Source organism: Nicotiana tabacum, chromosome 11 (genome assembly GCF_000715075.1).
Source record: "Nicotiana tabacum cultivar K326 chromosome 11, ASM71507v2, whole genome shotgun sequence".
In the NCBI taxonomy this organism is placed as follows: Eukaryota; Viridiplantae; Streptophyta; class Magnoliopsida; order Solanales; family Solanaceae; genus Nicotiana; species Nicotiana tabacum.
The window spans coordinates 27,118,064-27,190,152 of record NC_134090.1 but is presented as its reverse complement, the minus strand read 5'-3'; the positions used below and the strand labels follow the sequence as shown (position 1 = coordinate 27,190,152).

General features: G+C 37.7%; 3 protein-coding genes and 1 long non-coding RNA gene across 10 annotated transcripts; 2 read left to right on the top strand and 2 right to left on the bottom strand.

Annotated features, from left to right (window-relative positions):
- Window positions 1–13,127: 13,127 nt before the first annotated feature.
- Window positions 13,128–31,016, top strand: LOC107797022 (uncharacterized). The gene is made up of 2 exons (XR_012696477.1): window positions 13,128–13,863; window positions 28,741–31,016. It is a non-coding gene; the product is annotated as an uncharacterized LOC107797022 (long non-coding RNA).
- Window positions 31,017–36,275: 5,259 nt separating this feature from the next.
- LOC107797023 (ethylene-response factor C3-like) lies at window positions 36,276–37,129 on the bottom strand. Its single transcript, XM_016619855.2, has one exon. It carries the CDS (start codon window positions 36,989–36,991, stop codon window positions 36,416–36,418), a length of 576 nt encoding a protein of 191 aa, XP_016475341.1. The 5' UTR covers window positions 36,992–37,129; the 3' UTR covers window positions 36,276–36,415.
- Window positions 37,130–42,255: 5,126 nt separating this feature from the next.
- LOC107797026 (rubisco accumulation factor 1.2, chloroplastic-like) lies at window positions 42,256–44,024 on the top strand. Its single transcript, XM_016619861.2, has one exon. It carries the CDS (start codon window positions 42,326–42,328, stop codon window positions 43,679–43,681), a length of 1,356 nt encoding a protein of 451 aa, XP_016475347.1. The 5' UTR covers window positions 42,256–42,325; the 3' UTR covers window positions 43,682–44,024.
- A 355-nt stretch (window positions 44,025–44,379) lies between these two features.
- LOC107759695 (filament-like plant protein 3) lies at window positions 44,380–50,248 on the bottom strand. 7 transcript variants are annotated; one of them, XM_075224932.1, is made up of 7 exons: window positions 49,962–50,226; window positions 49,627–49,797; window positions 48,869–48,946; window positions 48,474–48,654; window positions 46,045–47,732; window positions 44,828–44,980; window positions 44,380–44,738 (listed from the first exon to the last, which is right to left on the bottom strand). In XM_075224932.1, the coding sequence occupies exons 2-6, from the start codon at window positions 49,750–49,752 to the stop codon at window positions 44,843–44,845; spliced, it is 2,211 nt and encodes a 736-aa protein (XP_075081033.1). In that variant the 5' UTR covers window positions 49,753–49,797; window positions 49,962–50,226; the 3' UTR covers window positions 44,380–44,738; window positions 44,828–44,842. The 7 variants fall into 7 exon arrangements, with proteins under 7 accessions (XP_075081033.1, XP_075081037.1, XP_075081036.1 ...); XM_075224936.1 differs by lacking the exon at window positions 48,869–48,946 and having other exon boundaries at window positions 49,953–50,248; XM_075224935.1 differs by lacking the exon at window positions 48,869–48,946 and having other exon boundaries at window positions 49,962–50,229.
- Window positions 50,249–72,089: the final 21,841 nt, after the last annotated feature.

Sequence of the window (72,089 nt, the reverse complement as noted above, 5' to 3'; positions counted from 1 at the left end):
GTGTTAGCCTTGTAGAAAGAACATGCTCTGATACCAATTGATGTAAACTTAAAGTCAACCAAACTGTATAGAGAACCTAGTTCTCTATAAGTTTCCACATAACACATATACACAGCAGTAAGTAAAAGATACTGCAAAGTTTTACATGAAAAGCTCCCAGCTCACGGGATTAAAAATCACGACCTACCCTCGTAGGATTTCAACTTCACTAACTGAGAAACTTTCAGATTATAACCTACTATAATATAGGAATTAACCTCTTAATCTCTCGCCTACTTGTAAACACTCTATTACAAGCTTCTTTGTAATAACTCTATTACAAAGCATACACTTTGACTAACTCTAGCCAAAACACAAACACATAATTTATGATTTTACAATAGATCTCCTACAAAATTGATTCTAAGTAAGCTGGGTAGGAGTTACAAATAAATGACACTAACAAAGACACAACAATACAAAGGACATATGATAAACTTGATACTGGGATCTGATCCTTAGTTTGGTTGTTGCTTTGTTCTTCACTGACTTGAAGTCAGCAGCACACTTGAGAGAAAATTGATGATTTTAGGTTATGCAAGTGTGTGCATTTCCCTTGACTCGTGTTGGTAATATACAAGTGAGGTCATTGGGATGATGTATGTAATTTATCTGGTACAATGCATGCTCCATGAGAGACTGTTGCACTGTTGTGTGTGCAGAAAATAGTGCAGCGACTTTACAACTATAGAGAGTTGACTTGTACTGTCATCAGAGGAACTGAAGGACATCTATTCCCTCTCCCGTCTCTTGACTCAATCTGTTAAGACTTGTGCCAGAATTGAGACTTGTTGTTCTTAAGCACTTTGAAAATGTGTAATAGGTTCCCCATCTGGTTCTTATCAAGAAGTTTGTTAGAACATCAAAATACACAAAGGCACGTAACTTCACACTTATTATTTGCCAACGTACTTTAATTAATATATTATATCTAAATTACAATTCTCTAACACAGAGAGAAACTTAGAATTGAGATATTTAAAATAATTAAGTTTATATAAACTAATTAATAAGTTATATTCTTTCAAAGGTTCCTTTTTAAAATATACATATCAATATCCCAAATCACTTTAATAGTACAGTATATTTCTAAATTAAAATTATCTAACACTCGAACTCTCACATTAATCCTTATTCTAAAATATAAGTCTTTGACTATTCCAATTAAATTTGAATAGCATGTCATATATTCATAAAGTCCATGTACACATCCCTAATATTTTTTAAGAAATAAAAATAAAAAGACTAAAGTGTGGCGCTTCTAGCTTTAGTATAAGATGCATTTGAACTTCTATTAGCTTAAGTTATCAATCTATTATTTTTATTGCTTTACAAGCTAGCTCTTTTCATTTACAAGTACTAATGGATTTTAAGAAAGGTTGTCACTTTGTTCTTATACAATTGAGGTACAACAACAACAATAACAATAACAACAACAACAACAACAACAACAACAACAACAACAACAACAACAACAACAACAACAACAACAACAACAACAACAATAACAACAACCCAGTATAATCCCACTTAGTGGGGTCTAGAGAGGGTAGTATGTACGCAGACCTTACCCCTACCCTGGGGTAGAGAGGTTGTTTCCAAATAGACCCCCGACATCCTTCCCTCCAAGAACTTCCCACCTTGCTCTTGGGGAGACTCGAACTCACAACCTCTTGGTTGGAAGTAGAGGTTGCTTACCATCAGAACAACCTTCAAGAACCCCTCTTATACAATTGAGGTAATCACGATTATTTGAAACATGTCAAGAAGCAAGTAAGTTTGACAACAAAGATTGAGTCATTCAATTAACATATGTGAATACCTTCTAATAAAGAATTAAAAATATCATCTAATCGAAATATAGATATGAGAAATTACTTATATACATTTGGTTTAACCAAAACAATAAGTGCACTCATTATCTACACTTGTAGTATGCGTCGAATCAAATTAAATAAGAAAAAAAATAATAACTACTGCAAAATCGTAAAATCAAGATAAAAATTTGACTCTAAATTCAATTTCAAGTTTAGAGAACTAACCTTGAATTTGCGAATTTTTTGCTTGTTCGATCCAAACCAAGCCGAAACTTATCAAATAGAACTCAAATATCAACCACAATCTTCATAACAACAATTAAAACAAACCCTATAAATCTGCACGAGTGTTTACACCCAACCAATAAGCAAATGATATATGTCACTTTATTTAACTATAATTATCAATACTTAACTATAGTTAACACATGATCTTAAATAATTCTAATATTAAAATATTTAATATATTTTCAATGGTCTTTACGGTTGTAGACATGTGATTTTTGACTCTCCCCAAGATTTTTCATATTTTAGCACGTAAATATTTAATTTAGGCCTAATATAGCTATTTCAACTCATTTTTACTCTTTTACTTTTATTTTATTACAAGAAAACAAAAATTACAAAAATAAGCTCATTAATGTTTTGTAGTCATTTTGTAATCTTGAGAAACATACCAAAAAAATAGTTTTGTTTTAATGGTCAGTCTTATTTTAATAATTATTTTTACTTAAGTAGAGCTAATTAATATTTTTGATAATACTTTTAGTTAATTAAGCTAACTTTAAATATAGCTAGTTATACAGGCCCAAGTTTCTAGTCCATTCCTTAATTTTAATATCCAATACCCATTAATCCTAGGGATCCTAAACTCTTCTTTAGAACAAAAAATAAATAAAAAGACCCTAAAGACTTAACACAAAAAACCTAGAGACTAATTGGCAAAATACACAAAATACACATTAGACCTAGACATTATGAGGATCAGCCGTTTCTTTTACATGGGAGAGGACCCTTATCTTCTGAAAAGACAACAAAAAAGGAGAGGCTAGCAAAAAAACCTAACAGACAAGGACCCCCATTTTCTTCTACACAAACAAAAGAACCCTAGCAACCCAGACCAAGGCTTCAGCCATTTGAACACAAGGTAGCGACTTCATCTTCCTCACAGCAGCTCTTGTCATTTCCATGGTCGTCGCTGCCATCGAAGGTGATGACTAGCGATGGCCATGACTGCTTCACCACAATTATTTTCGTTTCCTTCACCTCTAACCTATAGATCTGGCCGGAAATGTCCAAGTTTCGGCGATTCTCAGTCCCCCGAGACACTACTCGGTTTGTTCGTTGTTGTTGACGTTCGTTGTCGATCTGTTTCGTTCTATTCTCCCTTAAGACATTGCTCGTCGTGGCAGTAGCGTCGCTGTTGGTGACTCTATTTGCTGGCCAGATTTCCTTTCGTTTTGTTTGCCGGAAAACCTGTTCTGTTGGACTCCATTAATCTCAGTGAAAATACCCTCCAAACTTCAGCTTTGAACCACCCCGAAGTGGCGCGAAACCAGCCAAAACAACCTCTTGTTGCGTAACACGGCGGCATCTTGCGTCGAGCTTTTCCAGTCGGGGTTTTGTCGGTCTTGCTCGTATTTTTCAGTATTTGTCGTCGGGTTCTATTTGCTAGTTGAATGACTTTGTTGGTGTATGAAGCTTCGTTGGTGTATCAAGCTTTGTTTCGAAGGTCCTTTATAAATACACAGAAGAGTTTTCGTCGAGGTTCTTTCTTTTCTAATCTCATTTTATGGTTGATTTGCTCGGAATTGTTATTTAAACTGTTTGAGTATTTGAATGCCTTCAAATTGGTTGATTCTATGTTTATTAGTTACTCTATTCTGTCAAGTAATTTTATTGAGGCAACTCGTTAAATTGTTCTTTAAATTACATGGGCTAATAGTAAGCTTGATCTTAAAGGCTAATTGGTTAGATAAAAATGGATCACATAGGAATGGATTTAGATTTGGATCGTTGAATGTTTTGAAATACAGAATTTGGTCTTTGATCTAGTATTGGAAGATCTGAACCTTTTAATGAATATCTGGCTTTAGTTGTTTGGCTGCAAGTCTTGGGCCATGCTAACCTAATTATTCTATTAATTAAGTTACTCCATTTTCCATAACCCTTCCATAAATCATGTCCTTATAATAATACTAAAATTAGTCTAGATTAATAGCTCATGAGCATCGTAGCTTGCTTTAGGCGCGCTATTTTAAAAAATTACCTTTCTAAACTCGGGTGTGCATTTATGTGACCCAAATCCAAATCTCAACAATGTTAGATAAAATATGTCGGGGACCGCGGGTGCATTTATGTGACGTGGTTCAAGACGTGTTTTAAATAACGTTGAAATCTTCCTAATATTAAATAAAAGCGGTTATAAAGTTAAAGTTGTACCATAGGCTAAAACATGTATTAAAAATCAGATAATAGGCCAATTATAACAGTTGAGCGACCGTGCTAGAACCACGAAATCCAGGAATGCCTAACACCTTCTCCGGGGTTAACAGAATTCCTTACCCGGATTTCTGTGTTCGTGGACTGTAAAACAAAGTCAATCTTTTCCTCGATTCGGGATTTGAACCGGTGACTTGGGACACCAAAAAATTATCCCAAGTGGCGACTTTGAATTTTAATAAAATGATCTAGTTTCGATTTTGTCACTTTAAGTTGGAAAAAACTCCCTTATACTACCCTTCTTGGGGTGTAGTAAAGAAGGAGGTGTGATAGCTCTGGCAACTCTGCTGGGGATCAAGAATCCAGAATCTCTGGTTCAGGGTTCAAGAATTCGAGCTTAGAATAATTGTTATATTTGACTTTATTTATTATCTGGTTTTATTCAAATGTTTGGGCCTAATGTGCTAAATATTACTTTTTACCGCTTTGATACTGTTTGAATTGTATATAAATTATTACGAAACCTTCCTCTCTCTGAGTTTTCTAAATCATCTGGGAAGTGTGCACTTCGTGTGACTTCTTTTCTGTTAGAGTCATATTACAATTTTAGAACGAGGTTCGGACAAGTTGCAAAGTCGGTGAAGCTTCTGTATTCCCAGTACACTGCCCCCTCTCGGTTCGAGCTGTCCGCTCGGGTAAGCCAGGTCTAGAACAAATAAACCCAGGTTTTTAAACCTAGAATAACATAGTCTCATGTCGGATCCCAAGTAGGAACGCTTGTTTGCATCACATGCATCTGACTTTGGGGACTCAACATAGGGGTTGGGTCCGTCTAGGACAAGTGTACCTAAAATAACAGACCATCTTGATGCATCCTATGTGCTACATGTTGCATTTCTTCAAGGGTAAAAGGGTCATTTGGTGGACCAATGATAGTTGAGGGCAAATAGAAAAAGAAAACAAATGCGAAAGAAAAGAGATTGAAGTATAAAAATGAAGCAAGTGGGGCCCAATTATAATTTTCTTGCACACCTTTTCAAAAAAAAACCAAAAAAATTGAAAATAAAAAAAATCCAAAAAAAGAGTTTGCATTTTCCCGGTCATTTTTTTTAAAAAGGAAAAAATCAAAAAAATAGAAATGAAAATCCAAAAAGATGTTTACATGTTTCATCATTTTTTTCAAAATAAAAGACAAAAAATATTTTTTTTCTCTGAATTAGTTGTTATTTTTATTTCTTGCTCGTATCCAATCTGCCCGAACTATGCATACCTGATTCTCGTCTTTCGGGGCGTGATACGTAGGCAACTCACATAGGGTCCGGTCTTCCTAGTAAATCTTAGGTTCTTGGCTTTGCGGGGTCTTAGCCAAATTTTGCATTTTTAGCCACTTTTGGCCACATAGTCATTTTGCAAAAATAGTCTCAATCATGTCTTGCATGTGTCTAATAGGGAGTGTTATTATCTCACATAGTGTTGGTTAAAATTTTCTCATACAGGTGGGAGTCTATTTACCGGAGTTTGAGCATGGCAGACACTCCGGGACCATCCAGTCAGGATCGCTCATTCAGGAGTGGATTAAAAGAAGATTTTCTTTTCTTTTTATACGTTTTGAGTCTGTTGTCCTTTTTATGTCGTCTTTTACCTTCTAGTTTTGTATAGTAAAGTCGAGTTTTGCTATTATTATTATACTTTCTGTTTTGCATTTGAAAAAGTATGTTATAAATCAAAAATCCAAAAAAAAGAGATATTGCATTTTATATTTCCGTTGGAAGTTTTCTTTAGAATACTAATTCTAGGAATAAAAAACCATTTGAGGTGGTTTTCCTTTATTGAATTAATATTGCTTTTATATTTCCTTTTAGTACATTAAGACCAAAAATTCAAAAAAAAAGAAAAAAAAGAATTTTATTTAGTACCTCTTTAAAAGTTTTCTTTTAAGATATAATTCCAAAAATTCAAAAAAAAAAAAAATTTACCATCAAATGAAAATTCAAATATTTTTCTTTGGTTTATTTTTTAGATTTCCTTCCTAAAAAAAGAATCAAATTTTTTTCTCTTGTAGGGTTTTTTCCTTAATAATTTCCCATAGAGTATTTGTTTCAAAAAAAAGAGAAAAAAAAGGCATGCTCGTTAAGCTTGAGTTTAGAGTAGGTTATAAAACATTCAGTCTAGAAAAAAAAGAGATTTGCTTCTTTTGTTTCTCTTTTCTCATTAGAGTAGTCATCATGGTAAAAAAGAAAAGAAAAAGAGAACGTCAGTTTGTTTCCTTTATTCCTGATCTTCCTGAACTACGTAAAGATCTGATTCATGCGGGGTCATGATACGTAGGCAACCTACATAGGGTTCAATCGAATCATTTTTTTAAAAGAAAAAGAGAAAAAAAGGGAGAAGAAAAAAAAAAGATGGTGAAATTATGGGACATGAGAAATGAGAGGAAAGAAAAGAGTGATAATTAGAAAAAAAAAGGAAGGAAAATGAGCAAGCCAAGAAGTGCTAAAAAGAAAGGAAAGAGAAGATTGAAATGAACAAAATCGGGATGATGTCAAGTGACCTTGTGACCCTTGAAGTCATTCTAGAACCGTTAATTGTTTCTAGGTGCATTACACGCAATGTGATATTTTTAGTTGTTAAATGCCCTAATGCTAACATGATGACCCCATTTTGTTCCTTTTGTTATCTTCATTGAGCAGTAGGGTGATTGGTGTCTTTAAGTAACTCATCCATACAACACAAGGTCAAAGAGCAAGGTAGTCATGGCTAGCAAAGACTTGGACACAGGGGTCATTGATCCGTCTAAGGGAATTGTTGAATCAGAATCTGAGTTGAAAGAAGAGGTCTTAAGGTTGAAAAGACAGATGGCCGAAATATACCAAGCCTGGATTAGTGGGCGTCCTCCACCATCAGTTCTCACTAACTACACTAAAAGCCTTGTCAATTTTCAAGGTCTCGGGTCCATACTCTCACGCTCCTCATTTTGAGCCTTCCGGTGAGACTACAAAGCTTGCTAAGACAGTGGAGCAAGATGAGATATCCAGAAAGCTGAAAGGGTTTAAGATGCCAAAGTTTAATTTGTATGATGGGCGGGGAGATCCAGTAGCCCACCTGAGGGGTTATTGCAGTGAAATGAGAAATGTTGGCGGGAAAGATGAGCTTTTGATGGCGTATTTCAGTGGGAGCCTAACTGGGGAATCTTTGGAATGGCATACTCGTCAAGATGTCGATAAGTGGCATACATGGGATGACATGGCTCAAGATTTTGTGCGACACTTTTAGAACAATATAGACAGTTTCCCAGACTGCTCCTCCCTATCTCAGATGGAAAAGAAACCCAAGGAAAGTTTTAGGGAATTTTGGTTCAGATGGAACGAACAAGTTGCTCGGGACAGTCCTCCTGTTGACAGAAAAGATGTTGCTGAGCCCCGCCAATGACAGGATCTAGTGGACATTCCTGCTAGACGCTTTTAGCCTCAATACCAACCCCATGAATATCCCCGAACTCCACATAATCCACCCTAGTGTTATCCTCCGAACAATGTCCGACCATCTGTCCAACAACTAGGTCACTCCAAAAGGCGAGCACGTGCACCGCAGAATTCCCGCCAGCCTCCACAAAATTTCCAAGTACCCTATAACCCACATTCAAGCCAAGGGTGTAGAAGAGAACAAAGGCTGAAAGATAATTTTACACCAATAGGAGGGTCCTATGCAAGTTTGTTTGAGAGATTAAAGCATTATGACATGATTGCACATATTCCTCTAAATTATATAGACCCACGTGTGAGAAGTATTGACCATGCTAAAAGGTGTGAATACCATTCCAATGCCCAGGGGACCAATGTTGAAGATTGTTGTGCTTTGAAAAGGGAAATAGAAAGAATGATTCAAGAAGGAATAATTGTGGTCCAAGGCAGTAATACCCCAAATGTCACACGTATCCTCTACAGGTACATGACAACGCACAGATTGTTGGAGTGGTTGGCAATGACGAAGGGTTGGTCAAAGGAGTCAAGGAGCCACTTGGTGAAATTAATGATATTGAAGTTGGTAATGGTTTTGGTAATATTGATATGGAACTCAGTGGCTAAGATGTCGAGCTTGGTAATTGGAAAGACGTTCCTTTCTTGGCTAGCCAGGGAGGAGTCTTGATGGTTCATTTTGTTGTCATTTCTATTGTCTGGTTTATTTCAAGGTTGTAATCCGGACATTGTCTTGTGGCTCAAACCCTTCTATCCTTTTATTTTGACTAGTTTGTTTAGTCACATTAGCTCATTTAGTGTTGTCTAGGTTTGTTCCAGGGTTGTAACCCCAGTTTAGTTTGCTTGTTTTGGTGTTCGAATCCCTTCACCGTTTGCCTAATGCAATTTCTTGTTTTCTGTTATTTTTAGTCATTTCTGTTTAGTTCTTTTCTCCTTTTATAGTTCTCTTCTTGCTCGCTCTAGTGACATGACATGCACACATAATTCTAGGCCTAGTCTTAAAAGTTAGTTTACTCATGAAGCAATGAATTAATTTTGAAGATGACTGGGGCATTTGAAGGAAATAAGTACATAATTTTGAGATCATTTGAAGCCCGAACTGTGTGAAACTGGGGCAGATAATTTGGGAAGTTAATAGGGTAATAAGAATTCATCAAAAGAAGAGTGCATCCCGGACGATTTGAAGCAAGCAACTTTGAGTTCAAGTGCATCTCAAGTTACAAGATAAAGTCAAAAAAGTTGTCTCCGAATTGATGGAGGATATCCATTGTGAAAAGGGAATCACCCAACAAGGGTTCTGCACTTGACAAGGCGCTAAAGAAAAGTGGAAGACATATCAGTAATACCAATGTCGAAGCTACAAAAGAAATATTGTGCATGATCTTCAATTTTCATTTCAAGTTGCATGTGTTGCACTTGGCATTTTCAGGGATTGGGAGGCCCTCTTTCAGTTACCCAAACACTTATACCATTTGATACCCTCTTGAGCCTGTACTAGTTTCTTTGACCTCTCCTCTTTTGGAATCAAGTTAGAGTCATAAAAAAAAGGTTTATGTCCCAATAAGTTTATTTGAAAAGGTTCATACCAAAAGAAAAATTCAAAAAAAAAAAAAGAAAAATAGAGATAAAAAAGGAAAAGAAAGAAAAGAAAAAAAAAGAGAAAAAGAAAGAAAAAGAAAAATAGCAACAACAAAAGTAATCTTGTGAACTACGTTTGACCTGATTCTTGTCACCACAAGATACGTAGGAAGCCTCACGGTTTGGTCATACCAAATAAAATATTTCATAATCTCATAAAGTCGAGAATGGGAGATTCAAAAAAAGAGAAAAAAAAGAATTAAGTTCCCTTATTTTATAAATTGGGGCAAAGTGTTTAGAATGGATTCCAAAAGTTGTAAATAAGTTAACCCCGTTGTCTTAGTTATTTAGAGCCTTTTCGATATCTTTTCTTTCTACCCCTGTCCAAAAGCCACATTACAGTCCAAAAAAAAAGCTCCCGGATAATCTTTGAGAGTGCTGAGTTTAGACATGCCAAGAGTATATGATGTTTTACCATGGTTAATGCTTTGTCATCTGCAGAATCAGAGGAAATAAGAAGAAAAAGAACAAAATGAGAGAGTCTTATTGGTGAAAACCTTCACCGGCATCATAAAGCGACGGTGAGTCGAGAAAAATAATAAAATGAGAGAGACTTGATGGTGAAAACCCTTCGGGCACTACAAGTCGAATAAGGATTGTGAATCAGATTGGATAATCGGAGCATTGAAGCCCAATTTCACAGTTTAGGGGTATAACAAGAGTTGAACATCAGACTTCCTTGATAGATTAGGCCACTTACTCCAAAGGTGCATGTCATGGTCATTAGAGTTGGTATCCACATCTGATAAGTTTCTACTTTGTAGTTTTCTTGTTGGGAATCATCTCTTTCCTTTGTCCTTTACTCTGTTCCTTTTGTCTTGTTTACTTCCTCTTCCTGAGTCTGTTTGGTCAGAACAAGTGAGAAATGACTTCAAAATTTGCTACCAGCTTTCCAATTGCACAAAACGGGATCTGGCTAGTACATCAAAGTGACATAAGACAGGAAAGAACAACGTGTGCACTGAGTTGGTAATAATCAACATGCTTTGGGGTCCATGTGAAATACAAAGGTTTGGTATATATTAATTCATGAACAATGCAACAGATGGAGGGTTAGGGTGAACGGATCAAAGGTATTTTCTGTGATAAGATTGATAAAGAAAGTGGTTAACCAGTGACAAGCAAGGTTTTCCAAGCACAAATTAAAGTTATCATGGCAAGTGATGGAGCAATAGACCTCAAGTCCAAGGCTAGTGATTTAAGTCAGGAAAGAACAACATGCGCATTGAGTGGATGGCAATTGACGTGCTTTGGGATTCATGAGAAACACAAAGGTTCAGTACATGTCAATGCAAGAGCACAATGCAACAGATGAATGGTATTGGGTTTGAACGGATCAGAGGTATTCTCCGTAATAAAGGTGATAGAGAAAAGTGGTCAGTCAATAAACAGGCAAGATCTTTCGGGTTGAAACCGAAATTACCATAGGAAGTGAAGGAGCAGTTGCCCTCAAAGTTCAAGGCCACAAACCAACCACCATGTTTAAATTCACAAGTTTTCTTTGATTGAAATAGGGGTAGAAAATTTCGTTTGTTTCAGAGAAACCCTCCGTAAGGAAAAGCAAGTACCAGACAGGTTTGGCAGTAAATTCTCAAGACCCTCCTGGAAAATGGGACCTAGTTTAAAATTCAAAACAATCATGAGTAGCAAAATCTAGCATAAATTTACCCCAAAGGAATATAAATTGGCTTCAAAGTTTTCATGCTTGAGATAGGATTCAATTAAGAGCTTTCAGGACCCTCATGAATAATGTGATCCAGCTTTAAGATTTCTATTAGATAACAAGATTTAGCGTAAGTTCTGTTGTATGGTAGTATAATTCAGCCGTAAAAATTGCCACTCTTAAGATAAGACTTGATTTTGATTTCCAGGACCCTCCTGGATAATGGGATGTAGTTTTAAGACTTTCTTAGATAACAAGATTTAGCGGAAGTCACACCTTTAGAAGATATAATTTTGATTTTAAAACCATCATTTAACTAGGAGTTTTCAGGACCCGCCTGGATAATGGGATTTAACTTTCAAATTCATGGAGATATTTGGTAACATGATTCAATTAACACTCACAGATGCGCCCAGCACCAAACTGGGGCAGGAAAATTTCTTTTGTTTTGTTCGTTTTGTTGTAATCAGGTTCAAAGGCAGTAGTTTCAGAGGAGCAGTTCAAGTTTCGGCAATCAGACGCCCACCTGGAGAACACGGGAATACAGTTCAAGTTTCGGCAATCAGGCGCCCACCTGGAGAGCATAGGAATACAGTTAAAGTTTTGACAATCAGGCGCCCACCTGGAGAGCACGGGAATACAGTTCAAGTTTGGTAATCAGGCGCCCACCTGGAGAGCAAGGGAATACAATTCAAGTTTCGGCACTCAGGCGCCCACCTGGAGAGCAAGGGAATACAGTTCAAGTTTTGGCAATCAGGCACCCACTTGGAGAGAAAGGGAATACAGTTGAAGTTTTGGCAATCAGACGCCCACCTGGAGAGCAAGGGAATACGGTTCAAGTTCAGCAGTCAGGCGTCCACTTGGAGAATAAGGGAAAGCATCTCAGATTACAATTCAAGTCAGCAACAAAAGAAGCTCGTGGCGAGAATGCGAGTCAACAGTCCAAGGTGATCAACGAAAGTTAGTCACGGGGAAGAAAAAAAAAAGAGAAGACAAGAAGTGAATCCAAATGCAGAAGTTGATGAAAGATGTGAGCTTCTCAAGACATGGTTGAGGTCACAAGCACTACATGTCCGGTCTTGATCCGAAAATTTGAAGAAGAACGAGCTAGCACCTGCAACTAGCAAGCGTCAAGGTTCAAATCCAAAGTCTGCATGAAGAACCATTCAAGACTCAGGATCAAGCTTCAGAAGACTTATAGATAGGAATCTTGTAACTCGTAGTTGACATGCTTAGCTAGTCTTTTTCATTTATTTTGATTTTGATGTAATAACAAGGCCGCGGAACGGCACCTCGACCGGCTCTCCACCTCGGCATACTCCATCATCTCACTCACCTCTAAACTACACGTGGCCTGATTCCTTTATAGCCAAGGATATGTAGGCAGCTTAGATACCAGGGCTCGATCACATTCCATTATCTCTTAGTTTTAGGCTCTCCAAATAAGGGTCGGGTAAAAAAACATATCTAGTCGTTGTTTATTTGAAAATACTTCGTCTTTCTAGTCAAAGAGGGGCAGCTATAGACATGTGATTTTTGATCCTCCCCAAGATTTTACATATTTTAGCACGTAAATATTTAATTTAGGCCTAATATAGCTATTTCAACTCATTTTTACTCTTTTACTTTTATTTTATTACAAGAAAACAAAAATTACAAAAATAAGCTCATTAATGTTATGTAGTCATTTTTTAATCATGAAAAAAATACCAAAAAAATATTTTTTAATAATTATTTTTACTTAAGTAGAGCTAATTAATATTTTTGATAATACTTTTAGTTAATTAAGCTAATTTTAAACATAGCTAGTCATACAGGCCCAAGTTTCTAGCCCATTCCTTAAGCTCAATATTCAATACCCATTAAGTTAATCCTAAGGACTCTTCTAGACTCTTCTTTAGAACAAAAAATAAATAAAAAGACCCTAAGGACTTAACATAAAAGACCTAGGGACTAATTGGCAAAATACACAAAAATACACATTAGACCTAGACATTATGAGGAGCAGCCGTTTCTTTTACATGGGAGAGGACCCTTATCTTCTGAAAAGACAACAACAAAGGAGAGGCTAGCAAGAAAAGCCTAACAGACAAGGACCTCCATTTTCTTCTACACAAACAAAAGAACCCTAGCAACCCAGACCAAGGCTTCAGCCATTTGAACACAAGGTAGCGGCTTCATCTTCCTCACAGCAGCTCTTGCCATTTCCATGGTCGTCGCTGCCATCGAAGGTGATGACTGGCGATGGCCATGACAGCTTTACCACCATTATTTTCGTTTCCTTCACTTCTAACCTGTAGATCTGGCTAGAAATGTCCAAGTTTCAGTGATTGTCAGTCCCTCGAGACACTACTCGGTTTGTTCGTTGTTTTTGACGTTCGTTGTCGATCTGTTTCGTTCTATTCTCCCTTAAGACGTTGCTCGTCGTGGCAGTAGCGTCGCTGTTGGTGACTCTATTTGCTGGCCAGATTTCCTTTCGTTTTGTTTGCCGGAAAACCTGTTCTGTTGGACTCCATTAATCTCAGTGAAAATACCCTCCAAACTTCAGCTTTAAATCACCCCGAAGTGGCGCGAAACCAGCCAAAACAACCCCTTGTTGCGTAACACGACGGCATCTTGCGTCGAGCTTTTCCAGTCGGGGTTCTGTCGGTCTTGCTCGTATTTTTCAGTATTTGTCGTCGGGTTCTATTTGCTAGTTGAACGACTTTGTTGGTGTATCAAGCTTCGTTGGTGTATCAAGCTTTGTTTCGAAGGTCCTTTATAAATACACAGAAGAGTTTTTGTCGAGGTTCTTTCTTTTCTAATCTCATTTTATGGTTGATTTGTTCGGAATTGTTATTTAAACTGTTTGAGTATTTGAATGTCTTCAAATTGGTTGATTCTATGTTTATTAGTTACTCTATTCTGTCAAGTAATTTTATTAAGGCAACTCGTTAAATTGTTCTTTAAATTACATGGGCTAATAGTAAGCTTGATCTTAAAGGCAAATTGGTCAGACAAAAATGGATCACATAGGAACGGATTTAGATTTGGATCGTTGAATGTTTTGAAATACAGAATTTGGTCTTTGATCTAGTATTGGAAGATCTGAACCTTTTAATGAATATCTGGCTTTAGTTGTTTGGCTGCAAGTCTTGGGCCATGCTAACCTAATTATTCTATAAATTAACTTACTCAATTTTCCATAACCCTTCCATAAATCATGTCCTTATAATAATATTAAAATTAGTCTAGATTAATAGCTCATGGGCATCGTAGCTTGCTTTAGGCGCGCTATTTTAAAAAATTACCTTCCTAAACTCGGGTGTGCATTTATGTGACCCAAATTCAAATCTCAACAATGTTAGATAAAATATGTCGAGGACCGCGGGTGCATTTATGTGACGTGGTTCAAGACGTGTTTTAAATAACGTTGAAATCTTCCTAATATTAACTAAAAGCGGTTATAAAGTTAAAGTTGTACCATGGGCTAAAATATGTATTAAAAATCAGATAATAGGCCAATTATAACAGTTGAGCGACCGTGCTAGAACCACGGAATCCGGAAATGCCTAACACCTTCTCCCGGGTTAACAGAATTCCTTACTCGGATTTCTGTGTTCGCGGACTGTAAAACAGAGTCAATCTTTTCCTCGATTCGGGATTTGAACCGGTGACTTGGGACACCATAAAATTATCCCAAGTGGCGACTCTGAATTTTAATAAAATGATCCCGTTTCGATTTTGTCACTTTAAGTTGGAAAAAACTCTCTTATATCACCCTTCTTGGGGTGTAGTAAATAAGGAGGTGTGACAACGGTATCACTGGCTCTTACCAAATAATTTATTCCCAAATTTTACAAAAATTATGCAAAACTACTTTATCCCTGGACTATTTCTTGATAATATTATTTTCCGCAAGAGATTTAAAATTATACAATGTCATACTATCAATTTCACCTTTGAACACCATTTATTATTTTTCATCGAATCTAATTTAGTAATAAAAAGTATAAATTACTATCATAACCTATGCTTCCCAAGTCTGAGAGTGCAAGACTAATTGAGCATCATACTAGCAACTAATTCATGAGCAATATACTAGTAAAAAAATAGGAACCTTCATGGCTATGGCTCGTAATCTAACTCCCAAGTCCCAATTATAATTATTGTTATTTCGAAATTATGGTTTACGCTCGAAAAAGATCAGAAATGATTAGTACTTTGAAATTTAGCCAAACACCGTGAAGAAGATTAGGAATAAAAGAAAGAAAAATGAGGAAGTTTATGGCAACCCTAAGTTTTCCTGAAGTTATGTTAGTAAAAGTTTTTCTGAAGATATGTTAGTAAATATGACTTACTTCCTTTTTTAATTTTTATTTGTTTATTTTAAATAAAATTCCTAATAGATCTTAATTTGTCTTATATGGTTAATTTAATTACATTTGGTGTAAACATCAGGTACGGGTAAGTTTTTATTCGATTTAATTTTTGATTTTTTATTAATATTTTGTTTCTCTTTTCCTTTTTTTATTAACTATAGAAAAAAAATTTAAAAGAAATTTTAGGTGTTATCTTTTGATTTGTTAATTTGCCACGTCATCTGCGAGTGTAACTCATCTATAAGATTTGTCGAGCATGAGTGTGCATAAGACACACTGAAAAATAACTTGAGATGCCTACTTGATAAATAGGTCTGTAGAGGTATCTATTTGATCGTTGTGGATGACTTAAAATGGCCATTTATGTACTTCACCTAAGTAATATTTCATATATAGTAGTTGCCAATAGTTGATCTAACCAATCTGTTCAACAAAGGAATCATGCGAATTGGGATATTTGTTAATACTTCAAATGTTACCAACAAAGTTGTGATTCAAATGTCACAGTATATCTTTATCACTACTATATATGCTAAATGTGAGTCCTGGGGAGAGAAAATATCTATGGAATAGCTTGGAAATCTTGAGTCAGTCAATTGATGGTCCTTGATGCGTGGGTGGTGATTTTAATGTCATTGCAGACATTGAGGAAAAATTAGGTGGCAAGGCACACAGAATGTACAAAAGTTTGGAGTTCATCAATTATATGGATAACTGTGGAGTCACAGATATTGGTTTCACAAGCCCAAAGTTTACATGGTGCAATAACAGAAGAATAAAGAAGAGGGTATGAAAGAGATTTAATAGAGTGTTCATCAATGATCTCTGGGCTCAGAGGTTTCAAAATAGCACCATCAGGCACCCAGTCAGAACAGGATCAGATCACAGACCTTTTCTGATGAAGAGTTTTCAGCCAGGCCACAAGAACATCAAATACTTTAGGTTCCTCAATTTTTGGATTAAACAACCAGGCTTCTTTGATATTGTTAAGGAGGTTTGGGACACTCAAATTTAAGGTAACTCAATGTGGAAGTTACAATCCAAATTAAAAATTCTCTCAAAAAAACTAAGTGATTGGTCTAGAGAGGACATTGGAGATGTAAATGAACATGTTCTGAAATAGGAAAAAAAGGTCCAGGAAAAAGAAAAAATGGATAGCCTCACCAATATAGATCAAGGGAGGATAGAATTCAATAAAGTGCATGCTGAATATATTAAGTGGTTAGGAATGCAAGAAAGCTAATGTTAAATGGTTTGAAGAGGGTGATGCTAACACTAACTATTTTCACTGTCTTATGAGAAACAAGAGAAGAAAATTACAACTTCATAAAATCAAAATTAGCAGGGGAAGATGGATTCAAGGAGGGGAAAAGATAGCAAAGGCAGCTGAGAAGCACTTCAAAAATATTTTTAACTTGCCAAAGCCAAAGCTACACAGTTCAATCCTGAATTGTATTCCTCGTGTTATTTCCGAGGATCAGAATAGTAGACTAGCAAGTATTCCTACAGAAGAGGATATAAAAGATGTGGTTCACAACCTCAATGGAGACAGTGTTGTTGGTCCAGATGGATACAATGGGACCTTTTTTCATAGTTGTTGGTGTATTGGAAAAAAACTGAATTTACATTGTAGGTGACGTGGCATGACACGTGGACTGGTCAAACGGTCAAAACACAACAAATAGCCAAAAGGCACGGGCGACAACAGATAAGGGAAAAAGAAAGCAACACAGGTGCGGACCGTTACTAAAATAGGTACGAGTCTCGTACCTATCCAAGTCATTTAAAGACCGAAGATCGGAAGAAGTTGAAGATACGAATCTGATGACGTAAAAGAGTTTAAATACAGCATTAAATATCAAATACGTTAGAATATTTGATTTAAAAAGAAATGATTGTGTAACGTTTCTTTTAATGTCATTTATTGCTCATAATTGCCTCATTAAGACAAAGGCATTACATCTTGTCCTAGAATTAACTATAAAAGGAGAAGAATTCACCATCTGTGAGGATACAAAATACTATTGGAATCTTACTGAAATACAAAACTATTTACTGCTTTACCATCATTCTCAAAAATATTTTATTTTCGTCTCCTGATTATGAGTAACCCGAATTTCTTTTTAGCTTTGATCAAAGATTCAGATTTTTGGTTAAACAAATTGGTTCCGTTACCGGGAATATGATAATCTTTTCTTTTAAGCTATATCTTGTCCATTGTTATCACCATGTCAAACAACAACACCGACAATAATAGTAATAACACATTGGGAAACCATGAAAATCAAATCCATCAAAATCAAGGTGACGTGGTTCCCTCCCCTCCAGATTCACCACGTCAATCTCGTGAAGGCACTCCTATTACTGAATCCCGTGCTGATCAACAAGAACAATCTGAACACTTTGAAGGTACAAATGAAGCTTTACAAAAGCTAATTGATGCACAGGTCGGCAAAGCTCTTCAGGCTCTAGTTAGTCGATTGCCTGCTGCACCACCCACATCAACTCCTAATAATAATACATTGGAGAATCCCCGTTCTGGTCTTGTTAATTCTGGAAATGGAGCAACCACCAGTGAACCACAGGAAGGAGGACCAGGTAATTCAAATAATTCATATTTGCAAAATTTAGTACTAACCTTGCAGAAACAGATTAAGGAACAAAATGAGCGTATTGAGCAAATCCCTGGAGTTCCGCCTGTAATAAAAGGAGTAGACATGGACAAATACTCACAACAACCTTGGAAGCCAAGTGTTGCTCCCCTTCCAATTCCGAAAAAGTTCAAAATGCCAGACATCCCGAAATATGATGGTACTACAGACCCACGGGACCACGTGACTGCATTTACAACAGGCGTGAAAGGCAACGACTTGACCAAACAAGAAATTGAATCAGTACTGGTCAAAAAATTTGGAGAAACACTCACCAAGGGTGCATTAACCTGGTATTCTCTTTTATCTGAAAATTCTATAAATTCTTTTGTTGAGCTTGCAGATTCTTTTATTAAAGCGCATTCGGGAGCACAAAAGGTTGAGAAAAGAATGGAAGATATTTTCAAAATCAAACAAGGGGATTCGGAGTTGCTTAGAGATTTTGTTGATAGATTCCAGCATGAAAGAATGACTCTACCCCGTATGCCTGACAACTGGGCTGCAATAGCCTTTGCAAGTAATTTAAATGACAAAAGTTCTGAAGCCACGAGACGACTCAAAGAAAGCCTTCGAGAATTTCCTGCAACCACGTGGAATGATGTTTACAACAGGTATAGTACGAAGCTGCGAATTGAAGAAGATACCGTACCTAAGTTTCATCATGAAGAAAGGGGTGGTCCCCAAATCAGAAACTGAAAACAATTTAGGTAAAAATAGGTACGATCCATATATGGGACCTGCAGGAAAAGACCCACGGTCAAAACAAGATAGCCAGCAATATGATCAAAAATCGAGGAACAGGGACTCTGGTTCTTCTTCGAAATTCAGGAATGATCGGAACAGACAAGAGTCACGAGATGATGACAGAAGTTTAAAGGCACGATTCAGCGGATATAATTTTAATGTCTCTACCTCCGAGCTCGTGGCTGTTTTAAGAAGCATGGGAGATAAGGTACGGTGGCCAAAAGAGATGCGGTCAAATCCAAATAGACGCAATCCAGATCATTGGTGCGAATTCCACAATAATCACGGGCACAAAACTTCAGAATGTAGATTCTTGCAGAGTGAAGTGGATCACCTATTGAAGCAAGGGTACCTCACTGAGTTATTTAGTGAAAAAGGAAAACAAGCCTATATGAAAAATAGGCAAGAGCCACCAAAGCCTCCTTCACCCAAGAGGACAGTGAATGTGATAAGTGGGGGAGAAGATATTCACGGCATAACCTACACAGCCTCCAACAAGGTTTCTAAGGTAACAATTACACACGGGAAACGGGTGTGGCAGGTCTTAGAAAATTAAAGTATTTCGTTCGATGACGCAGATACCGAAGGAGTGATAACTCCACATAATGACGCTCTGGTAATATCTTTACTTGTACATGATACTAATGTAAAACGAGTTTTGATTGATCCAGGGAGTTCCGTAAATATTATACTACTAAGGGTATTACGTGAAAAGCAAGCTGAAGAAAAAGTGATACCCAAGGCGCACACCTTGTCAGGCTTCGATAATTCAAGTGTGGTAACAAAAGGAGAGGTAATTCTAACAACTTTTGCTACGGGTGTTGTTAAAGAAACTAAATTTCAGGTAGTTGATATGGAAATGGCCTACAATATGATCATGGGGTGACTATGGATACATGATATGGATGGTGTCCCATCAACTCTACATCAAGTTATTAAATTCCCATCAACATGGGGAATTTTCCAAATTCGTGGGGATCAGCAGACGGCTAGAAGTGTCAACGCTGTAACAGGTATGAACACCGTAAATAAAGAAAAATAGCAATTACAGGAAACAATTGAAGGTGCAAAAGATCAAACTTCAGCTGAACAAGAAAAGACAGATTTGGACTCGAGGCCTGATACAATTCAGGAACCTGAAGAAAATGAAAGCATCAAAACAACAATTGAAGAGCTTGAGGCAGTGATATTATTTAAGCAATGGCCTGAACGGAAGGTTTATGTCGGAGCCAATTTAAGCTCAGACATGCGAGGTATGATAACTGAATTTTTAAAAGCTAACTTAGACTGCTTTGCTTGGTCCCACGCTGATATGACAGGGATACCACCGGATGTGATGACTCACAAACTCAATGAGGACCCTTCTTTCACACCAATAAAGCAAAAGAAAAGAAAGCAAGGTGCTTTCAAGAACCAGGTGATTCAGGATGAGGTCCAAAAATTATTAAAAATCGGATCGATCCGTGAGGTAAAGTATCCTAATTGGCTAGCTAACACGGTGGTCGTACCCAAGAAAAATGGTAAGTGGCGCGTTTGTGTGGATTATACCGATCTAAACAAAGCCTGTCCAAAAGATTCTTTTCCTTTACCGCATATAGACCAACTAATTGATGCAACCGCAGGTCATGAACTTTTAAGCTTTTTAGATGCATATTCGGGATATAATCAAATTAAAATGGATCTTGGTGATGAAGAAAAAACTTCTTTCATCACAGACAGGGGGACTTACTGTTATAAAGTAATGCCCTTTGGTCTCAAAAATGCTGGGGCAACCTATCAAAGGTTGGTCACCAAAATGTTTCAAGAACATTTATGGAAAACAATGGAGGTATATATAGACGATATGCTCGTCAAAACCCAGCAGTCTCATGATCATATTTCTCATCTATCTATTACATTTGAAATTTTGCGAAAATTTAATATGAAACTCAACCCAGAAAAATGTGCATTTGGAGTTGCATCAGGTAAGTGTTTGGGTTTTCTTGTTTCTAACCGTGGTATTGAAGTAAATCCTTCTCAAATCAAAGCAATAGAAGAAATCCCTGATATCCTTACTAATAAAAAGGAAGTCCAAAGATTAACGGGAAGAATTGCAGCTTTGGGGAGATTTATTTCCAAATCCTCAGAAAAGTGTTTTAAGTTTTTCTCTGCACTCAAAAAGCAAGATCATTTTGAATGGAATGAAGATTGTCAACAAGCCCTTAGAAATTTGAAAGCTTATTTGTCAAAACTACCGTTATTGGTAAAACCAAAGGTAGGGGAAAAGCTTCTCATCTATCTGGCTGTATCTGAAGTCGCGGTGAGTGCTGTTTTAGTCCGTGAGGACCAAGGTAAACAATCTCCTATTTATTATGTAAGTAAGTCCTTATTGGATGCTGAGACACGATACCCACATCTAGAAAAGTTAGCATTAGATTTGATCATGGCATCTAGAAAATTAAGACCTTATTTTCAATGTCATCCCATTATTGTAGTTACTGCTTTTCCGCTTCGAAATATTTTGCATAAACACGAACTTTAAAGAAGATTAGCAAAATGGGCTATAGAACTAAGTGAATACGAAATCATTTATCAACCCAGGACCGCTATAAAATCTCAATTACTAGCTGATTTCGTGGCCGATTTTAGTCAGGGGATGCATTTAGAAGCAGAAAAAGAATTGCTAGTCTTTAATGGTACAAACCCGGGGACTTGGGTTTTATTCACTGATGGTTCATCTAATGTAAAAGGGGCAGGCCTAGGGATAGTCCCCGTACCACCTACGGGTGAGACTATTAGACAGGCTATAAAATGTCACTCTATAACTAACAATGAAGCAAAGTATGAGGCTGTAATTGCAGGTCTAGAATTGGCACGAGAACTCGGCATAACACAGATTATAATCAAGAGTGATTCTCAACTCGTGGTCAATCAAATGCTGGGGACTTATACAGCCAGGGAGACGCGAATGCAAGAATACCTCGCAAAGGTACGGGAGTTAATAAAGCAATTCCAAACATGGAAAGTAGTGCAGATCCCAAGAGATGAAAATGTAGAGGCAGATGTTTTAGCTAATCTCGCATCTGCAGCAGACGTAGCAAACGATACAAATGCTTCAGTCATACATTTATTTCATTCTATTCTCGAACCTGATAAAAACGAGGTAAATTTTAATCATTTAACATGGGATTGGAGAAACGAAATTGTTGCCTTTTTACAGCACGGTACCGTGCCTAATGACAAAGGAAAGGCTCATGCGCTTCGCAAAAAAACTGCTCGATATTGTTTATATCAAGGAAATCTTTATCGAAAGATGTTCGGTGGACCACTAGCAAGGTGTCTCGGACCCTCTCAAACAGAATATGTGATGAGAGAAGTGCACGAAGGACATTGTGGAAATCACGCATGGGGGAGGTCACTGGTAAGAACATTAATACGTGCAGGATATTATTGGCCTAAGATGGAAGAAGAGGCAAACAGTTTCGTGTCCAAATGTGATAAATGTCAAAGATATGGCAATAATATGCATAGACCAGCTGAGTTACTACATCTTGTTATAGCCCCATGGCCCTTTATGAAATGGGGAATGGATATCGTAGGTCCACTTCCACAAGCAAAAGGTCAGGTAAAGTTTCTACTTGTACTTACAGATTATTTCACTAAATGGGTAGAAGCAGGGGCATTTAAATAGGTACGAGAGAAGGAAGTTAAAGACTTCATATGGCGAAATATAATATGCCGCTTTGGAGCACCAAAGGAGATCGTGTATGACAATGGACCACAATTCATTGGAGCTCAAATCACAGAATTTCTTCGAAGTTGGCAGATTAAAAGGATAACGTCTACGCCATACCATCCAGTGGGTAATAGACAAGCGGAATCCACTAACAAAGTCATTATCAACAACTTGAAGAAGAGGTTACAGGATTCAAAAGGTAATTGGCCTGAGGAGTTACCTGGAGTATTATGGGCTTATCGTACAACGACAAAAACAAGCACTGGAGAAACACCATTTTCAATGGTTTATGGTGCGGAAGCCTTAATTCCAGTTGAAATAGGTGAGCCAAGCATACGGTACGATCGGGAAACGGAGGAATCGAATGATGAAGAGATGCGGGTCAACCATGATTTGCTTGAAGGAAGAAGAGAAGCTGCATTGATAAGAATGGCAGCACAAAAGCAAGTAATTGAACGATATTACAATAGGAAAGCACGCCTCAGATTTTTCAAAATTGGGGACTTCGTGCTTAAAAAGGTGTTCCAATCTGCAAAGGCTGCTAATTCAAGAAAGCTAAGTCCAACGTGGGAAGGACCGTACAAAGTCCGTGACATTGCGGGAAAAGGAGCATACGAGTTGGAGACAATGGACGGCAAAGTTTTACCCTCACATTGGAATGTCGTCCATTTAAAAAGATATTACTTCTGAGAAAGTACCCACGGTCAGGTATCACCATGTTAAAATTTCTCTCTTGAATTATTATTGTTTTACTAACGATTTTAGATGCTAGGCAAAAAACCCTAACTCGTGCCAAATGATGAGTCACAACCTGCAAGGCAAAATGGAGTATTCTTAATTTCCCAGCCCAGGGTTACAATTAATCTGATGGAAATACACACGAGTTAGGCAGTCTTCATCTATAATCGCACCTCCGAGTCCCGTATATCTTTCTGTTTCAGGAAAAGGGCCAAAGTAAAAGAAATAAACAAGTGCTCGAGGCTTCATACTTCACCGCTCAAACACTTGGGGGACTACATATTATACACAGATATGTGTAGAGAAACAGATACGAATATCGAACAAAAGTCGGCCACAAAGAGACAAGTGTTGAGAAAAAGTTACGAAGTCTTCAGCATTCATGAGAACAACAGAGTCATCTCTCAAACTCATAAACAAAGTCACCTCTCAAACCCTTCTTAATATATAAAGATAGGGTCATGACTATGTACTGAAACAGGTTATGAAGAAAAACCTTGTTTATTCTATGTTATGTACAAATTTGTTACAAGAAAAACAGTTACGAGAAAGTTGTAGATGTATTGTAATACATGTAATAGTTAAACACTTGTTAAAGTTCATGAATAAAAACTTGCCAAAGTTGTTTCATACAAAACATGTGTATTCCTATTTCTTTCATCATATTATAACACAATTATGAAGTTGAGACGTCTTCTTCATTAAGTGTCGATAAAATAAAAGGGCCCTCTTTTATAAGCCTCATGTTGATAATCCATGAGAAGAATCATAAAGCATTTTAAAAGGATAAAAATGCTAAGCTATTCTATAAGTCCTATATAAATGGGCAAGAATAAAATATACAGAAGTACCAATAAAAACTTCTTAATGTAAAACACTAAGTACAAACTTAGTCAGCAAAATATTTGTTTTTTACAAATGCCCCATTATGATAACTGGGGACTTCGTCAAAAGATCCCTTAAAGTTGTCAAGGGATAACACCACCAATTAATAAAAACAAAAGCAACAGTAAAGTTTGAAATACATTTAACTAGTCACTGAAGGGGTTGGAACATCAGAAGTTGCAATTTCATTTTCAGGAGCAATTTTAATTGGGCTTGGAATGTTGAAATCACCGAGGGAAGCAAGAGTCACAGGAGCTTCAGCTTCCATGGACTGTGTCATAGAAGTTTCACCCTCGGGAGCCTGAATTGCAACCCCAATTGTTGCAGTAGCCACTTCTTCATTTAAAAGCTCTTCCGTTCCAGGAGCTTCAAGTGCAGGAGAAGGAGTATCAACAGGTTGTTGACTTTTCTCGATAGTGTCTAAGACTTTGGCTAATTCAGATTGAAAATCGAAGCTTTCCTGAGCAGCTTCCATCAAAGCATCACGGCGATATTTCAGGAAAATCCAACTTACCTCTATGTTGAAGTTCTCCTCCAGAAGTCCATACTCCATTTCCCACATAACAAGATCATTCTTCAATATTTGATGTTCAGCTAAATGGGAATCAAGGGAAGCTTCAAGGGAGGCATGAGAACTCTTCAAAGCTCGAATCTCGTCAGAGGAGGTCTGTAAGTCAAGCTTTGCACTAATTCTCCTGCATACTCTTCTTTCTTGGCTAAAAGTGCCTTAAGCTCCCTGACTTCTTCACTAGCCTTTGATAATTGTTCTGACAATGAGCACTCCAAAAGCTCTTTATCTCTTTTAAATTGGCTTGAAAAAGCCTTGGCAGTTGCTAGTTCAGAGTCAAACCATGCTTTTGCTGCTCCAGGAGATTTCTACTTTCTTGCAACTCCTCTATGGTCCCCTGAGCATTCTCAAACTGTTCTTTCCAATTAGCTGCTTCAAGCTGGGCTCCCCTGGCTATTTTCTCGGCCTCATGGATAGATTTTTAGACTCACGGGTTTTTCTTTCCAGAAGGGAAATTCTTCCCATCAATTCTGTACCAATGAGGTTAGCCTACAGAGATAACACATAGAAATGAGTATTTGTAGATTAAAAACAAAAAACTTGTTAGTAAAGGAAAAATACCTTCAAAGTAGAATGAACTATGTCATTCATCAAAGTCAGGCAGCTGTGGCTCTCCATCTTCTTCTTATCAATATCACCGATTAGAGGCTCGAGCCAAACATCAGCTCCACCAGTCTTTCTCAAAAGGCTATGGTTGGCAGAAACTTCAAGAGTAACACTTCTCATAGCCATGGTTCTACTGCTAGAACCCGCCTCTGTATGCTGAACGAAGGGAGGAGAAGCCATGGAAGGAGGAGTAGTAGAAAATTTAAACACAGCAACAGGAGTCATAGGAGTCAAATAAGGGATGGAAGGAGAAGATGAAGAAACCAACACAGGAACGGAAGCAGGTGCAGTTGAAACTGGCAAAGGAATGGAGGAAATAGGAACGAATGAGGAGAGAGGAGCTTCATCAAAAACAGGGCCGAGCTAGCCACTCTCAAAACCACTATCAAAAAGACGCTGAGTTAATTCATTAGTATCTTTTGGCACGGTGTCCTCGTCAGAATGAATCAAAACAGGTTCGGTGGATGAAGTTTGAGCAGGGGTATCCTCAATTTCATCACTGTTAATGACTCGTCTCCTAACTCTTGGCCTGGCAATTAAAGAGGTATCTTCCTCTTCCTCATTCTCAGAGCTTTCTCCTATAGCTTTCCTTTTGGGAAGCGAAGTTCGAGCCTTGTTCAAATCAAGTGCAGCATTAGCAGACATGCGAATGGCCATAGCTACTTCAGCTTCCATTCCTCTAACACCAAATCCTGATCAAAAGAAGGATACATAATCAACATTGAGAAAAAGGTGCTAAACATGTAAAAAGAAAAAAACGTGTAAAAAGGGACATACCATGTGTTTTCACCTTCCAGCCATGTAAAGAAGAAATTGATTTCCAAGTTCTTTGATCCTTAGGAGCAATCTTCAAAATTGAATCTACCCAACTACGGAAGTCAGGAATAAGTTCCACATCTCCCATGGTTGCTACAAAAAAACAAAAAGAGACGAAGTGAGAAAAAGAATCAGAATTCTCAAAAATAGGTGCGGTAAATAAAAGAAAACTTACGTGCAAAATTCCACTTCTCAGGGAAGGGAATATTTGTTTCACCAAGAAAGTCCACCGTACGTACAGCAACGTAACGGGTGTACCATCCACGATCCCTGTCATCTTCAGGGCTTACCAAAACCTTTTTTCTTCTTGCAGTTAAGGTAAAAACCCCATGGCGCATTAAATTGGGATGGTATAAATGAATAAGGTGAGAAAGGGTGAAGTCAACATTGGCTTTGGCAGATAAGTATCTCAGACAAGCCACTGCTCTCCACACTAGGGGACCGACTTGGGCCAAACAGATTTTAAAGAAACGGCAAAAGTTAATAATGACTGGGTCAACCGGAGGATTAAAACCCAAAGTAAATGGGTAAGTATAAACAAAAGAGTAACCATTTCTAAAGGAAGAAATTCTTTGATTTGGGGAAGGAATTGACATTCGAAGACTATTGCTCCAGTTACAATCCCTTCTGATGGTAGGAATTGTAAGCTCGGTTACTAATGAAGGATACGTGTCAGCTTTTTCTAAATTTACAATTTGCCTTTGAAGAGACGTTCTATCACTCCCAAAAGATAAATCATTGGGAACAATTTCATCGACTAAAGGTTTTTGAGAAGAATCAAGGATTTCTTTACCTTTAGAAGAAGGGGTCTTCGGAATAGAACTCCCGATACTAGGAGAAGCAGAAGCAGGACCAGATAAACCATCACGAGTGGACCCTAGGCCCAAGCTCCGAAGCCTACCTCCTCTGCCTCTCCTATGTCTTGTGGGGGCATTGGGGAAGTGATCGAGAATTGGAACTTTTCTAGGGTTAGGGTTTGGAGATGATATAGTTGAAGAAGGATGTACTAAAGGGGAGAGAAAATACAAGTAAGTAAGAAATTGCTTGTTGAAGATCTATGAAGAAGAAGGTAAACGAAAGAGGATTAAAAATGCTTATAATGACAACCGTCAAACTTAGAAGTGCAATGATGAAAAACCTATAATAAAGGCAACTATCATTTCGTGAATAGTGTGAATAAAGAAATCTCAAAAAAAGGGTGTAGAATTGCAGAACCAATCAGAAGGTGACACGTATGTAAAGCATTAAATGGAAGGGACAATTGAAGCGTCAGTATTTGTCATAATATTAATTACGGCAAAAATTCCCTTTTTATGAAGATCCACTTCCCAATTATTTACTTGATAAATAAATGGAAAGTAGGGGGACTATCTATATTGGAAAAAAACTGAATTTACATTGTAGGTGACGTGGCATGTCACGTGGACTGGTCAAACGGTCAAAGCACAACAAATAGCCAAGAGGCACGGGCGACAACAGATAAGGGAAAAAGAAAGCAACATAGGTGCGGACCGTTACTAAAATAGGTACGAGTCTCGTACCTATCCAAGTCATTTAAAGACCGAAGATCGGAAGAAGTTGAAGATACGAATCTGATGACGTAAAAGAGTTTAAATACAGCATTAAATATCAAATACGTTAGAATATTTGATTTAAAAAGAAATGATTGTGTAACGTTTCTTTTAATATCATTTATTGCTCATAATTGCCTCATTAAGACAAAGGCATTACATCTTCTCCTAGAATTAACTATAAAAGGAGAAGAATTCACCATCTGTGAGGATACGAAATACTATTGGAATCTTACTGAAATACAAAACTATTTACTGCTTTACCATCATTCTCAAAAATATTTTATTTTCGTCTCCTGATTATCAGTAACCCGAATTTCTTTTTAGCTTTGATCAAAGACTCAGATTTTTGGTTAAACAGTTGGATATCATAAAGGAGGATATAATATCCTTTGTTCATTAGTTTTTCAAAGGGAAAAACCTTACAAAATTTTATTCTCGTACATGTTTAGTTCTCATCCCTAAAATTGAAATTCCTTCTTATTTTTCAGATTTTAGACCTATAAGTCTGTCAAATTTAGCAAATAAAATTATTTCAATGTGACTAAACCCCCTACTCCCTTTTATTCCCGGAAAATCAAAGTGATTTTGTTAAAGATAGACTAATACTGAAAACATTCAATTGGCACAGGAGATTATTCAGTCTATCTCACAAACCAATAAAGGAGGAAATATTATTATGAAATTAGACATGGAAAAGGCCTATGATAGAATGTCATGGACCTTTGTTACTGCTGTTTTAAAAAAAATTGGTTTTTCAGACCTACGGACTGACATGGTGTTTAGACTAATTTCAAGAGTCTGGTATTCAATCATCATTAATGGATCTAGAACTGGTTTATTTACCTCTTCACAAGGACTCAAACAGGGAGACCCTTTGTCACCATCTCTTTTTATTATTGCAGCAGAAGTGCTGCCAAGATCTCTAAATAATTTGCATGCTAATAGAAAATTTATACCTTTCTCTATGCCTACTAATGGTCCACTGATTAATCACATGGCTTATGCAGATGATATTCTCATTTTCAGCAATGGCAATAATAGATCCATCGGGTTGATCATAAAACAAATAAGAAGATATGAGCAAAGCTCTGGACAACAAGTCAATAACAACAAGAGTTACTTTCTCACTGCCCCAAAGACTGCAGCTACAAGAATCAATAGAATGAGGGCGTATACCAAATTCATGGAGAAGGAATTCCCATTCACATACCTGGGATGTCCAGTATATGTAGGAAGAAAAAAGATTGGATATTTTGACAATATGGTAAGCAAGGTGATGCAAAGGCTAAATGGTTGGAAAGGTAGAATGTTGTCACATGGAGGAAGGATAGTGCTCATAAAAAATGTTTTGCAAGCACTACCTACATACAACCTTAGTGCATTAGTACCTCCCAAAGGAACCTTGAACTTACTGGAAAAATATTTTGCAAACTTCTTTTGGGGTTCTAATGGTGACACCAACAAATATCACTGAAGTTCGTGGAGAAAGTTATGTTATCCAACTGAAGAAGGAGGAATAGGAATAAGAAGAATGGAAGAAATTAGTGATACCCTTGCAATTAAGAGATGGTGGAGATTTAGATCGAAGTCATCCCTCTTAGCTACTTTTCTGAAAAATAAGTATTGTGTAAGAGCTCACCCTGCAACTAAGCAATGGGCTTTTGGAGATTCCCACCTGTGGAAAAAGCATGACTCAAGCTACAAAAAAAAGCTGAAGACCAAATAATTTGGCATGTTAATTCAGGAAGTTGTAGTTTTTGGTGGGATAACTGGACAGGGAAGGGTCCACTAGCTGTTGAAGTTTCTAATGCGACTAAAAGTACCAGAACTCTGGTGAATTCTTTCATAACTAATGGGGAATGGAATGAATGCAAGCTGAGAGAAACTCTCCCTGATCATTTGGTGCATCGGATCCTAAACATTGAAATAGGGAGGCAGAACACTGAAGACCAACTTTACTGGGACTTGAAAGAAACCGGTAAATATACAAACAAATCTGCTTGGAATATGATAAGGAGTTGCAAAGCCAAGGAGTAAAGTTTGACACTTCAGCATCCCTTTCAAAATATCTTTTTTTGCCTGGAGATTATGGCAGAATAAACTTCCTTTCAATGAAGTCATCAGTAAGTTTGGGAGGAACATTACTACCACATGTTTTTGTTGTTCCAATCCTAAGAATGACTCAATCAAACATGTCTTTGTGGATGGAGATGCGGCAAGGAAAATATGGAACTTTTTTGGTGGTCCTATAGGTATTTCGGGTCAATTGGGTACCATTAGGTCCATACTGAATTCCTGGTGGCAATAAATGCAGTTCATAAATTGGTTCTTCAGATTGTCCCAATCATAGTATACTGGCATTTAGGGAAATAATGGTGTCCATGCAAATATGGGGATCAAAAGTTTTTTAACATGTTCAGATTGAACCAACAAATAAGTTAGATGATTCAGGCAGCAGTAAAGAAGGCTTTCCCTAGCAATACTTTAACATTGCCTTGGATCAATTTTTGTGACACCTTACGCAAGCTTCAACCTATTCCTAAGAGTATTATTATTTGTTGGAACGCGCCAAAGTCAGGAATGATAAAATTGAATACTGATGGTAGCTATACTACAAGCAATGGAATATCAAGACTGGGTGGAATTTTAAGAGATTACAAAGTAAATCTAATCATGGCTTTCTCCCAACCAACTACCTGCAGCAGTAATATAATCGCAGAGGCAGTTGCCGTAAAATTTGGAGTGCAATGGTGTATTCTAAATGGATATAAGAATTTCTCTCTTGAATTGGACTCTATTGCAGTTGCACAGATGATCATGGATAAGCAGGCGAATATCTACAAGATGGTCAATTTGATATATGAAATCTCTCAAATCCTAAGCCAAGGTAGTGTCAATGTCAGTCATTGCTTCAGAGAGGCGAACAGCTTAGTTAAACTTGCCTAGGACAGCCAACAAAGCTCTTTCTACTACTCTTTCGAAGAACTACAACGGGCAGCAAAGGGCCATTTCTTATTGGACAAATTCCAGATGCCAAGTTTAAGGCTAAGATATGACAAGGCTAATTTTTTTGTAAGTTAGTATTTTTAGATTATAGGGATGCAAAATAAGTCTCTGTTTTGGCCATCCCTTTTTTTAAGGACAAAGATATTGTCCTTATGTTGTAACTTATGAGGTAAGGCCAAGCCCCCCTCTTGTTCCTGTCCTCGTGAATACAACTTTGACTTGGAAATTTTATATTTTAAAAAAAATGTCACAGTATTACTAGTGCTTTTACTCTGTAGATTTGGTCTTCCTATGAATCAGGCCATTGCTCTTGCTATGGATACCCTTTTAAACTTTACACTAACACTTATTTCATTCTTATTGAAGATCAACCATTCTTGCATTGGTAGGATTTGTGTCACTTTAATACTTCATATTTTTCTAGAAATACTTCACATATTTTTAGTTATGAATGTAATTGTATAAAAAGGAAAGGAACTTCACAAAGAGAGCAACAGAAAGCTGGAGTTAAAGCCATGTATTGGAGGAAAAGCGACTATGGTCCTATTTTTATGTAGTCCTTCATTAAGACCAACTTATGCTAAGAACATTTGAGTCGCTTCTTACTTTCTAATCACAATCTTTTTAGACGTTTATGTTTGAGTTATTCCGTTAGGTTAGTTTTTATAAAACTGTAAGTTAATTTAACCATAGTAAATTATATGCATTCTCATTTAATTAAATTAATTAACCATGGTGAGTTAATATAGTTTGATATAAACAGATAAGTATTTACCATGTATCTACATTTTGTATCATTTAAGATATATCTATAATAGTCTTGAAGAAAACTACTCCCTTTATTGGGGGAAAAGATCTCCACTCTGCGTTCCATTTAAGTGCTAAAATTAATTTATTGCAATTTTTAACAAAAAACACAAAATATTGATAATGTACTATTCGAAATTGCCTCCACTAGTAATTTCACGAATAAGTTTTCGGTTCTACACATACCTCCGAAAGGACAGAAGGGAAAGGCTTGGCAACTAGTAGTGTTTAGCACTTGGGGTCGTTTGGTAGGATGCATTAGATAAAATAATGCTTCCATTAGCTTTGTGTATTAATAATACCTTGTTTGGTAGACATTTTAAACCTATGCATTAGTTATGCAAACATTAGTTATACATCCTATTTGGTATTATCCTATGCATAACTAATGCATAAAAAACCATGGTATTAGCAATGCAATGGGTTTTAATGCATGTATTAGCTTAGTTAAAGACAAAATTGTCCTTCAAAATTTATGCTTGATTAAAATATGCTAGTTATTATATTAATGCAAGTTTACAATAATTCAAATAGTGAGAAATAAAATTATATCTCTAGTAAATAAATAAATACTTAGCATATTTCCTTTTTCATAAATAAGTATTTAGTTCTATTTTACAATATAGGTAGACAAATCAAATAATGTTTTAAAATTTTTTCATATAAAAATATTTCTCAACATATGTTTCTTTTAAAAAGTTTGAGTGATGGACTAGTTTTGAGGGTATTTTTGTAAACAAGCAATTTTTTTAGAAATTGTGCAATGCTTTAATACATCAAACCAAACAATGGATAAAAAATATGTCAGCATAACTAATACCAGCATAACTAATGCAAGCATAACTAATACCAGCATTACTAATACACCATATTCAGCATTATTCTTATGCACCTTACCGAACGACCCCTTAGTGTTAATTAGCCCCTAATGTTAGAGACGTGATGGATGTCGGGCAAAACCAATGTCAAGGGCTTGTACATTGCCCCTTGGCATGGGTTCATGCGGGCGTTGGCAAGCAATGTGCGGAGCTGGGAGTGTGCCTAAGTTAGTGCATGGGCTTGGGTAGGTCAGCTAGACAAGGTGTCTTGAATGATGGCAAGACAGCCTTGATTGTGGGCGACGGCTATGGCAAATGAAGGCGCATGGCACTTGGCTAAGGCATGAATGCAGATCAGTGGGACGACAAAGGTTGTGACAAAATATTGTCATGAGCTATTGGGCGAGACATGGTCCAAACACAAGGCAAGGCAAGTTAAAGACAAAGAGAGGGCAAAGCTATGGAACAAGTGTGCAAGTCATGTGACTGTGAAGAAGTGTGTTGCGCATGTGCTGTGGAAGTTTAGCCATGTGCAGTGAACATGTTGCAGTTGGCCAAAGTGCTGAAGATATGTTCATTTTGTGGGAAGATGGATTCAAAACGTGGCTAAGTGTTTATGCTTGTTTTTAGGCTTGGCATGTGCCAAGCACGTTGTTGTAACTGCCCCTTTGTAACTGCTCCTTGTAATCAGCCCCTTTATATATGTTGTATTTCGTTGGTTTAAGGCAAGTAAGCATATGTGAGCCTTCCAACAGAGAGTCATTTGTATATTCTACGAGAATAAATAAAAGGTTAGGTTTTACCCGTACTTCTGTGTGTTGCTTACGTTTTACAAGTCTGAAATAATTCTAAGTGTTAAACTGTGTGCGAAAAGAGTAAAGCTGAGTGGCTTGAGAGTCAGGTTGCTGCCGTGCAGTGCTGGTTGCGAAAAATTGGCCCCGTAACACTTAGCATAGTCCCAAACCAATCATTTTCCTCCTCTTTTCTATGTTTTATCACTTATTATTTTGATAGCTTATATGAGAAAAAACAAATGACTTGAAGTTAGGAATTTCATGAATAAAAACAAGTATTCATTTGGGAATTATTTTCTTCGTCCCACTTTATGTGACTCAAACATACAATTTCAAGTTTTTTGTAATAAAAATTATATATTTAAAAATATATAAAAAGTACTATATGCTGTAATAACTAAAAATTTAAAATATTTATTAAGCATATGAAAAAATGACGATCAAACAAAAATTCTTTTGACTCTTCAAATAGTAAATATATCACATAAAATAAGACAAAAGAAATAGGTGAGAGAGTTGCTCGTGGAAGGTTTTAATTAAGGAGCCCCGTGAGCGCTTGTGTGACAATTAACATGGACCTAGTTTAAAAAGTTTCTCAAAAATTCAACTATATATAGTAGTTTGTGTTTGTATGTGTATCCACACATAAAATTCAAGCTAAATGAACAGGAATTTACGTTCAAAATTAAATACGTTTAGCATATATTGCTTTTAAACCATATCCTGCGACAAGGACAATATATATAGATGAGATTGATAGAATCCGTCTATCCTTTTAAAGATGATCTTTGTTCGAATACTAGGAATAAAAAAATCTTGATAGGGTGCACTTCTCGTTTAATGGGCATTACGTGTAGTGAATACGGTGATAGATCTAGAGCATCGTATATGAGTTTTTCGGGAACCCACTAAATTTTGCGTAGATCCTATATTTTTATTAAGAAATTCACTATCTGATTGTAAGCTCACTTACTATTGTATATTAATTTGAAATTACGGTAAAACCCCATAAATTTCAAATTGGGATCCAAAGTGGATATAGCTAGCTAACACAGGGTAGGAAACAAAGAAAAAGACAAGGCCATATACTGCTGTCAGATTTTCTTTTTGTTGCAAAAACTACTTCTAGATTTGTTATTGGATGGGAATTTACGTTCAATCTTTTTTATTACCTCGATGCAATATCACTGGAGAATGTAGAGGAATATAGAAAAAAGATTACTTTCTCGAATTACTGTTTTAATTTTTTTGCCACAAATAGAAAACAATAAAACTCGTAAAAATGAACACAATTCCCATTGAAGAATTATTATGTTCTTTCATTATTTTACTATTGGGAACAAGTAAATGAAGAAAACACCCTTCGTGCGAGTTAATCTACTGGAACCAAAAAACAAAGAACAAGAAATAGAAAAAATATGTATATATTTCCTCTGGAATTAACGCAGATGAATTTTTAGTGGTCAAAGAAACTATTCCTTTCGTTTATTTTTAGTTGTCCACTCTTGACTTTTCACTCCTTTTAAGAAAAAATAAATAAAGTATATATTTTATAATTTTTTCATAATAATGATAGTATTTCAAAAATATTGGAAAATGATTTGGGGAATGAGTAGTTAATGATAATTAGGGGTGTTCATCGGTCCGTACAATACAATATTTAGATATTTTGGTTCAGTATTTTTGGTATTCGATTTCTTAAAATGCTAGCTATACCAATATCATACCTAATTAAATTCAGAATTGTTCGGTTTTTCTCCTTTCGATTTCGGTTTATTCGATATGGTAACTTCGGTTTGTTCGGTTCGAATACTAACTAATACATAAAGCGATAGACTGTAATATTCTTAATTAAGGTATACACAAATACAAAAATAAAAATATTTATAATATAGTAAAAAAAGATGAAAACCAAAAATATTAAACCTAGACGGGACAAAGGTTGGAACGTAAGTAGGGAACCAAAGAAAAGGAGAAAAGACAAATATTGTGCAAAAAAATAATGGTTAAAGTGAACTATAAAAATAACGGAAAGTAAAATTTAGAATAACTTGAATATTTATTTTATAAATTTAAATCAAATATCATATCAAATACCAAAATAGCGAATACTAAATGCCAAAATTTTCGATTTCGGTATGGTAATTCGGTATTTACCACATTATATACAGCACTAGTGATAAGGATAAAAAAAATAAAAAAAAAAAGAGTGTCATATGTTCTTTTCAAAAAAAAAAAAACTACTCTACTAAGTGAAGTAAGGTTAGATTTGAAAATATAAAATAAATGATTTCTTCTTTTCAAAATGTCATGTGTTCTGAAAGAAATTTATTTTATCAAGACAATTTATATTTTGGAAGAAAAAGTGTGATCGTCGATCTTATTACGATATATACAGTATGTTGAAGGAACTAATTTTCACAAAAATCATTGTAATCTTTGTCAAATATTTTGTGTGATATTATCGGATGTCAAAATAAGAAACTTAACCTTATATAGCATTTAACGAATAAAGTGTAAATGAATATTATTCATCTATGATGTATGTGCATGAAAAATAAATATCTTGTATTCATGGGTTTAAAGTAAACTGAATGTGGGTAAAGTCTTATCATTAGGACGTAAAATATATTGGCAAAAAGACAAAAATATAAGATGTTCAAACTTCAAACCATTCAAACTCTAGGACAAACTAACCGACCCTACAGATTGGTTGACCAAATATAAGGAGGACCAAAAAGAGCAAATTCTCAATACTTCACACAATCACACTACAGGAGTCTTTTCTTACCTTCATAGAACATAAAAACAACAAAATAAACTTAAGAAAAAAAATTAAAATCCAGTTAAACTGGCCTTTCATTGCCTTAGATATCTCTACAGTATAAGAAGAGATTAATGGTTTGATACCAATATTAGCAAAAGATACATACATGTCGATGTATATGAACAAGAAGGAATAAGAAGAGATCATTAATTTGCAAGTAAAGAAAAAATGTTAAACGGGATAGGGCACGACGGGTTAAAACTTTATCGGAGAAAGTCTTGATACACTTTTGTCTATGATTCGGCAGAACTCAGTAACTTTGGCTAAAATCTTGTATTTTTGTTAAAATTTTTACTTAATATGTATAATTAATATATTCAACCAATAAACTGCCTTTTTTAGAATCAAGAATCCATAAACTCAAAATTCTAATTGCCCCTTTGTCATCCCTACCTCGAATACTTGTGCATGCACATGTTTAATAATTTTTCTAGCAAGATATTGAAGGATCACAATAACCTTCGGACAACCTCAAAATTTCCTCCAAATAGTCAGCTCCTAAATCCTCCAAAACCAACACATTTTCAAAGCTCATCCCTTTTTCCTTCTTCTTTCTATTCATATTACTCTTACCTTTTTTCATAGAATGCATTTTCTTCAGTATCAAAACAGGTGAACATCCTTCTTCAAATCCACACTCCATCTCCATTAACGATTGATAAACAACATCCACTGGAAAATTTAACACTGCCGTTGTCCCATGCAACGCGAACGCGGCTTGATCATAAGCCAAAGCTGCTTCTTCTGCAGTATCGAACGTTCCAAGCCAAACCCTAACGCTATTTCTAGTTGAATCTCTTATTTCCGCCGCGTATTTTCCCCATGGTCTCCTTCTTACTCCTCTATAATTTGCTCCTTCGTTCTCTTTCAAGTGTGTTTCTTGTTTATTGACATGAAGATTATTATTAGATGAATTTTCACCAGCTTCTGATAGAACATTGAGAAGAAGCATGTCTTCAGTGTCATTCTCATTGAAACCAACATGATTATACTGTGAATAATCCATTGTTTAAACTGTCACCACTAAAAAAACTGGAATTAGCAACGGACAAATTCTGTAGCTAAACAGAAAAATCCGTCGCTAATCTTATTTAACGATAGATTATCAAGAAATTTTATTAGCTACGAGCAATTTAGCGAAAGATTAGTGACGAATTTAAGTTCGCAGCTAATTTTTTTTTTTTTTTTTGGTAGTGTGTGTTTTGAATTTTTGATGTGATATTTGATCAATGTGTGTTTTTGGTTTTTTGAACTTAGGGGAAGGATACGTTCTATATATAGAGATTGATATGTGCACACGAGGGGTTTATTAGAATATGTGTTAAAATAAAAGTTGATGGAAAGATAGTCTAATGATCAAAATTTATGTTTGAAATTCAATTGATTGAGACAGTGGAGTGTGGTCTTCTTATTAGAGTAGTAATAGGGGCTGCAGAAATTAACCAAAAAATAATTAGTGCACGTGTGGTCAACTGGTCATATGTTGGTCAAACGAATTTTTGGGAATGGCGGCCAGCTCATGAAACCATATATTAAAAAATTAATAATAGACTCATGATCTCAGCACTAATGACTTCATTCGGTCTTCATTTGGTCCCCTTTTTTTCATTACCATTGTTTTTCTTCTTTTGCCCATTTCTGTAATTCTCTTATACATGATTAAATTATCATTTCAGAAAATGTATTAATCAAATGAAGAGATGTTTTCACTTGACACAGTCATGCACATAGTTTTTGTGAGGGTGGGGTGGGGGCTAGTCTATATATAATTGAAAATAACCTGAATATTCATCCTAAAACGTTAAGACAATAATGCATGGATTAGACTAAAACTATTATAAATACTTTACAGAAAACAAGTGTAACATTCTCAATACCCTCTTGCATTGGAAGAAAGAAACCCAAAGAGATGGTGTATAACCAGTACTGGTATTACTTATACATAGTGAAAAAACACTACCAAAACAAGGAATTAATAATACCAAAACTAATAACATATACTATTATTTTTCCTAATACATCCTACCAAGCGACCCCTTAGTGTATCTTAATCTATTATAGTAGATAATCTGGCCGACATGTTTATTAGGCTACTAATTCAACCTTTTTATGGCCAGGTACTAGTAGTTACGATCTCTCAGATAATTTGATAATGTAAAAGTTCTTTTGTTTCTGTATAGAAGCTAAACTCTTTTTTTTTTTGCCCTACTTGATGCTAGCAAGTGTAATCTCTCGTAAAAAGGTAACTTCAATTGTGCGAGCATGGACAATAAGTTGAAGAAGAAACAGTCGTGACTAAGAGATGATCATTGTATAATCGATAGTTAAATTTTGCTTTTAAAAAAAAAGATAGTTTAATTTTGCTAGTCAAATATCATTATGAAGCATATCCAATAGTAAGAATAATTCTTGAGTGAGTTCTTTCATTAATTATTGTCCTAGTTAATGATGGTAAAACCATGATATTATTGTGCTGTCGTCAAAATATGTTTAATTAAATGCTTTGATGGATGATAAGTAAAGTGTATGAGGGTCAACATTACTATTCATAAGATATCTTAAAATATACTAAACATCTACCAAACCGCTCTTTTGTGAGCAACTGAACGCATTAAAAAAAATAAACCATTCTTCGTATTCACATTACTCTTGCAAGAGTTAGTCAATTCTCATACCAAATGTATCACATAGTAAATATATAGAAGAATTGATTATTAATTTTAAAACCTAAAGCTGAATTTATTTGTATAGAAAATAGCCAAAAACAGTAATAAAAGTTATAAGAATAAATTGACAAGAATTATATTGGCGAAAAAAATTACTCCTACTCTATCTGTGTTTGCATTGGATCAATTTATTTAACCTTAGTGAATAATCTGTTAATCCATCATAATGTAGTGATACACGTGCATCTAACACACTATTAAAAGAAAAGAAATTAGTGACGGACAAATTTTGTAGCTAAACAGAAAAATATATGTCACTAATTCTATTTGACGACGGAATAGTAACATACTATCAAAAATTTATGTTAGCTACAAAACGATTTAATTAGCGACAGATTAATGGTGAAGTTCACAGCTCATTCTAGTTTTTTTTTTTTATAGTGACAAACACATCACAATATTAATCTATTGTTATTCTTAAAGAAGGAAAAAAAAGAAAGAAGAAAAAAACCAATTTCTTTTTTATTTTATTGACCAATCAATTCATATATGGATTACTTGGTCTAAAAACCTCAAAATCGTTTGTGATTTTCAGGAGCATTAGTTGCATGGCTTTTTGATGCAATTTTTTCAGGTGCTGAACTTTGGAAATGAAATTAAAAGACAGTACATTGAAGATGGACATATATAATATAATTCCTAGTCACTTTTCCCTGGTCAATATAACGGCCTATTTTCCCCACAAGAAGTTGGTCACCTTTCTATTCAAACTCTTATTTGGTCTTCATTATTATCCTCTTCCTTTTATTTTCCTTCAAAAACGAAAGCAAAATTGGGTTCCCTAATTTGTAATTTAGCCGATACTATAATATAATTAAGAAAATAATCCACTATTCGTTTTGAATTAAGGTTTTTTCATTACTTATTAAAACCTTATAAAGTTTGGACGTTACTTCTCCTGCCACGATAGAATTTTTTTTATGTCTTACTTTCTTTTTCAATATGTTTAAACAAAAATGCTATATTTTTATATTTAACACATTAAAATTTTAATTTCAACATTTTATTTTATCCATATTGACACTCATTTATAGAAATGATATGACATGTTGAAAAAGAATCACCAGATTCAAAGGGTATTTTTAACATATATATTATATATACTTTTAGTATAAGATCATAAAATTCAGAAATAATTTTTTTTTATATTTTTAAACTTGATGCTCACTCAAACTAAAATAACATAAAACGATACAGATGAATACAAATTTTATCCATGACTATGAATAAAGTTCATGTTTTTTTAATCAAAAGTGTTTTTCCCATAGATGCATTCACTTCTTTTTTTTCTCTTCCAGAAGTTTTTGAATGTCAGAATAATAGTTCCAAAGAAGTCTTTGAGAAATGGTCAAAAAGTTTCTTTGTAAATTAAATAATGTATGAAAGACAAGTGGGAGAATTAATTGAGTATGACACTTTTTGGGTTCAGTATAGGAGTGGAGGATGAATTTAGCATAATTATTGGAAGTTTGAATATTTCTTGTTTGACTTGGAGAGGGAGGAAGAAATTTGTACTATTGCTAGGGAATGAATGTTAACATCAACCAACCTAATTTTCAACAAATATTCTGGTTTGGGTTTAAATTCCTACTAATAATAAGGTGATCGATCGATATTGTTCATGTAGTCATGTTTAATCTTTGTTTTCTAAAAGCAAGAAATATTTAAATTAATTTTTAACATTTTTTTGTTACTCATTTAGTTCGTATTCAATACCCTCTAGAGCTCGAACCTAAACCTTTTGTTAAGGGTGGAGGAATCTCATTCATCTCATCATATTCCTTAGTGGTAATTGTTTATATTATTTCTTAATTGCCTTTTATATAATCGAAGACATGTAAATTAATTTATTGAGGTACATAAATGTATCCTTCTAAAACAAATTATGTACGTTTTTTTTTTCCAAAACGAAGATCTTTATATTACTGCTCATACGAACAACAAAGTTCAAATGTACTCTTCGCATCCTGGACAACCCAACTTGAAAAAAGCTTCTCCTCAAAGATGTCCTTCAACAAAGAAATAATAATTCTAGCTAAACTATGAGCTATTTTGTTCAAACGTCAAACCACTTCTTCTTAGCATTGTGTCTTCTTCATCTTCAGACCTTCAGGTTTGATATTTGAATGTCAAACTATAAATCGCAGGACTGAAGTTCGAATACATATTAAATCTTTTTCTTGTTGTTCTAAAGTTAGACTTTGGTAGTTCAAACTTCAGAACCGAAGGTGTGAAGTTTAAAACTTCAAACCTATGGTCTTAAGTAGTGGCCGAAAAAGGATTTTCAATGAAGGAAGTCAAAATATAAAGAAGTAAATATATGAAAAGTCAATGAAACTCAATATATAATATATATACATTTAAAGAAAGTTTACCTATCTACCTAGCCTGACTGAGGAAGTATACTATGTGTAGTGATTCCCTCATTCACAATAAATGATAAACAAAAAGAGAAAAAGAAAAACCATTCCATTTCTACAAAAAATACAATGCAATTTTCCGCGAAGGGGTATCAAAGGTGGCTCCCCACTTGTCTCAAGTTTGATCCTAAGGCGACTAAACTTTAGATACAATTTCGGGTAGTTTTTAAATGGCTATTTGTGCACCACCCGAATTAGAAAGGATATGGGCCTCAAAGATTATTTACGGAAGAAATTCAAAAATAGCGAAATTTACAACTAGTCGTTCAAAAATAGCTCAGTTTCAAAAGTAATCGAAATTTAGCCACTTTTCATGTAAAGATAAATCTGAGCGAAAACACTGTTCAAAATCCGAAAAATACACGCCAGTATATTATACTGGAGTTCCAGGATAAGTATGCTTGAACTCCAGTATATTATACTGGAGTTCCAGGATAAGTATGCTGGAACTCCAGCATAATATGATGGAGTTCCAGGATAAGTATGCTGGAACTCCAGCATAATATGATGGAGTTCCAGCATAAGTACAGTAGAACTCCAGCATAATATACTGGAGTTCATATACAGGTGCACCGAACTCTAATATATTATGCTGGACCGGTCTCTGTTGCAGCGAAATAATGGCTATTTTTCATTGACTTCGTAAACGCTGGCTATTTTTAAATGATCAGTCCAAAAACTAGTTATACCGTGCTATTTTTACATTATTTACCGCAAATTGTTTATGGGCTGAAAAGCTAGTTCAATGAAGTCAATATGTCCAGCCGGTTTATATGGTTCGTGGTTCGACTTTGTTATTGGGCTCTCAAGAGAAAATTATGCAGACACATCAAACATTTAGATTGTATTTACCATTCGTAGTTATACTTTCAGTAAACTTACCATTCGTAGTTGTATTTAAATTTTATAGCAAATTCATGAAATAAAAAATTAACTATTTTGAACTGAAACAAAAGAGCAACAATGGCTTGGGTTCGAAACTATAGTGGTTTATGAAAATTCGTCCTCAATAAACAGGCCAAGGCCCAATCAAGTCCAGTATCAGAAGTCCAGAATAAAGGCCCAAAACAGAAATATCAAGAACCCAGATAAAGACGTCCATTTCTACTATCTTCCCCTTCCCTCAAAAATATCAAACACATAAAGATAAGAAAGTTTCTTCTTCACTTCTTCACAATCTCCATCTCCTCAACCATGTTTTCTCTCACTGTAAACTCCCCTAAACCTCTCTCCCTCTCCACCCCATTTCTCCCTAGTCACCACCACCCCCTACCCTCCATAACCCATAAACCAATTCTCAATCCAAAACCCATAACAGCACTCATAATTCCTCCTTCTTCAGGCCAACAACAACAATATTCAACCCAACAGCAACAACTTTATCAGCCTTTTAGACCTCCTCCTCCACCTCTCCCACCCAAATTCCGCAATCTTGACACAAATGCAAAGCTCGAAGTTCTATCTAATCGCCTTGGTCTTTGGTATGAATATGCTCCTTTGATACCTTATTTAACAAGTGAAGGGTTTACTCCTTCAACTCTTGAGGAAATCACTGGCCTTACTGGAGTTGAACAGAATCGGTTGGTTGTTGCTGCCCAAGTTCGTGATACTCTTGTTGAGTCTGCTGCTTTAGATGAAGAAACGTTGTCGTATTTTGAATCTGGAGGTGCTGAATTATTATATGAAATTCGTTTGCTTAGTGCTAGGCAACGAACTGATGCAGCAACATTTTTAGTGAAGAATGGGTTTGATGCAAAACAAGCTCAAGATTTAGCTAGAGCAATTAAAGATTATCCGCGTAGACGTGTGGATTATGGTTGGGACAAGTTTAATGGTGATTCTCCTGGTGATTGTTTAGCTTTTATGTACTTTAGATTAGCTCAAGAATATGCTGCTGCAGCTTCTGAGGATTTGAGGAGGTCGTCAATGGAGAAGGCATTAGAAGTTGTTGAGTCTGAAAGTGCGAGGAATTTGCTTGTGATGGAGCTAGAAGGACGTGAGGTTGCTAAGGAGAGTGTACTTGATGATGGGGTGACAGTGCCTTTGGTGAGAATGAAGTTAGGGGAGGTAGCTGAGTCGACGATTGTAGTCGTTTTGCCTGTTTGTAAGGCGGAGGGAAGGGACGTGGAGGTGGAGGCGGCGCCATGGGAATGTGGTGGCGTAGGGGATTTTGGTATAGTGGAGGCGGAGAAGGATTGGAGGAGATGGGTTGTTTTGCCCGGATGGCAACCTATCGCGGGGTTAGAGAGAGGTGGAGTTGCAGTGTCGTTCAAGAGCGGGAACTTTTTGCCGTGGAGGGAGAAGAGTAAGTACAAGCAAGAGCCGGTTTTGGTAGTGGCGGATAGGGGAAGGACAGAAGTGGCGTCGGAGGACGGGTTTTACTTGGTGGTTGATGGTGGAGACGGGAGCAATGAGGAGGGATTGAAAGTGGAAAGAGGGTCAACATTGAAGAAAAGAGGGGTTGAACAGAGCTTAGGAATTGTGCTTATAGTAGTTAGGCCACCAAGGTGGGAAGATGAAGAACAATTGGGTGAAGAAGATTGGGATTAAATTCAAGAATGCCTTGTAAAAATGCAGCCTTTTGCTGTATATTGTCAATGCAGAAAATTGGATATCACTGCAATTTTCATTTGAAGACAAGTTGAAGCTCATCTTTGAGCCTTCACTGCTAGATTGGTAAGATTGATTAGCTGAACACAAACTTTGTTCACTTAGCATTATTTTGTTACCTAGTATTTAGAAGCAAACACAGAGAGAGTACAAATTCAGGATTCCATTGAAGCTCACTTGCAGTTGAAAACCACCAAGAGTAGTCAATTTTGAATTGTAATTGAAGATATGAGTTGTACTACAATTAAGATGATAATAAAATTTCCCATTTTATCTTGTTCCAGATTTTACTGGGTCATCATTGTTATTGTATCTTGTTCCAAATTCTTCTCTTACATTGTATCTTGTTCCAAATTCTTCTCTTACAAATTACAGTACATCGTATAACCAGCGAACCAACCTTCTATCTCTAAGAAACAACAACAACAAACCCAGTGTAATCCCACAAATAGGGGTCTGAGGAGGATAATGTGTACGCAACCTTATCTCTACCTTGTGCGGACAGAGAGGCTATTTCCGGTCTATCTCTAAAGAAACAGCAGAGAAAATATATAAGTTTTCAGAACTATACAATTTGAGTTCCTTAACTTTAACTCCCATGTATGAGAATATTGTAAAAAATATTAACCATTTAATAATGAGATAAAAGTCCTGCAATAATTGAATTGAATGATATACATGAAGACCTACTTTTCTGGTGAACTTACATTACAGTGAATTTGGAACCTTATAGTTTATATAAGCACTTATTATCGCTCAATAGTACATGGTATGATTATTAACAAAAAAAAGAAGAATTTATCTACCTAATAAGTTCATGACTAAGCACTTAACTAATGGCACCAAATATTTTGTTTTCGCCGTCTTTACAACTTTTGTTATCCAATTGTTCCATCTTGAATTCTACAGGATTTCTGCTGCATAATACGTATCATTTCAATATTCGACGTTCAGCCTTCCTTCAGCCGAGAATTTGTTAATTTACAGGTGACGGACCCTGTCAATATGTTTGAACAATGATGAAGTTGTTGAGTTTCAGAATCTTTGAGAGGGAGAGCCACAGGAAGGCAATTTTTTGAACCAAACCTTCTTTTGGCAATGTCATTGTATCAGTAATGGTTCGCCTGAGTCAACCAAGAAATCATCCATGGTAGCAAGGGATTTCAATTGCCAACCAATAGAAGCGATTGTCTTTTGGCACTCTGCAAATTGACTAGCTGCTATCGCCATTTGTTTATCCTGACATGCACAATAAAAGATGGATCATAAAGATGAGGAAACACTGAGCAAATACTGTTAGTTACAGAGCAACCATTGACAAGGGTCGGCCATATAAATTTGTGCATGCAACATAAAACATATGCCACTGACATTACCCCCTTAATGTAAGTTTTTTCTTAGCCCTGTTCTAAAAAAAGTTTACTAGTTGGAACAGACCTAAAGTATCGGAACATCCAACATTTTTAAAATAAATAAAAAGAAAAATATACAATGCTTCACTTTAACAAAAAGACAAGCTCACATTAAAAAACCAGTGTTAGTGCTTTAGCTTACAGAGGTAACTCAATGTTTGAGGAGAAAATGCCTTCTTACCATAGTGTAAAATATAAGGAGTTTTGGAGAAGTAAAATCACGAAGCAATACAAATTTATTGCATGCCAGTTCAGAGAAACGTGCTTCTATCGGTGATTGCTGATAATTTAATCCTGGTAAGCAGAAAACATATGGATGATCTGAAGGTAAAACTGGGTTTTAGTTGTCCTCAAGAACCTACTGAATAAACTGTCGTTTTTACCTTAGAAGTAACAAAAAACCAGAATAACTTATGAAGAAGTTGTCTTTAAGAAACTTAATTACTCTCTTGAAAATTTTGACTTCTTAGGACAACCTTAATACGATTAAGAGCTACAATAAAAGAGATGTTGTTTATTGTTTCGAAACACCAAATGTAGCCAAATCATGTTCTGTATTAAGTAACCCTTTACTCCCCTTTCAATACTCAACTCTCACACGTCTTTTGAGCCTCCAATTATCCTAAAGTAATCATGTAAGGTGACATTCTCTGCCACTAAAAGTAGCAGAGAATGTAGATGATAATCAATTTTCTCTTCAACTGTCGCTAAGCATAAAAATATGATCTTTCTTTAATCTCCTCTAGAAGAAGAACTACAGAAATGAAGGATCAGCACTTAGCAACAGGTTGCCAGTTGATTAGCAGGTAATATGCAAGAACTTTTAAGCTACTTCAAGGTTTAAATTCATACACAAGGGATTGAACAATGAAAGTTTTTGGCAAAACGAACCTTATTGATCTTAAATTCCTCGACAATAGTTGCTTTCCGAAGCTGGGACGCAGATTTTATCAGTGAATTGTCAGTTTCTAGTTTCTGCAACTTTGCAGCAGTTTCCTGGTGCAAAGCCGTTTCCTTGCAAAGCTCCTCTTGAAGAGAATCAACTTTAGAAACCAATGTTTGCAGCTCCAATTCAGTGGCTTTAAGTTGTGACTCCACCACATCTTTCTTTGCATTGGTAGCTTCAAGTTCGGCCTCAACTCCAGATTTCATTCCTTTCACGGTTTCTAGTTGAGTTTGAAGCCCTAAAAGTTTGACTTCAGTTTCCTCCAAGCGAAATTCTGATTTCTTAAGCTTCAAATTGGTAGCCTCAACTTCAACCTCAGCAGCTCTCTTTGCTTCATTAGCTGTAATGAGCTGAGCTTGGAATTCCGCTGCATCGACCTCTGCTTCTTCTAAGCGTTCAACTAAATTCTTGAGCCTAGTGTTGGCAGATTCGACTTCTGCCTCAGCCTTCTTCTTTACTTCATTTGCCACGGATAACTGTGCTTTGAGCTCCACAATCTCAGCCTCCATTTTCTGCAATTGTTCTGTTAAGTCTTTAAGCTTTGTTATAGTAGCCTTGAATTCAGGCTCCAATTTTTTCCTTGCTTCATTTGCCATAGATAACTGAGCTTTTACCTCAATTAAATTGTCCTTTGTTTCTTTTAATTGTTCTTTAGATATCTTAAGCTCGTCCTGACACTCAGTTAATTCCTTCTCTAGTTTCAATTTCTCCACCTCCATCTTTGCCAACTTCTCCGCTTCAGCTGTCTGACTAACTATGGCTCTAAGTTCAGTTTTTAAAATGGGTTCACTGATGTGAGCTCCTCTGACGTTGCTTATTTCACTCACTGTATCAGGACGTGCTGCAAGCTTCTCCATCTCAAGAAAATCATCCATCAGATTTATCTCCACAGATGATGCTATAAGGTCTCTTCTATGTGGCTTTTCATATTTATATTGGTTCAATTCAGAAACTAAAGCAGAAGACAGGAAGTAAGAACCGTTCTGGTCATAATTATTTGGCTCCAAACCACTGATTTTGCAACTATCATTTTCTGCTGTAGACAGCCGTTCTCCAGTATCTGACAAACTATCAGCGGAAGGTTCAAAATAAGCCGAGGAAGCAGCGGTAGACTTGTGGTCATTAACTGTTGATCTTTTCCGAGCAAATGCCTTGAGCATACGGCATTCTGCTTCAAGCTTAGCCACCTTCGTGATACTCTCGAGGTGTTGTTTGCTAGCTGTTTCAGCAGCATGAGTACTTAAATCTCTCTCAGATGTCATCAGTTTGAGCTCCTCAGATATAGAAACAAGCTCAAGCTTGAGGACTGAGTTCTGTTTCTCAGCATATTCAAGCTTATGCTGAAGATCTTGAACGTTACTGTCTTCTGCTTTAGAACTTTGCAGTTGAGACTGAAGCTGAACAAGCTTATTTTCAAGTTCAGACTTTTTAAACTCCCACTCACAACTTGTCTTGGCTACAGCGACCTGGACATTCTGCGCTTGCTCTTCTCTTGCCTGTCGAAGCTGTCTTAGACACTCTTTAAGCGCTCCATCAAGATGTTTGATACGCTCTTCAAGGATTGAGTTCTTCTGGTTTGCTGTCTCAACTAATCTCTTCTGGATCAACACTTCACCTTCAGCCTTCTCCCATCCTTATAGAATAATTATTTACCAGAACAAATGTCAAAAAAGCAAAGAACCCACTGGCAGACATTATATACCATGTTCAATCAATTATGCAAAAACTATTAACTGCTTTACTTCAGACTTCAACTATTTAAAAATTCCATTTTAGGATTCGACTTCAACTATTTGGAATTAAACAAACTTCAGCACAAGCTGCAAAGGAGCTTGGATCTCCAGTTGCACAACCAATTCATTGAATATGAATCCTTAAACTTCATTGACATAGCACAGCCCAAGTAAATGGAAAACTCAAAAAACTACAACATATCTTCCTCAAGAACTGTTGCAGACACTGTAAATAAAGAGTCAACCAATGATTTATGCTTGTGCAAAAGCCCGAGACCCTTAATATGATAGATGATACTACATAATGTTGCGCTCAACTACAATAATAAAATTAGACCCTTGTGGTTCGAGCCGTGGAAACAGTCTCTTGCAGAAATGCAGGGTAAGGCTGCGTACAGTAGACCCTTGTGGTTCGGCCCTTCCCTGGACCCCGCGCTTAGCGGGAGCTTAGTGCACCGGGCTGCCCTTTTTTTTTAGTAGTGTCAACATTGGCTCATTCTTTCAGTGTCCTTTAACTATTAAAATATGGAGGAAGGACCAAAATCATACTGGTATTGTCAACGACTAGTATTGAAGGCAACTAGTAAAATAGCTGAATGAGTTCCAGCATAAGTTCCACGTTCAAGGAAATAAGATTCTACCTGAGACAGCTTCCTCGGCTACTTTTGCATGCTGCTTTACCAAATCTTCCTTCTCACGGACGTTCACAAGAGCTTCTGACAATTTAGCTGACAAAGTCTTGACAGTTTCACTAAGTTCTTCATCGCTGGGAGCAGTTTTAGATGTGACTTCAGGTGATTGAGTGTTATGATTTTGAAGAGCCTTTCGAAACAAATAAAGGATCCATATCAGTAAGCACAAACCAGGAGTTCACTACACCAATTTTCAGTATCATATCCGTCTTTAAAACAACAATTATTCCTTTGCAGTATTTTTCTAATGTACTTCATCTCCCTCTTTCTATTTTCAGCAAAAGCAGAAGTGTGGGGAAAAGTTACAGCAATAACAAGGTGAAGAGCATTGGAATATCATATACCTCTTGCTTCCTGAATATTATAAAGATGACGGATCCATATGCACATAGAGGAATCAAGGTCCATGTAATTCGAGCACCCTATGAATCATGCATAGACCACATGTGGATTCAGCCATGACAAATGGGACGTAATGAAACATTTCAACCACTACAGACTGAAATTCCACAAAAGTGTCACCTAGTACATGTCTTATGTGCTTAGAGCGTTCAGCATATAGAGTAAGGTATAATATGTATTGACTGGGCTCCTTGCTATACAATAGTGCGCAAGCGCGTTCAGAATTTGCTATCTGAACCTTGAATATTCGACTGAAAACCCTAAAGCAAGGGCTGCCATGCAGCAAGCAATTTGACATACTTGAGATTCAGTAAATAAGATTAGCACCCAAAGCAGCTATTAAAAGTTGAAATCCATGATAGGAAAGTGCATTGAGATATCAGTGCTAAGTGATACATTTCTTTTTAACAAGTGGACTAAAGCAAGACCTATTCCTGAGCCGAGGGTCTATTGGAAACAACCACTCTATCTTCATATGTTATTGTTACTAAAGCAAGATCTACCACCAGCCCCTGCTGCCCTTACCCATTTCGTCTCCCATCGTGTTTGCCTAAATGTAGTATATTTCTACAAAAAGAGTTTTCTGCTACCTAACCAAACGCTAGAAAGGGGAAAACCCTGAAATCACCACCAAAAAAAAGGAGACAAGGAATGGAATCATTTGGAAGATAATAAATAAGAGGAAGAAAATGAATCTGACCTGATCATCAAAGAACCTCTCAGAATGAGAAGAAATGGATCCAACAGAAGAGCTTTCTGTTTCACCACTGCCACTCGGACTCTTCTCCGATGCCTTCCTCCGCCACAACCAACTCCGCCGGTCCATCCAAAGGAAAATTAACTCCTCATTCCTCTTTAACTAATAATATTCCTGTAAATTCATATCCCAAACAAACTACAAATTAATCACCAATAATACTCAAGAACCATAAAACCAATTATTCCCAAATCCATGATTCTCACTCTAACATTTATGGAAAGAAGATGGGGGATTTTTTTAATCTTAACTTTGATTAGAATTCACACCTCAATTACCTAACACTATGAAGTTGGAGTCATTTCAAAACCCCCAAAAGAAGTAAAATTTGAGATAAGCTTCCTATTTTGGACCCCATGAATGTAATCGTTTCAACAACTCATGTGCCTTTCCATTCCCTATAAGTAATAATTAGTGTGAAAGCCAAAGCAAAAAATCAAAGCGCAATTTTGGGGATAACACCCAAATCACAACAAAAACTGAAAGAGATTGTGACCCACCAGAAAAAGCTACCTTAACAGCCCCACCAGCGCCCCCCCCCCCCCCCCAAAAAAAAGGTAGGTATAAAAAAAGTCAAGCTTTCAGTTGAATTTACAGAAGCTTCATCAATTTTGAACAGAAAATACAATTTAAAAAAATGTCCTCAAAAACACACAACAAAGTAATTCTTATTGGCGGCTCAATATATAAACATTTTGTTACGAATAGTTTGTACATTGGATATGCTACATTAGATGCTACGTTATGCTCATGTTGTGAATAACTTAAACATTAAATCTCCTACTTTATGTACATTATTTTTATTTTTTATGCCTATAAAAGGCCATGTAATTGCAATGGAAAGATACACCAAAGTGAAAGAAGAAAACACTTCTCCCTTCTTTCTATCTCTTCTTATTTATATTTTACTGCATTGCTTTTATTTTATAACACGTTATCAGCACGAAGCTCTAATTTTATTCTTAACTCCCGCTAAGTTGAGCCATATTTTATTAAGGTATGTATCATTATAATCATTTTATTTATGGCAGTACATATCATATGCTCACTGTTTGCAGATTACTTGTGCGCTTGGGCATCTTAAATAGTTTAAGTACATTGCATTGATAAAATAACTATTTTCTTCCGTGCTCAACTCTTAGAGGACCTCAAAGTCATCAAACTAGTTATGCACTAATGTCATATTTATAATATTCATGGACTCCTTGGATCAAAACATATCTTTAAGGCATTTTGAAAAACTGTGAGAAATGAATTGAGAAGCAATAATTTTATAGTTTAATTACTTTATATTTATTGGAACATATAAATAATGTTAGTCACGTTCAATTCTATTAACACATATATATCAATAATATAAAGTGAAATGAAACAAGTATATAATTTCTACTTTATGGCAAGAATAAAATGAAATAGTAGATTGTTAACATGATATAGCTCTATTTTCATTTCTTTTACCTTAATTGTTTTGTTTTCATCAATTGTTTATTATTATAATTATTTCTCTAACTTATTCATCTTTTATGATAGTTTTCACTATGTCAAATTTATCAAAACTTGAATTTGTGGCACTTGACATCACCGGGAGGAACTATTTATCATGGGTCCTTGATGGTGAAATTCACCTTGACGCTAAAGGTCTTGGAAATACTATTATACAAGGAAATGAAGCATCAAATCAGCATAAAGCGAAGGCCATGATTTTCCTTCGTCATCATCTACATGAAGGGTTAAAAACTGAATATTTAACCGTAAAAGATCCACTTGAATTATGGATTAATTTGAAGGATCGGTATGACCACCTAAAACTTACGGTATTACCGAAAGCTCGGTATGAGTGGATACATTTAAGGTTGCAAGACTTTAAAATCGTAAGTGAGTATAATTCTGATATCTTTAAAGTAAGTTCTCTATTAAAATTATGTGGAGACACTATCACAGATGAGGACTTATTGGAAAAAATATTTTCTACTTTTCACGCTTCAAATGTCGTGCTACAACAACAATACCGTGAAAAAAGTTTTAAGAAATATTATGAGTTAATCACATGCCTACTTATGGCAGAGCAGAATAATACTCTATTAATGAAAAATCATGAAGCTCGTCTCACTGGGTCAACTCAATTTCCGGAAGTGAATGTTGTAGCAGCATATAATAAGTTTGAAAGAAAATAAAATAATTACCGTGGTCATGGACATGGTCGTAAACGTGGACGTGGCAGGGGCGAAACAATTATCGTCATTATGGTGGAAATAAATTGGAGAACAATAAGGGTTCTCAAATTAATCATTCAAAAGGTAAAACTAGTATGTGTCACCGATGTGGTATGAGAGGTCATTGGGCACGCATTTGTCGTACGCCAGAACATTTTGTCAAACTTTATCAAGCCTCCCTCAGGAAAAAAGAAAATAATGTGGAGGCACATTTGACCTTCAAAATAATGATGATGAAGCAGGTCCCTCAAACAAATATGATTCTAAGGCACATCTTGCATATAAAGATGATGATTTTGAAGGCCTAACAAATATTACTCATTTAGAAGTTGGAGACTTCTTTGAGGATATTGACTGGAGAACTAATCATCTCACTGGGGAATGAAGCTATAAAAGTTGTTATTTTTATGTTTGCAACTAGTTTATTTTTCTTAATGCATCACGTGTTGCTAGTTTCTACATTCCTAATGTATTTCTTAATGTTTTTTTTTTTCTGTTTGTCTTTCATGTTTCTTATGATGTATTATTTGTCTTTTTTTTTTATGAAGAATATCAAAATTCTCCAGTCTTCAATTGGACTCAAGATTAATAAAGATGATATATGTCTTCTGGATAGTGCTAGAACACACACTATTTTAAAAGATAAGAGATATTTCTCTTATTTGGTAATGAAAGAAACGAATGTTAATACAATATCTAATAGTACAAGATTAATTGAAGGTTCTGGAAGAGCCAATTTATTACTACCAGGAGGAACAAATTTGGCTATTGATGAAGCACTATATTGTAGTAAATCTTAAAGAAACTTATTAAGTTGAAAAGATTGAATATTTTTATATTACTACAATAATGTCCGGTAAAAAATATGTGCTTGAAATGTTACCTGCTCTTTCCTCCGGCTTATACTACACAAGTATTAGCAGGATTGAAACTCATGCCGTAGTAAACGAGAAGTTTACTAATCAAGATAATTTTATTATTTGGCATGACCGGTTGAGCCATCCTGGTTCTAATATGATGCGTAAAATAATTGAGAATTCACATGAACATGGAATGAAGAATCAGAAGATTCTTCAATTTAAGGAATTCTCTTGTGTTGCATGTTGTCAAGGAAAATTAATTATTAGATCATCAACTATTAAAGTTAGGATGGAATCCCCTGCATTTCTGGAACGTATATAGGGTGATATATGTGGGGCCATTCACCCTCCATGTGGACCATTCAAATATTATATGGTTTTGGTAGATGCATCTACAAGATGGTCACATGTGTGCTTACTATCAATTCGCAATATGGCATTTGCGAGATTGTTGGCTCAAATAATAAAGCTAAGAGCATAATTTCCAGATTATGCAATTAAGACAATTCGTCTTGATAATGCTGGTGAGTTTACATCCCAAGCCGTTAATGATTATTGTATTTCAACTGGGATAACAATTGAGCATCCGGTTGCTCATGTTCATACACAAAATGGTCTAGCAGAATCATTGATCAAACACCCCCAATTAATTGCTAGACCAATGCTTATGAGAACAAGACTTCCCATTTCAGTATGGGGTCATGCTATTTTGCACACAACAGCACTTGTGCGGATAAGGCCCACAAGTTATCATAAAGTTTCCCCATTGCAATTGGTTTTTGGTCAGGAGCCAAATATTTCTCATCTTAGGATCTTTGGTTGTGCGATATATGTTCCAATTGCTCCACCACAACGCACAAAGATGGGTCCTCAAAGAAGGTTGGGGAAATATGTTGGATTTGAATCTCCTTCTATTATAAAATATCTAGAGCCGATGACTGGAGATTTATTTACGGCAAGATTTTCTGATTGTCATTTTGATGAATCAGTATATCCAACATTAGGGGGAGAAAATAAGCAGCTGAAAAAGAAGATAGATTGGAATGCATTATCACTGTCTCATTTAGATTCTCGAACAAATCAATGTGAACAAGAGGTTCAAAAGATTATTCATTTACTAAATATTGCAAATCAATTGCCAGATGCATTCACTGACCTACCAAGAGTGACTAAGTCACATATTCCAGCTGTTAATGCTCCAATTCGAGTTGATATCCCGGCAGGACAATTAATTAAAGCAAATGAGTCTAAGCCATGCTTGAAATGTGGTAGAGCAATCGGTTCTAAAGATAAAAATCCTCGAAGAAGAAAAGGAGTAAGTGATCAAAGTGAACATAACACAGAGGTAGTGGCTCAAGAAGAGCCCCAAGACGTAACAAATGATAAGACCTTAGGGGAGGTCCAAGTACCTGAAAATAATGAGAATGAAGAGATATCAATAAGTTACGTCCCAACCGGGAAAAGATGGAACCGAAATAATATTGTTATCGATAACATTTTTGCTTATAATGTTGTTGTTGAAATAATATAACAAGATGAGGATCTTGAACCAAAATCTGTCAATGAATGTAGACAGAGAAATGATTGGCCAAAATGGAAAGACGTTATCCAGGCAGAGTTAACTTCACTTGGAAAACGCGAAGTCTTCGGACCCATAGTTCGAACACCTGAAGGCATAAAGCCAGTAGGGTATAAATGGGTTTTTGTGCGAAAATAAATGAAAAAATGAAGTCGTTAGATATAAAGCGCAACTTGTGGCACAAGGGTTTTCCCAAAGGCCTGGAATTGATTATATGGAGATATATTCTCCTGTAGTGGATGCTATCACCTTCAGGTATCTCATAAATATGGCAGTGCAAGAAAAACTTGATATGTATCTAATGGATGTTGTTACAGCCTATTTGTATGGATCATTAGACAACGAAAATTTTATGAAAGTACCTGAGAGATTTAAAGTGCCAGAAGCATATAAAAGTTTTCGAGAAACTTGTTCAATAAAGCTTCAGAAATCTTTATACGGATTGAAACAATCAGGTCGTATGTGGTACAATCGCCTAAGTGAATACCTGTTGAAAGAAGGGTACAAGAATGATCCAATTTGTCCTTGAGTCTTTATAAAAATGTCTGGATCTGAATTTGTTATAATCTCCGTATATGTTGATGATTTAAATATCATTGGAACTCTTGGGGAGCTTCCAAAAATAGTAGACTGTTTGAAGAAAGAATTTGAAATGAAATGTCTTGGAAAGACAAAATTTTGTCTTGGTCTACAAATTGATTATATGAAAGATGGAATATTTGTCCATCAATCAACATACACCGAAAAGATTTTAAAGCGATTCTATATGGATAAAGCACATCCATTGAGTACCCCGATGGTTGTGAGATCACTTGATATAAAGAAAGATCCATTTCGACCTCATGAAAATGATGAAGAACTTCTTGGTGCCGAAGTACCATATCTTAGTGCAATTGGGGCATTAATGTATCTTGCCAATAATTTCCGACCAGATATAGCTTTCTCAGTAAGCTTATCGGCAAGCTTTAGTTCTTCGCCAACACAAAGACACTGGAATAGTATTAAACATATATTCAGATACCTCTAAGGGACCATTGATATGGGTTTATTTTATTCAAATGAATCCAAGCCATCATTGATTGGTTATGCAGATGCAGGATATTTGTCTGATCCACACAAAAGTCGATCTCAAATAGGCTATTTATTTGCAAATAGAGGTACAACCATATCATGACGTTCGACAAAACAAACTATGATTGCTACTTCTTCAAATCATGCAGAGATAATAGTCATTCACGAAGCAAGTCGAGAATGCGTTTGGTTGAGATCTATAACTCAACACATTCAGCAAACATGTGGTCTTTCTTCGAAAGAGAATATTCCAAGAATATTGTATGAAGACAATGCTGAATGCATAGCTCAATTGAAAGGAGGATATATCAAAGGAGATAGAACAAAACACATTTCACCGAAATTCCTTTTCACTCATGATCTTCAGAAGAATGGTGAAATAAATGTATAACAAGTTTGTTCAAGTGATAATTTGGCTGATCTTTCACTAAGGCATTACCAACCTCAATATTTGAAAAACTGATATATAAGATTGGAATGCGTCGTCTTCGAGACATTAAGTGATTTTTCATCAGGGGAGTAACTACCTCTCGAACTACATTGACCTGATTCCTGTTTAGCCCAGGATATGTAGGAAATCTTTGAAGCAAGATTCGGTCAGATCTTTCAAAAACATGCTTCATACGGAGTGGTCCATAGGCAAAAATCGCTCATACACGCTCACTTTATCTTTGCACGAAAACTCTTCGTGTTTCCGAACAAAGAGGGGCAGCTGTGAGCACGTGATTTTTGTTTTTGCGCGACAGTCGCTCCAAAAGAATAAAAATTGGTCCTGCTGTACAATTTTTGGATTTCTGTGCGGCACTTTGTTGATTTGTTCGTGACTTTGGCCCGTTTTTATTTATTTACTTTATTAAAACAAAATTCAAAAAAAATGTGTACGTGTCATGCATAATCTGAACCGTAACATGGTTTAAATAGAAAAGCATAAACAAGCATCTTTGTCCGTGATTTTGTTTTGTTTAATTTTACCTGTTTTGAATTATTTTAATGTGTGTGCAAATAATTGTATTAGGTGTTTATTTTTTAATTTGATTTTACTTAGTTTTGTATTTTTATAATAAAAGAAAAAAGAAAAAGAAAAAAAAAAGGGGCCCTTCCCTTCCGGACTTGGGCCAATTTTAACAAAATTGGCCCAAACAAACAGCCCAAAACCCAGGCCTGCCCGGTCCAGACCACCTGATACCCAGGGCGTCCAAACGACGCCGTTTTAGTCCAGTGTGATTTGGGTCGTTGATCTCAGATTGATCAACGGCCAAGATCACTTCCCCACAACCCACTGAGGAACCCGACCCGTTTTCACCCGGACCAACCCAAAACCCTTTATCCTCAAAACGACACCGTTCCACTTAAGACCATCAGATCCAAACCGTAGATCTAGATTGATCTAACGGTTGAGATCAACCCACCCACTAACTATATAAGCCCAGAACCTTTACCCTGCCCCCCCCTATCCGAACCCCAGCCTTCGTCTCCACGAACCCTTCCCCTCAAACCCTAGCCGCCCCTGCACACCTTCACCAGAAACCCGGCGGCATGAACGCCGGTGACCTCCACCTGAACACCATAGAACCCCCATGCCGTCCTGAACCCGAATCTACCAACCACACACCTCGAATCATATCCCACCTTCTCGAATCTTCATTTGAAGATTCGAGTCGGAACCTAATCTACACCGATCGGCCCTAAATTCATACCAGACACTCCCCAGACCCCCCTCGTGACCAAACCATACTTGGTTTGGTACGAATATGACCAGGGAAGCACGAATCCTAGATCTGAGTTTTGAAACCACAAGGTTCCTCGTCACTGGTTCATACCCGTTCGAGCCAAGGAAATTAAGGTCTAAAGGACCTTAATCGAAGTGTTTCTCATCTGAGAAACACTTCGATTAAAGTTCGTTCAACCTTAAGAAGAGTCTGTCCAAGTCCGAGTCAAGGTTTTTGATTTTTTAAGATTTGAGGTGAGTCTTGCTTTCTTTCTTATTTCTGTTTGGTCCATGTGAGTGATTAAATGTCTGTCCATGTTTTGTTTCAATTTGCGTCTTTGAATTTTTACCAACTTCTGTTTGTCCACTTTGCCCGAACCACTGTGTTTGTTTGAACCCCTCCTATTCTGATAAGGCATGTGTATTGGTTGTATTCCAAATTTGTACTGACTAGTTGACTCCTCGAGTGTAATTTTGTTTAGTCAGTATAATTCGAATCATGCATCGATACTGTTTAAATGTCTGATTTTTGGCTACGATTGTGTATGTTAATGCTAATATAGTCGAGTCGACATATGTCGTCAATTAGTTTCAGCTGTCCGAACAATAACAAATCGACTTACTTCTGCTAAGCATTTGTTGAATCAATTAAGAACCAGTTTTGTTTACTTATAGCTGTTGAGGATGTTTGGTTTAAATGCGGAATTGGAGGGCATATGCACTCGTGCACAGCATGTGCATTGGTGCACCTCATGTGCCTTGTGCACAGCCTGTTTCCTGCATAAAAGGGCTTTTAATTTTAAAATGGTTTGACAGCATATGCTGTCAGATACATTCTACTGCCCATACTTTGCTTTAGTTTAAAGAAGCATTAAACCTTTTAAAAGTTAAATCTGCCAGGGAATGTTGATGGGGTTTAATACTTAATTAGCTAAAGTGGGACTGAAAATGGAAGGCACATGGGAGGGGTATTGGTGATAATCTATCAGGCTGTAAAAGGGGTAGTATGAAGGCTTATAAAAGGGAGGACATACAGAGATAAAAGATGATCTGAAAAATAGAGGGAGAGGGGGAAACACACTGTGAGGAGTTTTGAAAGAGAAAGCTTGAAATACATACAAAGAGATACAGACATAGGGGGATACTTAGACTGAGAGGATTGAAAAGGATAGAACTGATTTTAGGAAAACACAGATAGAGAGAGGTTAAGAGATAGAAAGTATACAATCAACAATCAGAAACTGTTTCCTCCTATTGTTATTTGGATTTCAGTTGTTCAACTTGTTCAATCAATTCTGATTCTTTGAAGTTCCAGTTGTGTCTACTAGTCGAGTGTTTTCATTGGTTTACTACTGGTTTGGTCTGCCTGGAGTTCCGATTCTACTACACTGGGTGTTGCTGTCATTTGGTTACTGCTTTCTATCGGCCATAGTTGCATTTCTGCACTCGAGCATGTTCTTGCTGTATTGCTTTGTCTGCTGCTATCCTGCCCTGCTGCTACTGCTATTCTGTTTCCTGCTGTTGCTGATTCCCCTATTTTTTTCCTCTTCTCTTTGGCATTTTCAGTTGTTTCCAGGTACACATCTCAAGTCTCACATTGGTGTAGCTGAATGTAACATTGAAAAAGCATGAATAGAAAGATTTGAAGGAGTTATAATCACCCGTTTACTGACTGCCTTTTCATAAATATTGTTAAGTTTATGTAAATTGTAGTTTATAGCTGATAGAGAATACATTATTAAGCTTGTACTATGTTGATTTGAACTGTGGTGTTCGATTCGTTTAGTGGCATACAGAATGTAAATAGAACTCTTGGAACGTGAAATTATTTAACGTGATTGTTAAAATTAAATTCACTCTTTCAGCATGTATTGAATAAGTAAGGGCAAATGGCTATTAAACCTAGCCAAATATAATGTGGTTTTGAACTGCCCGGGTTTCGATTTCTTTAGGCCTTTATAGGATTAGTTTTGAATGTTATCGGTAGTATTCTTCAATAAGGAATTCTATTAACCCTGTTTAAGCAAGTTAATCTAATTTTGACCTAAAGATGTTGGTTCGGATTAAGTGTCGTATTTCATTAGAATAAGCGGATTTCTTCTGTCAAACTAAAGCAATTTTCCATTGAAGTGTAGTGTTTTCTCTACTTTGTAAATAATTAATCAGAAATTGATAAGAATCCGGATTAGGCAAAAGCCTATAGTTAAATTAGCATGTTCCTTTTCTTTTAGTTTTAGGGACAAACGTAACAGAAATGTAGTCGCTTTAGGATACCCTTCTAAAATAATGAGACGAGCCTCGCCAAATAAAAATGCAAATTGCGGGGCCCTCAATCAACAACTAATCATAATATTTAGAATTCAGGCTAGGCCGTTTAGTGAATCTCATGGCCTTCTCAAAAATAATAACGCGTTAGACTCTTTAGGCGCGGCTTAATTAAATCATATTCTTAAATTCGGGTGCACATTGATGTGACCCAAATCCAAATCTCAACGAAGTCAAATTGTGTTGACGATCACGGGCGCATTGATTGTGACGTGGTTCGAGATGCATTTTCACGACGTTGCAATTCTATAAAAATAAGTGATAAAGATAAAAGCGGTTTAAACTTAATAAAAGCACGTAAGTCATAACATGTATTCAAATCAGATATTTAGCCATTATAACAATTTAAGCGACCGTGCTAGAACCACGGGATTCGAGGGTGCCTAACACCTTCCCTCGGGTCAACAGAATTCCTTACTTAGAATTTTTGGTTCGCAGACTTCATTTGGAAAAGTCGAAAATTTCCTCGATTTGGGATTCAAGATAAACCGGTGACTTGGGACACCAAAAGCCAAACCTTTCCCAAGTGGCGACTCTGAATTAAATAAATAATCCCATTTCGAATATTGTCACTGAAATTGGAAAAACTCCACCCGCGCATCTTACCCTTCGGGGCGGGGCGCGCAAAAAGGAGGTGTGACAGCTCTGGCGACTCTGCTGGGAAAATTTACCTAGAACCACTGGTTCAGGGTTCAAGAATTCGAGCTTAGAATAATTGTTATATTTGGCTTTATTATCTGATCTTTATTACATGTTTTTGCATAACGTGCTAAATGTTGTCTTTTACCGCTTTGATATTATCTGAACTGTATATAAACTGTGCCGAAACCCTTCTCTTCTTACCTCCGGGGAGAAGCTCGCTGGTCGAGACTCCCTATTCTGTTAGTGTCAATACCTGAAATAAGAAAGAGGTCGGACAAGTTACAAAGCCGGACGATCTCGCGGGTCCCCGGTACGTAGCCCCCTCCTCGACTCGAGTTGTCCGCTCGGGTACACAGTCTAGAACAAATACCCAGGTTACAAACTTAGAATAACTTGACTTCATGTCGGATCCCTAGTAGGAACGCTTATTTGCATCATGTTGCATTTGACTTAGGGGACTCAACACAGGGGTTGGGTCCGTCTAGGACAGGCAACCTGAAATGAAGAAGACCACCCTACTGCATCCTATTTGTTTTGTGCATTTATTTGCTTCTGTTCCGCATGCTGACCGGTTTCTAAAAAAGGGAAAAATAGCAGCGTAGGGAGATAATTACTTATTTTGGAAAAATAAAACCAATGTTCAAGTATTGTCAAAACCTCGCCGGAATTTTTTTTTCTAAAAAAAAGAATAAAAACAAAATTTGTCTTTTTAGTTTGAATTATAAAAAAAATAATGCAAAAAAAAAATTTCTTTCATGTCCAAAATCAAAAAAAAAGAAGGTATTTATTTAAAAGTAAAAAAAAACGGAAAATTAATAATTCAAAAAAAATGTGTTGTTTCTTTTGTAGTACCCTTTTATAAATTCAGACTAATAGTCCAAATATTTCAAAAAAAAATAATAATAATTAGTAATAAATATTTTCTTTAATCTTTATCTCTTTTCAAAAAATATAATAAAAAAAACGTATTCTTGATTTTGGGTTTATTCGATTTTCTCTATTCACAATGGCCCGAACTACGCCGGTTTGATTCTCACCGGATGTGAGATACGTAGGCAACCCTCGTCGGGTTCAACCCCCATTTTGCTAAAATAGCCAAAATCAAAAAAAAAACAAAAAATGCGTTTCAAACTTAAAAAAAAAAAGAGTCGAAAATAAATCAGGCGACGCTGTTTGTCATAAATAGCCGAATGTTCCCGAAAGGGACGCCGGAAGGCTGACTTTGCATAAACAGCCACCTTTGGGTCTTGTTTAGCATTTTTGTCCTGTTGACCCACACACCCTTAAAATCTTCGTCCCCGAAGTGTTTAAAGGCCGCGTTCAAAACTTGATCCCCTCTGTAAAAATATTTTGCTTGAGTCAGTCATCTTTGTTAAAATCACCTTAATAAATGTGCAGGATGAGCACAATGCAAAATGAACATTTTTCAATAATGACCAAAATCCCTGTCAAGTTACGGCTATGGTGGAATGATCTAGGTGTTGAAGGACAAAATGATGTTAAGAAATACCTGAAAGGTCTTGTGGGTTTATTGGAAATCCAGTCTCGGGGAGATATCATAAGAGCTTTGGTTACCTATTGGGACCCGGCGCACAATGTTTTCCATTTCTCTGATTTTGAGCTCACCCCGACTTTGGAAGAAATGGCCGGATACATCGGGAATACGGATCTTCCTTTGAGGGAAAAATACTTGGTCGCCCCAAGAGTCGTCACGGTACATCGGTTCCTAGATTCATTGAAGATACCTAGAACAGTCCACAACCCGGATCTGGCAGCCGGATTTTGTACTCCATGCTTCATATATGATAGGTACGGTCATGAGGGGGGATTCAATAATCCAATCAACAAACTGTGCAGCAAAGGAGTTCGTCAGAAGTGGGACGAGCACAGACGGGTAGCGTTCATGATAATGTTCCTGGGCCTTCTGGTATTTCCAAGGAAAGATGGAAACATTGATTTGAAGGTATCTGGGGTCGTCAGCACTTTACTCACGCAAAGTGACAGTACTCTCGCGCCAATGGTGGTATCTGACATCTTTCGGGCTCTCACAGCTTGTAAAGCTGGAGGAAATTTCTTCGAAGGTTGTAACTTGCTCCTACAGATATGGATGACCGAGCACCTCTGCCATCATTCCGAGATTTTTAGCCATGGTTCCTCGGAAAAGACGTGCATAGAAGAATCTTACACGAGAACCAAAGAGATCAGTTTGCCCAAGGGAGTCCTGGCATGGACCTCGTTCTTTCAAGCTCTTACCGCCAGCCAAATACAATGGACGTTGGGATGGTTGCCTGTTGATGAGATCCTATATATGTCCGCAGCTAAAACTCATTTCTTATTGATGGGGCTTAAGAGCATTCAACCTTACGCACCCTGCCGAGTCTTGAGACAGTTCGGAAGATGCCAGACAGTACCTCATGAGGAAGATCTTAGCGCTCAAGCAGTTGAGATAAGTCCTAACGGACAATTCCCAGAAGCAAAGATTCGCCAAATCTGGAATGAGGGTCAATATTTGAAATCAGATACTTGCGTGCGGGATCGAACCAAAGGAGAAACGGTGCCAGGTTACCTTGCATGGTACAGAAGGGAACTTGAGCATGAAAGGCCAGCTAAGAGACCCCACATCCGGAATTTCACCGAGTCATCGCAAAGGCATTGGGATTGGTTAGCAAAGGAAAGAGGCTATTGTGCCGAAATCAGCAGGTTAAAGCAACAAGTAGAAGACATGAAATACGAGCACAACGTGCAAATTGCTACCGATCTGGGAGAGCGGAATAGGTTAATTCAAGAAAATGAAATGCTCAGAGCCCGGATCAAACAGATAAGGTTGGATGCAGATAAACAGCCAAGGCGTCGATCAGACGAGCACCTGATAAAAAGGCTAAAAAGCGAGATCAGAGAATGGCAAGATGGTTTGGAGAAATCTGAAAACGTCATAGCAGAGTTCAAGGCACAGTGGGATACAAGAGCAGATAAGCATCGTCGACACCTGAATCGATTGGAAGGCGACCACGAGAAAACTATTGCTGAAATAAAGGGGGAGATGGCTACACTTAAGACCAAAGCAGCTAATCAAGCCAAGGATTTCCAAATTGAGAGCAGATATTGGTACGACTCAATAGCCCAGATGAAGTTGGAAGTACGGCGACTAAAGCATCAGCATGTACAAGATGCTCAAATCTTCGAGATATGCAGCGATCAGATAAAACGCCTGCTCGAAGAGAAGAAGCGAACCAGAGATAGGATCAAGGCTATTGCCCATGCCATCACCAGACGATGTCTACGATATGAGAACATGTCCAGCGTTACCGTCCTCTCGGCAGTAATGAGTTATGTCAAGCAGACTATGCACGAGCTGGAGCAACTTGAGAGGGATCTCACGCCTAGGACCGCGGCGAGGCCAAACGATGCCCCGCGGAAACCAATTTTCAAAACCATAATGCACTCATAAGTCAAAATTGTATCTTAGCACTTTCTGCCTATTTTTCCCATCAGGGTGATTTTTAGTCTATTTTTGTGTCTAGGTTTATTTTCAAAGTTTGCCCTTTCTTTTGCAAAATGTAGCTTGTAATAGAACGTTTCAACAATAAAGAGGTTGTTTCTTTTACGCTCATTTGTGTTTTTCGAACTACGTAATGATCCGATTCACGTAGGCATCGTGATACGTAGGCAATCCTCATCGGATCCGGTCGCATTTCTTTTACTGCAAAATAAAAAAAAACATAAAAGAAAAACAAAAGAGAAAAAGAAAAAGAAAAGAAAGAAAAAAGAAAACTAATAAAAAATGCCGGAATGACGCATGCTCTCGTAGCAAACATATAGTAATCCACTTAACTGTATAGGTGCATCATGCCCAACGTGAGATTAACTATCTGTTATTCGCTACAAAATTAACCGTGCGTTTGTCATTGAGTATTCCAGGGTTTTTGAAAAGACGGTTGGTTTGGTGAAAGTCTGGCCTCGCACTCATATTTCACGAGGTCAAGGAGAAGTGTTCGACTACCTGTTGTTAGGGCCAGAAGCAGCACTCACACTTACTTCACCAGGTCAAAAGGAAGTGTAGGAATGTCTTCAGAAATTCCATTGCAAACGATCCCTGTTTCTGAGGAGAGCTCAATCTCAGCCGTCCTCACACCTGAATCCTTAACTGCGGAGGAAAATAGAATCCTACGGCTCCGCATGCTGGAAATGCTGGACGATTGGAATAATGGGAAAGAGCCGCCAAGTGTCGTCCCCGGATTCCCTGAATTATTCTCCAGGTCAAGTGGAACGTCTAATGTCCCCATAAATTATCCTGCTACCCCATTTGGGTACCCAGCCACCTCCGCCTTCTCTGCTGGATCACCTTCTGAGCCTCATCCCCGAATGTCGGCCACTGATGCAAGCATGAACATCTTTGCTGCATCGCCTTGCCCGGTTACGGCACAGCCCACCACGTACAAGCCAAGCTTTGACTCATCCTCTTTTACATTCCAAGCACCATCGTTCTCAATGGAACCAACTAGGTTCGCTACCAGTACCAATCCTCTACCGCCTCAGTGCGAGCTTGCACCTGGGCAGGATCAGAACCCCAGAATTGCCGAACAAAATGAGATTGCCAAGAGAATGAGAAGCCTTGAACAAAGTCTGAAGAATATGCAAGGATTGAGCAGACAAAAAAGCGTCTCTTACGCCGACCTGTGCATGTTCCCTCACGTGCACCTGCCAACGGGTTTCAAGACCCCCAAGTTTGAGAAATACGATGGGCACGGTGACCCCATTGCACATCTTAAGAAATACTGCAACCAATTGCGGGGAGCCGGCGGAAAAGAAGAACTGCTAATGGCATACTTTGGGGAAAGTCTAGTAGGGATAGCTTCGGAATGGTATATGGATCAGGAAATGTCCCGATGGCATATATGGGATGATCTCGCCAGAGATTTTGTAAAACAATTCCAGTATAACATCAACATTGCGCCGGACCGAAACTCTCTGTCGAATTTAAAGAAGAAGCCTTCGGAGAGCTTTAGAGAGTATGCTATTAAGTGGCGTGAACAGGCGTCGAGAGTGAAACCTCCCATGGACGAAGTGGAAATGGTCACTACCTTTCTCCAGGTTCAAGAGTCTGACTATTTCCAAAACATGATGTCGGCCATGGGTAAGCCATTCGCGGAAGTGATCAAGATTGGAGAGATGGTGGAAAATGGGTTGAAGACAAGTAGGATTCTGAGTCAAGCAGCCATAAGGGCAACCTCCCAGGCTGTCCAAAGCGGGTCCGGAGGAACGACGAGGGGGAAGAAGAAGGAAGAAACGACTATGGCAGCCTCTGAAGCAAGGGAGTATCGTCATCCCAGGCCCCATTTTCCGGAAAGAGCCCCACAACACTACCACCCCCACTCAAATTTGGCATATACTCATCAACCTTATATGGTCATGAATGCCCAACCTTATAACCATCCACCACAACAAGCCAACCGAGGCCCAGCTCCACCTCCCAGAAATCAGCCTCCTTACCGCAACCACTATAACCCACAACCCCCGCAGAATAACTTTCGCCCTCAGGAGCCACCTCGACGGCGGACTTTCACGCCCATCGGTGAACAATACTCTACTTTGTTCCCTAAGTTAGTCCAGTTGGGTTTCTTGCAACCAATTCCCCAAACGAGGCAAAACCCAACATCGCCTTCTTACAAAGCCGGAGTCAGATGCGCCTATCATTCAGGGGCCGAGGGACATGATACGAACGACTGCTGGTCATTGAAAAGGGTGGTCGAAAATTTGATAGAGCAGGGGAAAATAGTGCTAAGGGACGAAGAGATCCCAAATGTGACTAACAATCCATTGCCCGCTCACAATAATGGGCCGCTGATCGGAATGATTTGTGAAGACAAAGAGTTCGACCCTGCTCTGAAAGCCATAATTGCCATTGTCGACACGGGGAAGAGGCCTGAAATAGACCAGAAACCAGAAAAGGGGGAGGAGGCCAAGGCTATAAAGAGTAAGCCTGAAAAGAAGGTGGAGAAGAAAGTGGTACCAGCAAAGGGTGGAGTTCTTTACATACCACGAGGTCAAGCCGAGAAGACGTAGAACTTCGGAATCAAAAAGACAAAACCTATGTACATGCCGAAAGGGGCCTATGTGGTCCGGGGGACGATTCAACCACCTCGGCCGAATGAGCCAGTGGTTATCGGACGCGTGCCACAAAAGCCAATGACCAACCCGTCCACAGTGCCGTGGAATTATCAAAAGACTTTGGTGATGTACAAAGGTAAAGAAGTCATGGGAGAACTTCCAGAAAATACTTTCATTGGAAGGTATTCAAATACCCAAGAACTGAACAACGCCACACAAAGGCGCTTCCCTCCAAAGAAGCCCGTGAGTGTTGAAGAAGCGGAAGTGTTCTTCCAACAAATGAAAATGCCGGATTACGAAGTAATAGATCAGCTGCGCAAGTACCCTGAGCAAGTATCCATGCTGTCATTATTGATGAGGTCAACCGAGCATCAAAAGATCCTGCTGAAAACCCTGAATGAAGCATATGTACCAGCTGAAACCTCGGTGGAGCAACTAGAGCGGGTGACAGAAAGACTCTTCGCCGTCAACCAAATCTCTTTCAGCAAGAATGATTTACCCCCGGAAGGAGCAGCACACAACAAGGCCTTGCATTTAACAGCTAAATGCGAGGACTACTATGTCAAGCGGGTAATGTTGGACAGGGGATCAGGTGTTGACATTTGCCCGCTCTCCACGCTACAAAGAATGGAAATTGGGACAGGAAGAATCCGACCCAACAATGTCTGCGTAAGAGCTTTCGACGGCATCAAGAGAGATACCATGGGAGAAATAGACCTGTTGTTGGTCATAGGACCAGTCGAATTTCGAGTAACCTTCCAGGTGATCGACATGGACACATCCTACAATTTCCTCCTTGGCAGACCTTGGATCCACGCGGCAGGAGCTGTGCCTTCCACTCTTCACCAAATGGTAAAGTTCGAGTATGAAGACCGAGAGATCGTGGTCCACGGGGAAGATGAGCATGCCATTTATCGGGACCCATCCATCCCGTACCTTGAACCGAGAGAAGGAAGTGAACATATGGTCTATCAAGCTTTCGAGATTGTACTGGCAGAGCAACACGAAGAGGGAATACCCTGCCCCTAGCCTTTCTTGTCTAACGCTTCGGTTATGGTGGCCAAAGAGATGATCCGGCACGGATTTAGGCCAGGGAAGGGGCTTGGGCGAACCCTTCAGGGAATAACAGAACCCATTACTTTGCCAATCATCAAGAAACCTTTTGGACTAGGTTTCAAACCTACTCCAGCAGACGAAGAGTGGGCAAAGAAAAGGAAAAATGAGGGTTGGAAGTTACCACAACCGCTGCCGGATTTATATGCAACTTTCATCAGGCCGAGGTACATTGAAGAAGAAGATGATGAGGTCTTCACGGCTGAGGAAATCGAGGAGATATGTGGGGCAATGAGAGAAATGCTCTACGAGGTCCACATGGTTCAACCAGGTGAAGGCACAAGCACTGCTGAGATGATGTACATGGGGCCCAACGCCAAACTCCAAAACTGGAAGGCCACGCCATTCCCGATTAGACGGAAGTCCGGGTAGACCTGTCCTGCCACCTTTCCTGTGTCACAAGTTATCTCCGGGACATAACTTGAACGCTTTCTTCTTTTCTTTGTTGTTGTTTTGAATCCCTAGTTGTAAACATTGTTGTCTTCCAACTTTCCAAAGAAAATAAAAAAAAAAGTCGTCGTTGCTTTCCCATTCTTTCTTTTGTTCTAATTTTTGTTATTTTTCCTTTTATCTTTCTTTTCAGTCCTAATAATGCGGCTTTAAATATGACATGCTTGCGGACTTCACGCCCAAATCACAATGAGTTATTTAACTGCGAATTAATGAACCCGGAACCAGAATATGATGCGGAAGAGGCTTTTAGGGAGATAAACCGAGAGTTGGAATATTTCGAGAATAAACCTAAGCCAAATCTGAATGACACTGAACCGGTAAATTTAGGAACCCCGGCAGAAATCCGGGAGACCAAGATAAGCATTCACACGGACAAGAAAACGCGAGAGGCGATAATTCAACTTCTTCTTGAATTCAAAGACGTGTTTGCTTGGTCATATGATGACATGCCGGGACTAGGTGTTGATCTAGTGGTTCATAAATTGTCAATTCATCCTGATTGTCCTCCAGTTCAACAAAAGCAACGAAAGTTCAAAACTGAGGTCAGTGACAAGATTAAGGAGGATATCACCAAGCAACTGAAAACAGGAGTGATCCGGGTAGTCCAATATACAACATGGTTGGCGAATGTGGTTCTAGTACCCAAAAAGGACGGGAAAACTCGGGTATGTGTAGATTACCGAGATCTGAATAGAGCAAGTCCTAAAGATAATTTTCCGTTGCCCAACATCCACATCCTCGTTGATAATTGTGCCAAACACGAGATACAGTCTTTTGTAGATTGTTATGCTGGGTATCATCAGGTACTGATGGATAAAGAGGACGCCGAGAAAACTGCCTTCACCACGCCTTGGGGCACCTACTGTTACCGGGTCATTCCATTTGGTCTGAAGAATGCTGGGGCTACTTACATGAGGGCCATGACTGCCATTTTCCATGACATGATGCATCAGGAAATAGAGGTGTACGTGGACGATGTGATAGTCAAGTCCAGGACGCAGGATAATCACATCCAAGACTTGAGGAAATTCTTCGAGAGGCTAAGAAAGTATGACTTGAAGCTAAACCCAGCCAAATGCGCTTTCGGAGTTTCGTCGGGCAAACTTTTGGGCTTCATCGTAAGCAGGAGAGGAATCGAGCTAGATCCAACTAAGATAAAATCCATCAGAGATCTCCCTCCCCCAAGAACAAAGAAGGACGTGATGAGTCTGTTGGGCAGGTTGAATTACATCAGTCGGTTCATTGCCCAGCTGACAAGCACGTGCGAGCCCATATTCAAGCTGTTAAGGAAAGACGCAGCGATCGAATGGACAGTTGAGTGTCAAGAAGCCTTTAATAAAGTCAAAGAATACCTTTCGAATCCCCTAGTCTTGGTGACTCCAGAACCAGGGAGGCCACTTTTCTTGTATCTGACAGTCTTGGAGAACTCTTTCGGTTGCGTCCTCGGGCAACATGACGTAACCGGAAAGAAGGAGCAGGCAATCTACTACTTGAGCAAGAAATTCACCGGCTACGAGGCCAAATACACTCTGCTGGAAAGGACATGTTGCGCTCTCACATGGGTTGCTCAAAAGCTGAGACATTATCTCCAAGCCCACACTACATTCCTCATAAGCAGGTTGGATCCTTTGAAGTATATATTTCAGAAACCAATGCCTACTGGGAGACTGGCTAAATGGCAAATCTTGCTTACGGAATTCGACATAGTTTATGTCACTCGCACGGCGATGAAAGCCCAGGCGTTAGCAGATCATTTGGCCGAAAATCCGGTCGATGAGGAATACCAGCCATTGGATACCTACTTTCCAGATTAAGAGGTAAACACCGTAGAGGTGATCTCGGAGGAAGCTCACGTTTGGAAGATGTTCTTCGACGGAGCCGTAAACGCCAAAGGTGTAGGGGTTGGGGCAATTTTGATCTCGCCTTCCGGTCAGCATTATCCCGCCACAGCTAGACTTCGTTTCTTTTGCACAAATAATACAGCTGAGTATGAAGCCTGCATTATGGGCATGCATATGGCAATCGATCAGGATGTCGAAGACTTACTGATCATGGGAGATTCTGACCTGATCATCCGGCAAGTCCAAGGTGAATGGGAAACTCGGGATGTCAAACTTATCCCGTACCGACAACATGTGGAGGACCTCAGCAAGCGCTTTACATCAATAGAATTCAGGTACATTCCGAGGTGTCACAATGAACTGGCAGATGCACTTGCTACTTTGGCTTCAATGCTACCCTACCCGGGCAACGCCCACGTCGATCCTTTGGAAATCCAAATCAAGGAAAGACACGGTTACTGCAGTGTAATCGAGGCGGGATCGAATACGCAGCCTTGGTACCATGACATCAAGAAATTCCTGAAGACACAAGAATACCCCTAGCACGCTACTGGAGATCAAAAAAGGACCATTAGGCGACATGCAAGTGGTTTCTTTTTAAGCGGTGAATTGTTATATAAGAGGACCCCGGACCTCAATCTCCTAAGATGTGTCGATATCGAGGAAGCGAGAAAGATCATGCACGAAGTACACGCAGGTGTGTGCGGACCTCACATGAACGGGTACGTCTTAGCAAAGAAAATCCTTAGAGCAGGTTATTACTGGATGACCATGGAAAAGGATTGCTTTAGCTTCGTTCGGAAGTGTCATCAGTGTCAGGTGCACGGTGATTTGATTCATGCACCCCCCACGGAATTGCATCCCATGTCCGCACCTTGGCCATTTGTCTCTTGGGGCATGGACGTCATTGGACCAATTGAACCAAAGGCTTCGAATGGACACAGGTTTATACTGGTTGCCATCGATTACTTCACAAAATGGGTAGAAGCTGTCACTCTCAAGTCGGTCACTAAGAAAGCTGTGGTGGATTTTGTACACTCAAATCTTATCTGTCGCTTCGGTATTCCTGCGACTATCATTACAGATAACGCAGCAAACTTGAACAGTCACTTGATGGGAGATGTATGCGAGCAATTCAAGATAACGCATAGGAATTCCACGCCTTATCGGCCAAAGGCCAATGGTGCCGTGGAAGCGGCAAACAAAAACATCAAGAAGATTCTGAGGAAAACGATCCAAAGTTCCCGACAGTGGCATGAGTAGTTACCTTTTGCATTATTGGGGTACCGCACTATGGTACGCACATCAGTAGGAGCGACTCCTAATCTTTTGGTTTATGGGACCGAGGCTGTAATACCGGCAGAGGTAGAAATTCCTTCGCTTCGAATCATTGTCGAAGCAGAAATCAAAGACAGCGAGTGGGTTAAGGCTCGACTGGAGCAATTGATGTTGATTGATGAAAAGCGAATGGCCGCAGTTTGTCACGGACAGTTATACCAACGAAGGATGGCCCGTGCTTACAACAAGAAAGTCCGACCCCGGAATTTCGAAGTAGGTCAGCTGGTACTGAGGCGTATTCTGCCGCATCATGAAGAAGCAAAAGGAAAGTTTGCCCCAAATTGGAAAGGCCCATACATCGTAAGGAAGATATTGCCGAGAGGAGCACTGTATTTAGGTGATATCGAAGGAAATGACCCCGACACAGCAGTGAATGCAGATGCAGTCAAGAGATACTACGTCTAGATCATACTCCAAGTGGTCCTGACACATTTGAAAATGGCGAAGGTTTTATCCCCCCACTACTCCCAAACACTACCCAATCCTCTCTACAAAAAGAAAAAAAAAAGAAGGAAAAAAAAAACACAAAAAAAAAACATTGATTGAGGCCTGAACTACGTTTGACTTGATTCCGAAAGGATACGTAGGCAGCCTCTCCCTGAGGTTCAGTCACACCAACAATAAAATCCCATTCACCCTGAAATTGAAACCGGGGCACGTCGAGCAGTTTAGAAGTTAGCATCATCTACCTCTCTTTACCAAGCACAAGCCTTCAGATCAATTACCAAATATGGTGGGGAACCAATAAGTGTCACAAATGGAGACCAGCACACTCTGAATTGAGAGAGATAAAATGAGAGAGTCTCGGCGGTGAAAACCTTCGGGCACCACGAGGCGACGGGAGTAGAGAAACCAAAATGAGAGAGCTTGTTTAGTAAAAACTCGCAAAGAGTGCTATCAAGCGATGACAGGAAGAGAAATGAGAGAGGTCAGCCAGCGAAAACCCGCAAAGGGCGCTGTTGGCCGAAAAAGAATGACGCCACCCCAAGAAAGTTTCGGCAGAGTGCCACCGGTTCGGAATCACAGATCCGTTCTGGTTCAGGAAAATGCAAGCTTTTAGAAGGTCAGACGTCCAGTCCAAAGAGCATGTCATGTCATTTAAAGCCAGTGTTATCTTCCTCAGATAAGTCTTTCTCGTCCCGAAAAGGGTATTCC

What these genes read in the sequence shown, in the direction of transcription:
- LOC107797023 (XM_016619855.2), bottom strand. Translation starts at nt 36,991, where the DNA reads ATGGATTATTCACAGTATAATCATGTTGGTTTCAATGAGAATGACACT.
- LOC107797026 (XM_016619861.2), top strand. Translation starts at nt 42,326, where the DNA reads ATGTTTTCTCTCACTGTAAACTCCCCTAAACCTCTCTCCCTCTCCACC.
- LOC107759695 (XM_075224932.1), bottom strand. Translation starts at nt 49,752, where the DNA reads ATGGACCGGCGGAGTTGGTTGTGGCGGAGGAAGGCATCGGAGAAGAGT. An exon ending in TAATATTCAGGAAGCAAGAG is followed by an intron (nt 48,655 to 48,868) that starts GTATATGATATT and finishes TTGTTTCGAAAG; the next exon opens with GCTCTTCAAAATCATAACAC. An exon ending in AGCCGAGGAAGCTGTCTCAG is followed by an intron (nt 47,733 to 48,473) that starts GTAGAATCTTAT and finishes TTATTCTATAAG; the next exon opens with GATGGGAGAAGGCTGAAGGT.